This window comes from Pogoniulus pusillus, chromosome 15 (genome assembly GCF_015220805.1).
Source record: "Pogoniulus pusillus isolate bPogPus1 chromosome 15, bPogPus1.pri, whole genome shotgun sequence".
Taxonomy (NCBI): domain Eukaryota; kingdom Metazoa; phylum Chordata; class Aves; order Piciformes; family Lybiidae; genus Pogoniulus; species Pogoniulus pusillus.
Genome location: NC_087278.1, coordinates 24,845,422 through 24,906,604, shown reverse-complemented (window position 1 = coordinate 24,906,604; position 61,183 = coordinate 24,845,422). Strand labels below are relative to the sequence as shown.

At 52.6% G+C, this 61,183-nt stretch overlaps 5 protein-coding genes across 9 annotated transcripts; 2 read left to right on the top strand and 3 right to left on the bottom strand.

The window, feature by feature from the left end:
- Positions 1-1,979: 1,979 nt before the first annotated feature.
- On the bottom strand, positions 1,980-8,058 carry LOC135182079 (complement C1r subcomponent-like). Its single transcript, XM_064155845.1, has 10 exons — positions 7,147-8,058; positions 6,740-6,932; positions 6,410-6,553; positions 6,081-6,277; positions 5,477-5,624; positions 5,274-5,395; positions 4,691-4,769; positions 4,164-4,304; positions 3,834-3,908; positions 1,980-3,453 (listed from the first exon to the last, which is right to left on the bottom strand). Exons 1-10 carry the CDS (start codon positions 7,729-7,731, stop codon positions 2,651-2,653), a joined length of 2,487 nt encoding a protein of 828 aa, XP_064011915.1. The 5' UTR covers positions 7,732-8,058; the 3' UTR covers positions 1,980-2,650.
- A 5,143-nt stretch (positions 8,059-13,201) lies between these two features.
- RBP5 (retinol binding protein 5) lies at positions 13,202-15,311 on the bottom strand. The gene is made up of 4 exons (XM_064155844.1): positions 14,651-15,311; positions 14,239-14,417; positions 13,720-13,821; positions 13,202-13,342 (listed from the first exon to the last, which is right to left on the bottom strand). Exons 1-4 carry the CDS (start codon positions 14,721-14,723, stop codon positions 13,289-13,291), a joined length of 408 nt encoding a protein of 135 aa, XP_064011914.1. The 5' UTR covers positions 14,724-15,311; the 3' UTR covers positions 13,202-13,288.
- A 109-nt stretch (positions 15,312-15,420) lies between these two features.
- Positions 15,421-33,138, top strand: CLSTN3 (calsyntenin 3). Its single transcript, XM_064155836.1, has 18 exons — positions 15,421-15,691; positions 18,287-18,409; positions 20,905-21,100; positions 21,538-21,746; positions 22,021-22,170; positions 23,508-23,693; positions 24,150-24,419; positions 24,685-24,797; positions 24,877-25,039; positions 26,303-26,359; positions 27,087-27,244; positions 27,409-27,557; positions 27,987-28,213; positions 29,699-29,869; positions 30,235-30,380; positions 30,478-30,613; positions 32,134-32,351; positions 32,426-33,138. Exons 1-18 carry the CDS (start codon positions 15,436-15,438, stop codon positions 32,597-32,599), a joined length of 3,102 nt encoding a protein of 1,033 aa, XP_064011906.1. The 5' UTR covers positions 15,421-15,435; the 3' UTR covers positions 32,600-33,138.
- LOC135182077 (solute carrier family 25 member 33-like) lies at positions 32,956-49,209 on the bottom strand. The gene is made up of 7 exons (XM_064155842.1): positions 48,504-49,209; positions 39,462-39,638; positions 38,951-39,028; positions 36,952-37,052; positions 35,394-35,460; positions 34,927-35,210; positions 32,956-34,829 (listed from the first exon to the last, which is right to left on the bottom strand). The coding sequence occupies exons 1-7, from the start codon at positions 48,542-48,544 to the stop codon at positions 34,630-34,632; spliced, it is 948 nt and encodes a 315-aa protein (XP_064011912.1). The 5' UTR covers positions 48,545-49,209; the 3' UTR covers positions 32,956-34,629.
- A 54-nt stretch (positions 49,210-49,263) lies between these two features.
- On the top strand, positions 49,264-60,845 carry PEX5 (peroxisomal biogenesis factor 5). Of its 5 annotated transcripts, XM_064155838.1 has the most exons (16): positions 49,264-49,484; positions 49,879-50,078; positions 50,516-50,551; positions 50,730-50,862; positions 51,473-51,607; positions 53,788-53,893; positions 55,052-55,142; positions 55,454-55,570; positions 55,944-56,036; positions 56,215-56,334; positions 56,819-56,962; positions 58,364-58,434; positions 58,590-58,805; positions 58,948-59,113; positions 59,310-59,467; positions 59,807-60,845. In XM_064155838.1, exons 2-16 carry the CDS (start codon positions 49,929-49,931, stop codon positions 60,006-60,008), a joined length of 1,938 nt encoding a protein of 645 aa, XP_064011908.1. In that variant the 5' UTR covers positions 49,264-49,484; positions 49,879-49,928; the 3' UTR covers positions 60,009-60,845. The 5 variants fall into 5 exon arrangements, with proteins under 5 accessions (XP_064011908.1, XP_064011907.1, XP_064011909.1 ...); XM_064155837.1 differs by lacking the exon at positions 49,264-49,484 and having other exon boundaries at positions 49,659-50,078; XM_064155839.1 differs by lacking the exons at positions 49,264-49,484; positions 55,944-56,036 and having other exon boundaries at positions 49,659-50,078.
- Positions 60,846-61,183: the final 338 nt, after the last annotated feature.

Genomic DNA, 61,183 nt, shown 5'->3' with positions numbered 1-61,183 from the left:
GAGGACAGGCTGAGGGAGCTGGGGTTGTTCAGCCTGCAGAAGAGAAGGCTCCAGGCAGACGTTAGAGCAGCCTGCCAGGAGCTGAAGGGGGCTACAAGAAGGCTGCAGAGGGACTGTTTGCAAAGGCCTGCAAGGACAGGACAATGGTTTGGAATGAGAGAAGAGCAGATTTAGATTGGATGTTAGGAACAAGTTCTGCACCATGAGGGTGATACAACACTGCAACAGGTTGCCCAGGGAGGGAGTTGTGGCCCCATCCCTGGACATATTCAAGGTCAGGCTGGACGAGCTAATCTAGTGCAGGGTGTCCCTGCTGACTGCAGGGAAGTTGGACTGGATGACCTCTGGAAGTATTTTCTAACCCAAACCATTCTATGATTCTATGACCTCAGCTCATGTACCTCTTGTGCACAGAGGTGACACTATTCTGGCAAACAAACTCACTAATCACTGGTGCCACTCTAGGACCAGTTTGTCCCTTCACAGCCTGCACTACAGTATTATAAATCACACAGGCATGGCTCAAGAGCTGGGGAACCACTGGAAATCTTACAGACTGCTTTGCCTGCCTCTTAGGAAACCTCTGTTCTGCTCTGTGATGGATCCTTCAGTATTAGAAGCAGCTCCACAAAGCAGAGTTTGAGGAAAATGAATGCGTTTGAAGTTCTGAAACAGTGACCTTCAGACTAAAGACAAGACATTGCCTTAGCTTCCATGGCTGCAAAGCTGCTCAGGCAGGCAATGGCACACTAATTAACTCACTAGCTAACTGATTAACTCCAATCTGTCTGGAAGAGGCCAGGGAGATAAACTGCTGGCATTAGTTCAGGACAGCAGAAGGGAGGAGAAGCAGAGTGGTGGCTATTCCTAGGAAAGGCACAGATTCCCATAGGGATCTGGGGCAAGCAGTCCACATCCTGTCTCTTAGTCACTTGCAAAGCAGATTCTTTTAGACAGCTTTGCAGTAACTTTCCTCAGCTTTTACAAGGACTTCAGGATTGGGTATTTTGTTGTTGCCATTTGTATTCACTGAGCATCCCATGAAGTCCCTCTTATTCACCTGGAATAACCCCCCAGTCTCTCCTCATTCCAGAGTTATGCCATTGCTTCTGAAGCACTGGACACCTCATTTTTGTCATGCTTTGGTTGCCTCTCATGCTCCCTCCTTGCCCAGACAAATGACAAAAATCCATGGAATTCTGCTCCCCGGAGATCACAGCGCGACTGACACCTGCTCTGCAGTGTCACAGATCACTCTGCAGGGGCTGACAGTAGCACCTGAGAAGATCTGAAGCTGTGTCTCAGAGAGCAGTGCGAGAAGGCAACTATCTCCTTACCTCCAGAGTTCCTCTGGCAAGCTCTTGCAGACTTCAGTTCTCTCTGTGATTCAGGGCTGCTTTCCATCTCCTCATTCCCCAGCCTGGATTGGCAAGGATTGTTCCAACCCAGGTGCAGGATCCTGCACTTAGCCTTCTTGAACCTGATGAGGTTCAGCCAGACCCACCTCTCCAGCTTGCCCAGATCCCTCTGGGTGACATCCCACCCTCTGGCATATAGACAGCACCACTCAGCTTGGTGTCCTCTGCAAACCTGCTGCTGGTGCCCTTGATCCCACTGTCTATAGCACTGATAAAACGTCAGGGCTTTACCTCATAGAGCATTAAAAAAATCCATCCTCAAACTCTGGTTCTGTCCAGGACTCTTCTCACTGACACCAGCTGCTGTCTTCCCTCTCTTTTGCATGCGGCATCACAAGGACAGCTTCTTTGTGCCTGCTCTGAAGCCACCTGGAGATTCAGACTGGGTAATCTCACAACAGTTTTGTGACAGGTGAGCAATTGCCACACGTGGAAATGCTGCAGAACTCGGCAGCACTTCAGTGGTAGGTGAAGCAAGCCCTACACAAAGGCCACGACTGACCTTCGGTGATGGGAAATACTCAGCAGCTGTGAAAGACAAAGACAGAAACCAATCCCAGCTCATTTCTCCAGCCATGCCTTTAATATTCATAGGACCTCACTGATGGGCAAATCTCATGAGCACTGATGGGCTCACTCATGGGCAAATGCACATTGTCCTCAGCACAAAGTTCCACATCCTTTCACAAAGTCTGCTGCCCTGCAACCTTCCCATGCACGGAAGCAGACTGCAGGAGTCTGATGATGCCCTCAGCACTTCAAACACTCGTTTTGTTGCCATGACATTTCCTCAGATTTTTAAGGCTTCATCCAGTTATAAGATCTGAAAGAATTACAATGTCCACAAATGTGTCCCAAAAGCTGCCAACAGTTTGGTTCTGATGTGCTTTGTTCTGAAGTTCTGATGGTTACCACCAAGAATCCATCAAACCAGAGAGCTTGTGGAGTCTCCTTCTCTGGAGACATTCCAAACCCACCTGGTTGTGTTCCTGTGTGACCTGCCCTAGGTGATGCTGCTGTGGCAGAAGGATTGGACTGGATGATCTCTGGAAGTCCCTTCCAACTCCTAACATTCTGTGACTCTGTGAAACAGTGTAGTGGCCTTCAGAAGAGCTCATGCTACAGACTACATTGCCTGTGTGTTTAAGAAGCCTTTGGGATAACTCCAGAAGCTGTAGATGCAATCTGCTGTGCCTGGACATCTCTGTGCTGTCAGCAATCCTTCATCACATTTAGAGCCAGTCCTCCCTCACTATCCCCTTTATCCAGTCCAAGTAGCTGAGGATCTTGGTGTAGAAGCCATAGCCTTCGCCACAGCCGATACCCCAAGAAACAACACCAGTGGCCACCCAGCGACCCCTTGCAGCGTCTAACACCGTGAAGACACTGCCACTATCCCCCTGGCACGTGTCCTGCTTGACTGTGAGGGAGCCAGCACAGAACATGTTCTCAGAGAAGACCATGGGTACATCTCTGCTCTTGCCGTCCAGCCAGCGCTGACACTTGTCTTGGGCAACCGCGGGCAGCCTCCTGTACTTCAGCTCATTGGAGATGAAGTTTTTCTCCACGCCGAAGCCACTCACGTAGCCCACGTGTCCATCCAGGTAGGAGGTGGTGTCGGTGGGATCTGGGAGGCAGATGGGCAGCACTGCAGGGCCTAGGGTTACTGGGTGCTTCAGCTCCAGCAGGGCGATGTCCCCATTGAAGTTGTACTCGTCTTCAGGGTCGTAATCTGGATGGATAAAGATCCTACGTACAGGGTGGTTACCCAGCCTGTGGAGCTCCTCCACCTTGGTGTGGCCAAGGAAAACATTAGTCTCCTCTGCCAGCTGGTCCAGGCTCACGTTGCGGTACCCTGCCCCTTTGGGGAAGACGGTGTGGGCAGCAGTCAGGATCCAGCGCTCGCCCAGGAGCGCACCACCCCCTCGGCCGTGGATGCCAGTCAGAGCCTGCCAAGGGAAGTTGCCTCTCCTGGCTGACCTGCCTCCCAAGACCTGCTGCACTTCAGTCACAGGGTTGTCTGGCTTCCCACACACTGCAGAGAGATGCAAGAAGATCATAGAATCATAGAATCAACCAGGTTGGAAGAGACCTCCAAGATCATCCAGTCCAACCTAGCACCCAGCCCTAGCCAGTCAACCAGACCATGGCACTAAGTGCCTCATCCAGGCTTCCCTTGAACACCTCCAGGGACGGTGCCTCCACCACCTCCCTGGGCATGTTGCCCTCTGTTGCCCTGGCTTCTCTTTCTCTTTTCTACACCAAGACTGCTCAATTCCATCTTATTTTTTTGCCTGCCTCTCTTCTTTCCCAATGCCATTATCCTCACCCCCTTCCCTGCACTTTGTCCTGGCTTTGCTGTGACCGCAAGCATTGATCAGTGAACACCAGACTAAGTCAGAATTCTTTACTGACCTGGCAAGCAGGCAGGAATCTTCACCTGACCATCTCCATCCACCCAGGTTCCCTCCGATGAGCAGGTGAACCTGTCTGTAGGAGGAGAGGGGAGTTCATCAGTTAAGGAGAGCATGCAGGAGGGATATAATGACTTTTAGAATGAGGCAGGGTAGGAACAGGCTGAGACAGCAAGCTCAGGAGCTAGGCTGCAGAGCCAGCAAAAGGCTGGAGAGCTCTCACAGGTGGAAAGTCTGAGCCTTAAGCCTGGGGAGCAGAGACAACTCTTAATTGGAAATCTGAGTTGTCTTCATGCACAGATGTCAGTGTCTGTGTGGGATTAGGACTCACCACCACCTGTTCCAGTGACAAGGTGATAATATGGCTCATTGCACTGGTAGGTGATCACTGACTGGTACTCATTGTTTGCAGGTGTGTTAAGGTAGCTGAATGCTCCATTGGGCAGCTCTGCAGGGTTGCCACAGTTCACAACTACAAAAAAAAACAACAAGAGATGACTCAAGGACAGCCTCACTGCCTGCAGGTTTGGTTCCCAGCCATGATGTGAAGGACTAGTTTGGAGAGCAGGAGGAGAGCAGCAGTTCCTCATGGATCTCAAAGTAGGATCTTTCTCTTTTGGAAGTTACAACATAATAGCAACATTTTAGTGAATTTTTAATATATTGAGGAAAATCATTGCTGGTTTTGCAAGCAGAAAGATGTAATGGAAGTCAACAGTGGCTCTCCACAGGTCCTTCCAACCAGCATACCCACTGTCTATGGCCACAGACAAATGTAGTCAGATAGGTCAAACTCCCCATGCTCTTGGAAAGGAAAGACCGCAACAGGGGCACGATCCCAGTCCTCAGGTAACTCACTTTCACAGCGGGGCAGGGGTTGATGCCATGTCCCATCAGCCTGGCAGACAGCCGTGAAGGACTTCAGCTTTCGGTCGCCCTGCATGGGAAAGAAAACCATCTCTGGGGGGTGTGTGGGGCCTCACCTTCCCTGTCCCACATCACAATATTATCTGCCTGTCTTTTCATTGCTGGCCAACAGTTGTTGCTCTGCAGTCTGTTCTAGCTGCTGTCCTCTTTGGTTGCCACAGGCTACCAACTCATGACAAGTCAAGATGTCAGCAACCATAAAGCTGTGCCAAGACTGAGGCACTACCCAGTCCTGGCAACTGAATGAATGGCAAGGGAGCAGGTAACACATTCTGCACGGAGTCTGATTTTACATCACTCATCTTCTACCAGGGCTTCATGAAACTCTAAGTGCATAAGGAAGGGACTTGGGAAAGGAGAAACCACTGGAAGAGAGCCAATAGGAAGGAAGCAAGAAAGAAACAGAAACTGCAAGAGGGTGTCATGGGTGAAGTCTCCAAAGAAATTACTGAGAGGTGAAGGACACAAACTGGAGAGAAGCCAGAATGTGGCTGGAGTGGAGAAGGGACCTCACCTCCATCAGGTTATACCCAGCCTTGCAGCTGACAATGAAGTAGTCCTGAAATCGATAGACAGGCTGCAGGTCTCTGATGATGGAAAACGGATCCCGTGGGACAGGCTGTGGACATCGTACTTCTGTGAGAGAAAGGCACAAAGTGAGTTGGTGTTAGCAAATGCTGTAGACAGGCTGCAGCTGCCCCCAGGGAAGTGTCTTACTCTCTGAGGTGTAGTGGATCTTCCAGCCACGGCTGAAGCCTGACTTGTCAGTGAGGAAGAGTATGTCCACCTCATTGCTTTTGGTTTCAATGCTGCCAGGTGACTCCCTGCCACAGAACTCACCAATCTCTCTCCCTTGTGCTTGAACCTGGTGAGGAGAACACCTCTCACAGTGACACAAACACACATGCCTCCTGCCCCAGTATCCCCACTGTGATCCAGACCAAGCCTGTCACACTGCTTGTGGTGCTGACCAGGGCTGGTTGTCTGATCCACCTTTGCTGACATCAGAACAAACAGCTGACCTGCCACAAGCTCTGCTTCTCCTTCATCATGAGGATCAGAGCTGTCAACCCCTTCAAATTCTGAGATAAAACTGAAAGGGCAACTTTTTTGGCTCCACATTTAGTGCCTGTCACCCAGAGCCTCTGACTCCAGGATAGTGGTATTTAAGTGCACTGAGGGAGGGACCAAAGAGCTCAGGCCTTCATACTGGGGCATGTTCCTTCTGCTGATCCCATATTTCACATCCTAACAGTGTCCCCACAGTTCCTGGCCAGGTCTGGCAGCAGGGCTGGAAGAAGAGTTTGCCAATCTTCAGTACCTTAAGCTGGTCATAAGGACAGTGGACCTGCTGGTGGTCATCAATCTCAAAGGGCTCCAAGAACTGGAGGATGATAGACAGGCCCTTCTGCAGACGGATGCTGTAGTTACAGCGGAGATGTCCAGGATAGGGCTGGGGGTACTCAGGGCTGCTCAGGTACCCAGATGCCTCTGTGAACAACTCACTGCTGCACTGTACTGGTGGAGAGGAAGCAAGCAGAGGTCACCCTGTGAAGCTGTGTCTTCTGCAGCGCTGTCAACTGCTCCCACCCTTCCTGGCTGACAGGTTCCTTCCCTGGAGCCCTCTCGTCTTTCAGAATTTCAAGTTACCTTTGCAGGAGTGCTGATCACTCTGAAGCTGGTAGCCAGGCTTGCAAGAACAGAAGTAGCTACCCACATAGTTGTGACAGAAGTGCTGGCACTTAGGCCTTTCATCATGTGCAGCAGCATTGTTAGGGTCACATTCATCAAGGTCTGAAGACATAGCAGATAGAGAGACAAGGGGAGGAAAGTGTTAAGCCTCTCTGCTGTACACTCAAAGCACACAGAGGTTCATGTGCTTGCTTACAGCTTCTCTTTATTTGCCTGACAAGAACTAAAACTAAAACTGGTTGTGCCATGCAGGCTCCTTCCTGCATGCTGAGGGCACTGCCTACTCACCCACAGCTTGGTAAGAGGCCAGGAAGCCCCTGTAGGGAATCACTGTGCCGTTGTCTTCATTGGAGAAATCAGAGTGAAACTCCAGCTGCATCCTGTTCCCCTTAGAAACAAACTCCTTTCTTCCTGGGTGATTGCCTGTGGTTGACTCAAGCTGGCCACAGTATCGACCCAAGTTCTTCTTGTCTGCTCTGATCTGTCAAGGTCAAGGGGAAATCACTGCAGCCCCCCAAGATTCAGCCTGCTCCATGCCATGAGCTGCCAGTACCTCCTCCACTCATCTCCACCCTTAACTCCTTTCCTTTATGGAAAGCATGAGAAGAGGCCAGGTCAATGGAGAACCACTGCATGTGGCGGCCACTAGACTCCCAAATCCAGCCACCCCTTGGCCCAGGTACCTATGCACATACCTCAACATAGTCATAGAAGCAGGACTCAGATGGCTCCAGATCAAAATATCTGAAAGTCAGCTTCACTATGTAGCCTACTGGGACATGGATATTCCAACTGCTGCTGTTATTGTTGGGATATGGTTTGGGATAACCAGGAGATCTGATCTGCCCAGAAAGGTTTCTTGGGACTGGACTGGAACTGGTCACTCCAAAAAAGAGGAAGGCCCATAAGGGAAAAGGCACATTCCTGTGAACATGAAACCAGACATTGCACAAAATTAGGTCATCCAAAATCAGAGGAGGCTTCACAGATGACTTGTGCACTAAGGGGAATCTAAACAAAGAAGGCCTACTTGCAGGTCCAGCCTCTGGCTTGGATCCCTTAGGAACAAGGAAGGGAACCGAAATGAAGGCAGCAGTGCTGCCCACATTCCAGCACGCATCACACACCAGAGACTGAGCAAAGTGCTTGAAGGAGCTGCTGGAAGGAGCACAAGTGCACCCCCTGAGCCATGTCAGCACCAGCGCAGGTCTGGCTCCCCTGGGCGCTGGGGCAGTAGGACATTCTGGCTGCTGCCAGCTCAGGATCTTTGCCCGGGTCATTTGCTGAGGGGCTGAAGAGCTCAAGCTCGCTTTGCTAAGGAGCAGTCCTGCAGTGCCTCCGGGGCAGCTCTCTCCCCAGTCACGCCTCGCACTCTCTCCCCCGAGGCTGGCACTCGATTTTGTTTTCCCTCACTCTGCAGGTCTCCTCGTTTGGCCCCTGGGCAAGCAGCTCACCACCCGGGCAGGAGGATCCTTCTTCCTCGCCTCTACATGCTAGCAAAGCTCTAGGGGAGGCGTAGCGAGCAGGACCTCTTCTCCTTGCTGGGAAGGTCTCACGCTGCGCTCAGCTGCCCGCACAGCCGCGGCCGCGCTGCCCCGCTCCCCAGCCGCCCCACTCACATGCCTGTGCGCTCCGCCGCCGCGCACCCCAGCGCGTCCTGCAGCGGCTGCGCTCCGCGGCACGCCCGCGGCAACGCCGCTGCCCGCTGGTCCGGGGCAGAGGGAGGGAAACGAAAGGAACCGCCGGCTCCAGCGGGCCGGCGCCCGGCGCCTGCTGCCCTCTGCTGGCCACAGCGTCCTCCAGTCCCACTGTGGTGGGGTGGGAAGGGACCTCTCAGATCACCGAGACCAATCTCCCTGCACAAGCAGGTTCGACTACATCAAGTTGCACAGAAGAACTCCAGAGGAGCCTCCACAGCCTCTCTAGGCGGTCTGCTCCAGTGCTCCAGCACCCTCCCAGTAAAGCAGTTTTTCCTTACGCCCCTGTGCTCTAGTTTGTGTCCCACTGCCCCTTGTCCTGTCCAGGCACCACTGCCCAGAAAAGAGCCAGGCCTCATCCTCTTTCCCCCCATCCTTTAGATATTGATCAGCATTGATCAGATCCCCTCTCAGACTGCTCTTCTCCAGGCTACACAGCCCCAGGTCTCTCAGCCTCTCCTCATAGGAAAGATGCTCCTGCCCTCTCAGCATCTTTGTGGCCCTCCATTGAACTCTCTCCCCATCTCTCTTGAACTGGGGAGCCCAGGACTGGACACAATACTCCAGATGAGGCCTCCCTAGGGCACAGCAGAGTGGGATGAGAATCACTCTGAACCTGCTGGCCACACTCTTCGCAATGCACCTCTGAATGCTGTTGGTCTTCTTGGCCACAGAGGCACTGTTGCTGGCTCAGTGAACTTGTCCACCAGCACTCCCAGGCCCTCCTTTGCAGAGCTGCTCTCCAGGAGGTCAACCACTCACCTGTCCTGGTGCGTGAGGCTGTTCCTCCACAGGTGCAGGACCCTACACTTGCCCTTGCTGAACTTCACAAGGGTCCCAGCCTGTCCAGGTCTGAGTGAATGCCAGCACAGCCACTCCTCCCAGTCTGGTACCATCACAAACTGGCTGAGGCTCCACTCTGTGTCTTCAGACAGGTCATTGATAAAGATACTGAGCAAAACTGATCCCAGTCCTGCCACCTGGGGAACATCACTAGCCAAAGGCCTCCAACTAGACCCTGCACCATTGACCACAACCTTCTGAGCTCTCTCCCTCAGCCCTTTCTCAACCTACTGTCCACTCATCTGACCCACACTTCCTAAGCTTTTGTACAAGGATGTTGTGGGAGACAGCGTCAAAAGCCTTGCTGGAGCTGAGGTAGCTAACATCTACTGCTCTCCCTCACACCCTCACTTTGGACACTTTATCATGGCATTAGATTTCATTAAATCCATTTCCATTTTAACACACAGGGCTTCTTTTCCCTTCTCTGCTGGGAAGGGGTCACTGACTTACAGAACCACCACTGTAGTTTAGCTCCCAATATTGGCTGAACACCACCACACAATCACGCAGTGAGCGCCTCTGAAGAAACACCCCATGGGCCCACACCTCAGAACAGAGACTTCAGTGGGTAGCATGACCCCAGGGTGCCCTGATATCCAAACATCTCGTCTGTGATGAACGCACCTGGGCAGGCTTGCTGCTGTGTTGTGCCAGAGCACGTTCTGCTCACTTGCTGTCCCACTGGAAGAGAGCTTTACTCAGAAGCTACATCTGGAGAGCAGCTGGCAAGCACTTGAAACTACTCTGAGCCCTGCTACGAACAGGTCAGCAGTAGGAAGTGTTGCCTTACAGAGTGTGGATGGACAGAGGTGACTGAGGGTCACTTCCATGGAATCTGAGCATTCCAGTGTCTTCCAGTATCCCAGGGGCAGTGCTGGGAGTTACCCATGGAACTTTGAAGGCACATTTCCCATGTCTTAATTTCCTTCCCACACTCCAGTAACAACCTCTGGGCTACTAGGAGAGTACTTCAGGTGACCAGCTGGGAGATGTCCAACTGCAGCAGCCCACCTCTAATGTACATCACATAGATCCACATGATTTGGACAATACAGCTATGCCCTCAGCCCTGCTCCAGTGCTCCCACTGAAGGTGTTCCACTTCAAATGACCTGTGCAATTTTCTTCACATGAGGCAGGATCCAGGGAGCACCTGGCACCACTTTTCCTCAGGAAGATTTCTTCCTTCCTTTGCTTCAGGGCAGAATACAGGATGCCAAAACTAGCAACCATATGCTGCCTGCTTGACTTGGGTGGGTTGCAAGAAGACTGGACAATAAATCCAGACAATATCAAAGCAAAGAAACTGTAGGTCTTCAGCACAAAGATGCCAACATCCTTTTATGGAAAGATGAGACTCATGCTTTGAGCCCAGAATGTTGCAGGTCATTGGAAAGAGAGCTCGTTCTACAGCCTCAGAGGCTATGAGATCATGCTCTGACATGCAGACCCTCTCCTCTGAGAGGCTGGATGCTTTATCCTCAAACTTAAACAAGGAAGACAGAGAAATACCCCAGCTGGGCCTCCTACAGCTACACCACCTATACTATCCTACACAAGAGCCACACGGATAAACACTGAGCTTCTTTCCCAGGGCACTCCACCTTCAACCCCTTGATTTGACTACCTGTCATAGCCTTCTGGGGACACTACCTCTGGCAGAGTGGGCTTCACTCAGCCAGATTTGCACTATCCAATGGCTTACCACTGAGCATATCAAAACTTATTTTCTGCCTTGTGCAAGCATCCTCATCTCTCACAAACTTGTGTCTCAGGAGCAGAGTTTTGCTGTGCAAAGTCACCACCTGACTTGGGCATCACACCTACAACATCATCACAAAAGAAGAAACAGTGAATTACTGGTGCTGCAGTTACCCACTAAAGCCTTAGAACAGGTCTGAGTGCTGTCTCTTATGACTGTGACACACATGGACTACATTAAATGGGTATGATTCCTGTCTAGGATTCTGGCACAACCACCTGCTTCCTGGACAAGGGACAGTGGTTTGAAGCTGAGAGAGAGCAAGCTTAGACTGGACCTTAGGATGAAGTTCTTCAGTACAAGGGTGAGACTCTGGAACAGGCTGCCCAGGGAGGTTGTGCATTTCTCCTCCCTGGGGGTGTTCAAGGACAGGTTGGACGAGGCCTCGAGCAGCTGAGTCTAGTTGAGAGGTATCCCTGCCCCTGGTGGGGAGGTTGGAGTAGATGACCTCTGAGTCACTTCCAACCTGAAGGTTCTGTGATTCTATGAAGATCAGAGGCTGTTATGGATATATGATGCCTAACAACCAGTCAGAAGCAATTCAGTCAGCCCCTTACCTCATGGGCTTACATGACAAAAGTGTGATTGGCAAGGCAATAGAAGGGTCTGGCTGACCACCTTATTGCAATAGTTGTCTACCAACAAAGCAGAAAACTGAAGTTTGTGCCAGCTTGTGCTGTAGGTCCTAAAATTAGTTGATTAGTTCCTGATCACAGGATCTGGAAGATACTAGCCTGGACATGGTGAAGTGAGTTATGAAGCAATCACCAGAGGATCAGAAACAGCTCAGAAGGGCTTTCAGCAGATGGAGGTGGACGAAGAGGGCAATAGTTACACCAGCTTCAGCTACAACAGTGATCATGCAGAGGCTTTTTAGAATATAGTAGAACCATGGAATTGTTTGGAGTGGAAAAGATCTTTAAGATCAAGTCCAACCATTCTCTAACTCTGCCAAACCTAATGGTAAATGGTGTTCCTCAGCACCACACCTCTACCACTTTTAAACACCTCCAGTGACGGAGATTCAACCACCTCCTTGGGCAGCCTGTTCCAGTATTTGAGAGCCCTTTCAGTCAAGAAGTTTCTTCTAATACCCAACCTAAACCTCCTCTGGTGCAACTTGAGGCCATTCCTCTCATCCTATCACTTGTTACTAGGGAGATCAACCCACACCTCACTCCAACCTTTTCTCCAGTCTAAACAATCCCAGTTCCCTCAGCTACTCCTCACCAGACCCTTCACCAGCTTTGTTGCCCTTTTCTGGACGCTCTCCAGGACCTCTTTTGTAGGAAGAGGCCCAAAACTGACCCCAGTAGTCATAGAAGGAACGATGGCTTGTGGAGGTCAGCAGGTAAAGGACACGCTAGATGGCATGGCTATGACTGCTTGTTGGGTTTCATTGTGTCCCACCCAGTAGTACTCTTGCACTGTAGATACTGACAGGGTGCTGTAGCCTAGGATGCCCTCAAAGACAACCTGAAGAGCCAAGTGTCAACGGCTGAAGGAGAGCTGCAGCTCCCTAGCCCTTTGCTTACCCCCTGTTCTGAATGGATGTTTCTCATGGCACTGATCTTTGCAGCTGCCTGAAAGATGTTTCTTTAAATACTGCTCTTCAGATGAGCTGCTGGAGGAAAAAAAAAACGCATTTTCTCATCTTGAAAAGAGCCTGTGGTTTCCAAATCTGACTACTCTTGCTTCTCTGTGATGTCAGTAACTACAATTTCTGCATCTCCTACCCTTCAGCCTTATCTTGGGGCACAACCACAAGTGTCCTTCAGAAATAATTGCCTGCTGGCTGGCTCATGTATCTCTCATCTGGTGTCTTCATCAAAGGACATCTCAGTCTTGGGCACTGGCCTGGCTTTTCAGGACACCTCATCTCCTTTGGTTCTTTCCTGATCTCTACAGAAAGGAGCTGTGAACCAGGGCAGCTATAATGGCCATGGGGAGATGCTGCCAGAAGAGTGCTAGGGCTAGAAGTCGTGGCCATGGTTACACCAGTAGGAGAGCCTGAGCCTTCCTCATCCATGGGACCTTCTCTGGAGTGCTGTGAAGCATGTGCCTAGTTCCTTTGCCCCAGCTCTTGGATTTCACACTATTATCTTATAATCCTTGACTGTGAAGGTCAAGTCTTGCTTTCCACCCTCCTGTTCAAGGATCGCCAGGGGATGGGAGAGGACATCTGTTGTTCTGGTGTTGGTGGCTGCAGAAAGGGGGCAGGCCTTAGGCATCCTTGCTCACACCCGCGGTACCCCCACACCCTCCCCAGCCCTTCTTCTGAAAGGACCCCTCCGTGCCGCTTCCGACTCATCACCCGCCCCAGGCTCCCCATGGCCGTCTCGTCCTCCTCACAGCCCGGCCCCCCTGGGCCTGTAGACCGCAGATCTCATCCCGTTCCACCCCTCGGCTGTGAGGCGAGGTATTAAGAAAAGACACCGCCACAGGGTGGGCTCAGCGCCTTCGGCTCCTGCTTGCTTTTAATCCGGGGCAGCTGGCAGTGGGCTCCCTCCAGGCATTCTTGCAGGAAGGGCGCTCACTTCACTTTCTGGAAAACCTGCACACAGACCTCATCTTCCACAGTCATGCGCTGCGAAAAGGCCGAAAGAGCAGTTGAGGAGCTGAGGCTGGCTGCTGACCGCTCTGGCCAAGCCCCAGCTGCCGCCGCCGCAGCCCCGCCTGCCCTCCCGCTGTGAGCTGGAGCCTCACGGGCTGCAAGCTGCTGCAAGCCCTTCCCGGCCCTCCCACGGCTGCAGCGGGCCGGGCTGCAGCGCAGAGCCATGGCCTCTGCTAAGCCGTGTTAACTTTTAAACCCTGGGCGAGGATGTTTACGGCAGCTCCCACTGAGCTGTGACTCAAGTCTGAGACGAGCTGGAAGGAAACTGCCGTGCTTCAGAGCCCGTCGCTGTGTGTTGTGTCCCCACCCCAGTGATGGGACTCAGTGAGCTGGACTGGACCCCTCCTCACCAGATGCAGCCGGTCCCCCTCCAGCCAGTGCCTCCAGCCTCGGTTCCTCTTCTCTCCGAGCTGCTCACACACCAGCTGATCTCCCTCCCAGGAGACAGTTGTCTGAGAAAAACAGGAAAAAAAGGAGGGGAGGTCCCGAAAGCTGCACTGCCAGGTCTTAACAACAGGGTTTCTTTCAGACACACTTTGAAACGCAGTCCCTGATCTGGGGTCTCTGGTGGCTTCCTGAGATGGATGCTTTGTGGTAGGTGAATGACCCACTGGCTTCCAAGAGCAGCTGAGCACTCAAGTGGGTGAATGCTGTGTCCTTCCAGGGCTCTGCTCCAGAGGACAGTACCCTCTCGACTCCAAAGCACTGGGTTCCTGTCTGCTTGGTGCTCTTCCCCTTTGCTGTGACTGATTTACTTGTAGAACCTGGACTTGCAGAGGCACATCAGTTCTGGGCTGGGTGCTCAGCTAGTCCCTCAACTTGTAATCCATCCCGGTCTGCTGCCAACCTGCACTGCTTGGGCTACTCACCTGGCACTTCCGCCCGTCCACAGGCTCCAGGTTTTCCTCAAACTGGACTCCCAGGTCAAAATCCATCACATAGTCCCGCAGAGAGGTGATGGTGCGGATGACCATATGATCTCCTGTGTGGATGATCTCCTTGTCGGGTTGCAGGAGGCAAACCAGTTTCCGCAGGACCACGTTGATATCTGGAGGGCGAGAGGGAGGGGGGACTTGGGGTTGAACTGGGTCCCTTCTCTACCAGCGTTCCCACGGAGCTCCTGCACTCCTGCAGTCAGGGAGCCCCAGCCGTCATCCTCCTCCCCACACCCACCACGAGCGCAGAAGTGACAGTCACAGACAGACGCTCCAGAGAGTTCCAAAATCCTTTCCTAACTTCTCACCGAAAGTAGGAAAGAGAGCAGGATGAGGGTGGAATTACCTAAAGCGCGCAGGTAATTCTCCAAGTTCTCCTGAGAGACGAAGCGGTAGTAGCCAGTGAGGTTGGGAGGCATCGCGGGGCAGAGGGCCGGCGAGGAGAAACGAGAGCAAGGAGCGGGATCGGGACAGAGCCGGGACAAAGCTCGCTCGCCGGGCGTGCCGGTCCTACTCCCACGGCGCAGAATGCTCTGTGGGGCAGGCGGGCTCACGGCCTCCCCGCCGCAGTAAGAGTCCCTGCGCCGGGGGGCGCGGAAAAGGCCGGGCCTGACCCTGCATCCAGCATCCCCGCCCCGGCCGCGGAAGGACGTGAGAGCGACGTGAGAGCTCACCTCCTCACTCTCAACCCTTCTCGGGGGCTACTCTCGGTAAATTCTCGGATGCCAACCAGCAGCATGGCCCTTTTCCCCCGGCACCGACCCCTTCTCACACTGTCGAGCGCCGGTGGCTGCCAGCTTGCGCAGAGCAGTACCCCAGCCTCCCTGCCGAGGAGACGCGACGGCAGGCTACCAGCTCCACCCTGCCGGCCCCCGGCGGGCTCCGAACGTAGTCCGCAGCAGCGGCAGCCACCCACAGGCTTTCCTCAGTGCGCCCCAGCCTCTTCCTCCCGCGACACCCTGCAGCCCCAGACGCCAATTTTGAAGTCTCCCCCTCAGCCCTCGCCCCTCTCCGAGCCCTGTCCGGATCGCAGTGAGAAGGCAAAACAGCGGCTCCAGCGAGCCCCTCCGCAGCACCTGGCGCGGCGGCCCCTCGCATTGGCTGCCCGGTGCTCGCCGCGCCCGTGACGTCATGCTGCAGTGGCGGGGCGGGACCGGGCGTGTCTGGGAGCCGGGCGGAGACAGCCAAGGTACCGGGCTGCTGGAGGTGCTGTCGCCGCGGCAGCGAGGGCGTGCGCCGGGGAGGGCCGAGCCTGCCCGCCGCTGTCCGCTGGCCCCGGGCGGGCTGGGACGCGCCGCCGCGATGGGCGACCCTCGGTCCTCCGCTGCCGTCCTCCTGCCTCTCCTCTGCTTCTGTGTCGCGCTTCCCGCCAGCGCCTCCAACAAAGGTGAGCAGTGGCGCGCCGCGGGCACGGTCCCGGGAGATGGCGGTGCCGAGGGGCAGGTTGAGCGCGGCTCATCCATCCGCTCCCGCCGCGGCGGTCCCGCCGGCTGCGCGCTGCTCAATGACTTTGGCTAGTACAGCTGTGTCAGGGCATCTCCGTGGCTGCCCGGCGGCTCCGGCTCCCTTTGCCCTTTCAGACGCCTTCCGCCCACCCCTTCTCCTCTTCTCCATCTGTCCCCTGCCACCGCTTTTTTTTCTATTTTTCCCCACCCTTCAAACATTTCTCTCGCGTTTCCCTCTTCCCACCCATTTGCCTTGCTTTTGTTGCAGTTAAAATCTGGCTTTCCTTCCCATCCTTAGAGAGAATGTGTTGCTTCTTCACAGACCTCTGGTGTCCAAAACACCATCCCCTATCTCCATCTTCCCATTCTAGTCCATCCATCTACACTCTGTCAATAGGAATTACTGTGCAGTTCTGTGTTAATGATGCAGATTGCTTACAGAAAATGGTATTTATGTGCTAAATGTATGAAAAAACAACCACTGGTGCTGCAGCGGCACTGTGCTGAATGTAGATGTCCTTTGAACGTGTTGAGCAATGGAGAAAGATGTAGGTTTCTAGAGCTGTGGCTGCAGAGATAGGCATGAGAAATCCATTGGAGGGGAGCCAGTGCATCAAGAAATGGATGGGGTGGGAGAATCTTGAAACCTGCAAGGGTCTTGGGCTTATCAGAGAATATGGCAGCTCAGGGTGCTCTCTGATCTTCAGCAGAGATAGGACGACAGGTTGGGTGCAGCACAGAGCTCTGCGTCTGCTAACTTGGGCAGGGGCATTTATTTGTCCTGCTCTGCTGCCAAGGGGCCTGGTGGCAAGGCAAGGCCACTCACACTCTGCATCTCCTCTCTCCTTCCTGAATTTAAAGCTCTGCCCACCTTTGGCAAATTCTTTCAGATTCACACGAGCTTTCTTGAAGGTGGTAGGAGTCTATATCCTAAAAATATTCCCAAAATATTTCTCTGAATCTCCAGGAACTCATCTCCTGAGGAATCAGACTGGTGGTTCCGAAGTTGCAGGTGGATGCAGTGAAGGATTTCTCTCTCCCACCAGCTTGTTACCCCAGCAACGGGGCACATTTGGTGTTTGTAGCTATGGATTCCCATCTCAGTGGTGTGGTGCATGGATGGGAGCCATCATAGAGTGGAATCTGGTGGGGGCAGTGGAGGGGTGGGGTGAACCGTGGGCACTTGCACAGAGGGAGGATTCCACCTGCATACTGAGCAGGGTGGATGTTTCTATGGCTTTCCTACGCAGTGCTTTGTAATCTTCACCAGAACACTGAGGGAGGAATGCCAGCCCGGGCTCTTTGCTGCTGTGCCAGGCTGGGTCTGCCTGCACTGCCCTGTCCTGCATTCCCACCTCGACCTATTGCCCTTTCTTCTGGCTCACTCCCGGGATCCTGCAGCATCCCCTGGCCTCGACTTGCAGAAGTGCTTAGCTGGAAAGGATTTCATCCCTTTTGAGTCAACGTCTCAGGCCATGCTGGGATGGTTTCTGAGGGTCCTGTGCTGCAGAGGATGAATTCACACAGCGTTAGTAGCTGCCCTGAGGGCAAGAGCTCTGCATCCAGCTCCCCACCAGATCCCAGCCAAGCTGTGCTCCAAGTACTGCTTGGTTCTAATAAACCTTGGTCTCCAAGGGGTGGGAGCATGGGGGGATTATCTGAGAATGGGGGTTGTAACTAGGCCACGTAATATAATCTCTGAGGTCCATTTGGAAGAGAGCAGGCATGGGGGAGGGGTTTTTAATTCGTAATGATTTTTCTTCTTCCCCTCCCCCGCCCTTCCCCTCCCCCCCTTTATTTCTCCCTTTCCCTGCCCCAGAGCCTCTGTGATAAAGATTAATTTGCTATTTCTGGGCCTGTGACATTTTTCAGAGCCTCCTGCTGGCTGCTGCCTCCACGCCAAGCCTGGCTGGGCTCCAGCCAACAGGATTATCAAGAAGGGGCCAAAGGAATATGGTGCTCACCATGGAGTGGGGAAGGAAGGAGCAAGGGCCTCTGAGTAGGTTGCTAGACATGTAGGATGGCTGACTGAAAGTGTGCCTGGGTATGTGCAGATCCTGGGCCTTAGTCCAGGGGATGCAAGGCTTAAGTGATAATGGCTGCATGTGAGACTTGTCCTCCGGGGACATGCCAAGGGAAGGTGCATCCTGAATTCTTTAATTATGGCTTCAGTGAGCTAAATAATTCAGCATTTGCAACCTGCCTCCAGAATCAGGCTACTTCTGCCTCTTGACTTCATGTTTTAAAACAACTCCAGCTTTCTTGGGCACCCAGGTGCCTCTCCATAGATTTCTAATAATAGAGTAATGAAGCCAGAAGGAACACGTTTCTGACGTGGTCTCCCAAGAACCATGTAGAAGTAAAGAAAAAGAACTTCTTCCTCCCAGCCTGCTACAGACCTCTTGATTTCCAGAGATTAAAGCAGGGAGGGGTGGTTGGCTACTGCCACTGGCAGATATTCTGCTGTTTCCTAACAAATCTGTCACTGCCACATAATGCATTCTTGTGCTCCGTCCCTTACCCCAAATCCACTGCAGCGAACAAGCACAAACCCTGGATTGAAGCTGAGTACCAAGGCATCATCATGGAGAATGACAACACAGTGCTGCTCAACCCACCGCTCTTTGCACTGGACAAAGACGCCCCGCTGCGCTATGCAGGTAGGTGGGCAGGGATGCTCTGCTGCGCTATGCAGGTAGGTGGGCAGGGATGCCCCACTGCGCTATGCAGGTAGGTGGGTAGGGATGCTCTGCTGCGCTATGCAGGTAGGTGGGCAGGGATGCCCCGCTGCGCTATGCAGGTAGGTGGGCAGGGATGCGCTGCTGCGCTATGCAGGTAGGTGGGCAGGGATGCCCCCTGCGCTATGCAGGCAGGTGGGCAGGGATGCCCCGCTGCGCTATGCAGGTAGGTGGGCAGGGATGCCCCGCTGCGCTATGCAGGTAGGTGGGCAGGGATGCCCCACTGCGCTATGCAGGTAGGTGGGCAGGGATGCCCCACTGCGCTATGCAGGTAGGTGGGCAGGGATGCTCTGCTGCGCTATGCAGGTAGGTGGGCAGGGATGCTCTGCTGCGCTATGCAGGTAGGTGGGCAGGGATGCCCCCTGCGCTATGCAGGTAGGTGGGCAGGGATGCCCCGCTGCGCTATGCAGGTAGGTGGGCAGGGATGCGCTGCTGCGCTATGCAGGTAGGTGGGCAGGGATGCCCCGCTGCGCTATGCAGGTAGGTGGGCAGGGATGCTCTGCTGCGCTATGCAGGTAGGTGGGCAGGGATGCGCTGCTGCGCTATGCAGGTAGGTGGGCAGGGATGCCCCGCTGCGCTATGCAGGTAGGTGGGCAGGGATGCTCTGCTGCGCTATGCAGGTAGGTGGGCAGGGATGCCCCCTGCGCTATGCAGGTAGGTGGGCAGGGATGCCCCCTGCGCTATGCAGGTAGGTGGGCAGGGATGCCCCGCTGCGCTATGCAGGTAGGTGGGCAGGGATGCGCTGCTGCGCTATGCAGGTAGGTGGGCAGGGATGCCCCGCTGCGCTATGCAGGTAGGTGGGCAGGGATGCGCTGCTGCGCTATGCAGGTAGGTGGGCAGGGATGCCCCGCTGCGCTATGCAGGTAGGTGGGCAGGGATGCCCCGCTGCGCTATGCAGGTAGGTGGGCAGGGATGCCCCGCTGCGCTATGCAGGTAGGTGGGCAGGGATGCTCCGCTGCGCTATGCAGGTAGGTGGGCAGGGATGCCCCGCTGCGCTATGCAGGTAGGTGGGCAGGGATGCTCTGCTGCGCTATGCAGGTAGGTGGGCAGGGATGCGCTGCTGCGCTATGCAGGTAGGTGGGCAGGGATGCGCTGCTGCGCTATGCAGGTAGGTGGGCAGGGATGCGCTGCTGCGCTATGCAGGTAGGTGGGCAGGGATGCGCTGCTGCGCTATGCAGGTAGGTGGGCAGGGATGCGCTGCTGCGCTATGCAGGTAGGTGAGCAGGGATGCCCTGCTGCGCTATGCAGGTAGGTGGGCAGGGATGCCCTGCTGCACGATGCAGGTGGGTGGGCAGCGACACCCCCCTGCACTATGCAGGTAGGTGGGCAGGGATGCGCTGCTGCGCTATGCAGGTAGGTGAGCAGCGGCGCCCTGCTGCGCTGCGCAGGTAGGTGGGCAGCAGCACGGAGCAGGGTATGCGTGGTAGGAAGAGCCTTGCGGAGAGGCAGGGACGGGAGGGCACTCCTGCTGTGCTGGATTCCAGCTGTCTCCAGGAAATGATCACCTCCAGACCTTGTTCCAGAGGAGGTCCCCAGTGAAGGCCAGAGACAGCTTGGGTACAGCTTGATTTAGGATGCTGGAAGCTGTTTCCCTTAGAGAGAGAAAGCAAGGGTGGAGCCAGCCACTTCTTGACGCAGCTTTGCTATTTCCAACACTCACATGCACAGCTCTGTGCCTGTAAGCTCTGGAGAAGGCTGGTAGGGCACACTTCACTGGCAGTGCTGCCTTCTCTCACAGGAAGCACAGATCCCTGACACTATAGGTGATGTTTTACGAGGGTTGAATGCTTGGTGCTCTCTTAGGCCATGCCTAGAGCTTCCTCATGCATCCTCTCTCAGCTTTGGAAGAGGAAAAGTGGTCCCTGTGAGCTGAAATTTAGGATTTAGGTGACCCTATCTGCAGTTTCATGTACCTCCTGCATGTGTGGGTGGATGAGACATTATGGATCTTGGTGCTCAGGTTGTCTATCTGCAATATATGGCCTGCTTTGCCTTTCTGAGGCAGTAAGGTGTGCTTTCAGTACTGTGTCAGTAGATCTAGCTTGAGCCTTGTAACCTTGAATCTTTCTTGATGCTGGTCAAGACTCCTTGTTGTGGGAACAGTTTCCAGCAGAGGGCAACCTACAGCAGAGATGTCAGGAGGAGCTCCTAAGGAACCAAAAATTGCTGGAAATGAGAGGGAATAATGAGGGAGAAAGGAGAGTGTAAGTTAGAAAAGAAGAAAATATGGGAGAGGGAAGCAGGCAGGCACAATGCACTCTCCTCAGTCCTTTTCTGCCAGGTTGGATGGGGCCTTGCACGACATGGTCTAGTAGGAGGTGTTCCTGCCGTTGGCAGAGGGTTGGAACGTAATATTTAAGGTCCCTTCCAAGCCAAAGCATTCTATGATTCGTTCCCTCCACCTTTGTGTGCACCAGGTGAAATCTGTGGCTTCAGGATCCATGGGGCAGGGGTACCTTTTGAAGCTGTGATCCTGGACAAAGCTACAGGTGAAGGGCTGATCCGAGCCAAGGAACCAGTGGATTGTGAAGCACATAAGGAGCACACATTCACCATCCAGGCCTATGACTGCGGAGAGGGGCCTGATGGAGCAAATACCAAGAAGTCACACAAGTAAGTCCATTTCTCTGTGTTAGAGAATGTAACCTGTCACAGAAACACAGCTGAAACTCGCTGGGGGAGTGCTTCCTTCAGCCAGAAGTGTGTTTCTCAAGCCTCAACTGTAGAACTCAGCATGTTAGTATGAGCCACTGGCCGAGTGGCACACGTGAACACATGAGAAGTGTGGGCTGCTTGACAGCTGTGTCTAAGGGTTGTATTTTATGGTGCTGCATACAGGCAGGAGGTCTAGATTACATCATCGCTCCTTTTGCTCTTTCTCTGGGGTGGGAAACCACTGTCCAAGCTCCTGTGTGCCACCACTGAAACCGAGGTCTCTTTCCTGGTCCTTGCCTGTATAAGAGCTGGCAGTCAGCCTGGCGCACTTGGAGCGCGGCTGAGGGGGTGGCTCCTCGTCAGCCGGTGGTCACAGCGCTGTTCTCCTGCCCCAGGGCCACAGTGCACGTCCGCGTGAACGACGTCAATGAGTTTGCTCCTGTCTTTGTGGAGAAGCTGTACCGCGTGGCAGTGACCGAGGGCAAGCTCTATGACCGCATCTTGCGCGTGGAGGCCATCGATGGAGACTGCTCGCCGCAGTACAGCCAGATCTGCTACTATGAGATCTTGACCCCCAACATTCCCTTTCTGATTGACAACGACGGTAAGAAACCGCACCTCCCAGGCCACTCTCCCTCTCCTGCTTCGCTCTCCCTCTGCCAGGCCTGTTTGCCAGCAGAGCTGTGTGAATCTTTGAGCACTGCTGACCTCTGTCTTCTGGTGCAGACGTAAAGCAGACATTTTGTGCCACTGCAGAGTGGCACTGGATGGGGGAGACTCCACTTTTTTTTTGGCTGATCCCAAGTGAAAGTGATTTCTAGAAGAAGTATCTTTGAGGAGACTTTCTTCCCTCTTCATCTCTTTGCTTTGCCAACCAGGGAACATCGAGAACACGGAGAAGCTGCAGTACAGTGGGGATCGGCTCTACAAATTCACAGTGACAGCCTATGACTGTGGAAAGAAGCGGTCTTCTAATGATGCTGAAGTGGAAATCCAGGTGAAACCCACCTGCAAGCCCAGCTGGCAGGGTATGAAACCTCCAGATTCAGTTAGGTTTTCCCTTTGCTTTTGCTAAAGCAGTTCTGCTCGTTCCAGATGTTTGTGTGTACATCTGTAAATCTGTATGCCCATAGGTATGGTTCAACCTCGGCCCTCACCCATCAGCCCCATCTAGGGGGATGCAGCAGACATCTAAGTGTGTTGCAAAGGCACAGAAAGGCAATGCCAGCGTTGGAAAATTGTTCCTTGGATTAATGTGAACTACTAAAGCTCATAGACTGTACTTAATGTAGATTGGTTTTTGGGCTGCTCGTAGAATCATAGAATGGTTTGGGTTGGAAGGGACCTCTAAAGGTCATCCAGTCCAATCCCCCTGCAGTCAGCAGGGACATCCCTCACTTGAGCAGCTTGCTCACAGCCTTATCAAGACTGACCTTGGGTATCTCCCTGGATGGGACCTCAATCATCTCCCTGGGCAACCTGGGAAGGCACAAGCAGCAGTATTGCATGAGATCACAGAATCCTAGAATGGTTTGGGTTGGAAGGGACCTCCAAAGGTCATCCAGTCCAACTCCCCTGCAGTCAGCAGGGACATCCTCTACTAGAGCAGCTTGTTCACAGCCTTGTCCAGCCTCACCTTGAGTATCTCTAGGGAAGGGGCCTCAACTCCCCCCCTGAGCAACCTGTTGCAGTGCTGCAGCACCCTCATGGTGCAGAACTTGTTCCTAACATCCAATCTAAATCTGCTCTCATTTCAAACCATTGTCCCTCGTCCTGTTCCTGCAGGCCTTTGCAAACAGTCCCCCTGCAGTCTTTTTGCAGCCCCCTTCAGGTACTGGAAAACTGCTGTTAGGTCTGCCTGGAGCCTTCTCTTCTGCAGGCTGAACAACCCCAGCTCCCTCAGCCTGTCCTCATAGCAGAAGTACTCCAACCCTCTGATCATCCTCATGGTCCTCCTCTGGACCCTCTTCATCAGGTCCATGTCCTTCCTATGTTGAGAGCTTCAGAGCTGGACACATCCTCATCCTGAGAGTGTTTGGCTTTTCCAGAGGTGGTGTCTGCCTAAAGCTTCACCTTAGTTGATGGAATGAAGGGGAAATCCACACAGCTCAATATCTACTCTGCCTGATAAGAGAGGCTGACAATCCAAAGTGTAATGCTACACTGGTACTAGCTGTAGAAGATGAAACTTTAAACTCTCTGCTTCCTGGAAGTCTTCCCTTGCACTGATAGCAGCTGCACAAAGTTGTCTTTTCAACATGGAAAGGACCAAAGATCTCTGTTTCTGGGCTAGCTCATGGATGCCACTTGTATGTGTGAGCAATATTCTGGCAGGCCTTAACCCTTCACTTTGACTTCTCTTCAGGCTGGAACAAGAGGATTGAGTACACTCCAGGTGCAGGCAGCCTGGCACTCTTCCCCAGCATTCACCTGGAGACCTGTGACGAGCCCCTGTGGAACATCCAGGCCACGGTGGAGCTGCAGACAAACCACGTGGCCAAGGGCTGTGACCGCGACAACTACTCGGAGAAGTCGCTGCGCAAGCTCTGCGGTGAATTGGTGGTGTCCTGGGCCCGGGGCAGCTGTGGCACACAACCCTGCTCCTTCCCTTGCCAGCTTTCCCAGGGCTAGCTCTGTGCCCCATCGCACAGCAGAGGTGCTGGGACACACACTGTGTACAGCTGCTGTGGTCAGTAGGGCTGTGTGAACCCCTAGCTTGTGGCTGCCTTGAGGGTCAGTGGGCACCCTGCCTGTATCTGTAAGGGGCTGCCTATGCTTTCCTTGCTGGGCAAGAGGTCTCTGTGCTGCCCCAGAAGAGAGTCTGTGGGAGTTCCCTCCTGAGACACAGATGGAAAAGTCACATTCTTTCTCCAGAGGAAGGTGGCTTATAGGCAGCTCCTCCTCTTCCTGTGCTCTAGAATGTTACAGTGAGCCCTCTTCTTCTGTTCCCCGATTCTCAGGCTCCTTATCCTCCCCTGCTGACATTCTTGACTCTTCTCTTGGGCAGGTGCTGCCTCAGGAGAGATTGACCTGCTGCCAGTTCCTAGCCCCACGGCCAACTGGACCGCTCGTCTCTCGGTGCACTACAGCCAGGACAGCAGCCTCATCTACTGGTTCAACGGCAGCCAGGCTGCCCAGGTGCCCGTGGTGAACGGGCTGAGTGCCCAGGTGGGGCTGAGTGACCACTTCACCTTGTCGGTGTGGATGAAGCACGCTGTGGTGCCTGGCAAGGGCAGGCGGGAAGAGGAGACGGTGATCTGCAGCACCCTGCAGAGTGGTGAGGCCCTTTTCCTGGACTGAGGACATTTCTGCCTTAAACTCGTCAGCAGGGGCAAACCTCCTGTGTTCCAGAGCCACACCTGGCTAGAGGTCCCTGCTCAGCAGCTCAGCTTCTTCAGGTGTTGCTCGTTTTGAGAGCAGTCAAGCCTGCTGTGAGCACGCCTTGCTGAGTGCCAGCTGCGCAGGCAGCAGTGTGCCTCTGGCCCTGGCTAGTGACGCGGCTCGGGGGCGAGAGCCCTAACTCCTGCGCTTGTCCTTGGCAGAGGATGGCTATTCCCACTACTCCCTGGCTGTGCATGGCTGCCGGATTGCTTTCCTCTACTGGCCGTTGCTGGAAAGTGCAAGGCCTGTGAAATTCCTCTGGAAGCTTGAGCAGGTGAGGAAGCTTTTGCTGCTTCTCCATGTCCCTTCTCCTTCACTCCTTCGCTGACTCCTTCCTCTGCTGTCTGCCACAGGTCTGTGACGATGAGTGGCACCATTATGCCCTGAACCTGGAGTTCCCCACTGTCACGCTCTACGTGGATGGTGTCTCTTATGACCCTGCCCTCATCCATGACAATGGCCTCATTCACCCTCCGCGGCAGGAACCCCTGCTCATGATTGGAGCCTGCTGGACTGGTGAGTGCCCACTCCCTGAATCTTGACAGTGGGAAACAACAAGTGGAAGGAGAGCCAGAAGAGGTGAAGGAAACCTCATGCAATATGAAGTGATGTAAACCATGCTGGAGCCATCTTTCCTCCTCCAGAGTGGCCTCTTCCTTCCTCACAGACTAAGCCAGCAGCCCACAGCAGTAACAGCTCAGGGCCAAGTGTCATTGGCAGCTTTATAGAACCTGCAGTGCATAACCAGCTTGCAGACAGAGCAGAGCAGACACTGTATCCCATTCAGGTGTGGAGATGTGAGGCTGCATACCCCAGGTCCTTCAGTTCTCCTGAAGCAGGGCAGAAGTGAAGGAATTTGCCTGCTGCTTGCCTTCACTTCCACACAATTTCCTAGCAAGCTCAGTTCTTTACTGTCAGGGATCTTCAATCAGTTCTGTCCAGAGAAGGGCCACAAAGATAATCCAAGGGCTGGAACACCTCTGCTATGAGGACAGGCTGAGGTAGCTGGGGTTGTTCAGCCTGGAGAAGAAAAGGCTCCAGGGTGACCTTAGAGCTGCTTTCCACTGCCTGAAAAGATCCTACAGGAAGGCTGCAGAGGGGCTTTTCATAGGAGTGTCTAGAGACAGACAAGGGGGAATAGTTTGAAGCTGAGGGAGAGCAAGGTTAGACTGGATCTTAGGAAGAAGTTCTCCAGTACATGGGTGGAGACTCTGGAAAAGGCTGCCCAGGTAGGCTGTGGCTGCCTCCTCCTTGGTGGTGTTCAAGGCCAAATTGGATGAGGCTTTGAGCAGCTGAGTCTAGGTGAGAGGAGTCCCTGCCTATGGTGGGGTGGTTGGAGTAGATGATCTGTGAGGTCACTTCTGACTTCAGCCATTCTGTGATAGGCCTTTTGCAACCAACAAATACTACTCAGCTTGGGACACCCTTCTGGAGCCATCTGAGTTTCCAAGGAATGATTAGAACATGGCTTGTTGCAAACATGGCTAGGACCATGTTCCATAAATGGGAGTCAGCTAATTCCCACAATAGATCTCATTGGAAAATGAAGGAAAACCTCTATGCTTTGTGGCTTGGATCCAACAGTCTCACCCTCCCCTTCAGGATGTCACCCCTACCCCCATCCACCTGCAGTGTGCTGTCTCTGGGGATGAGGGGTGCACTGCCTGGCACATGGCTCCAGAGCTGTTCTGCTGACCTGGCCACACAGGCACTCCAAAAAGATTCATGCCTGGCCTCTTCCAGTGCCTCACTGCTGCTCTGCATGTTCTCATTTTGCAGATGAGAAAAACAAAGAGAAGATGAAGGGAAATGAGAACTCCACTGATGCTGTACAAGGTAGGGAGAAGAAAGAAGATGGTTCTCCTCTTCACTGGGCATGACTGTCACCTCTTGCATGGTGCCTTCCACATACACCTGCCCCAATCCTGTCCTGCTACTTCCCATCGTACTGGGATGAAAACTCTTGTTACCTTGGTGTCTGTGGAGCATGAAAAGGCTGACAGGAGGCCTAGGGCCTGCTTTGAGAGCTGGAGTATGCTTTTCATGTGGAGAAAGAGTCCTTGTGCCTGTTTAAAGTTGATCTCTGAAGAACACAATAACCACTAGAGACATCAGGAGATGTCACCTCATCCCTAACTATGGAATGTGGAGTTTCTTCTAAAAGCCCCCACAGGAAGCAGAGTGAGAAGGGGACAAGAAATTGTTTCCATCTGGCATTCAGCAGTTTGGCAGACCCTTCTCTGTGCCACCCACCATTCACTGCCCCAGTCCTTGTTGGTCTGGTTTTCTTTATCCCACATAGAATTTTAGAAGTTGTCACTTCCTTACTTCATCACTCCCTGTCCTCTTGTCTTGGCTCTTCCCTGTCCTCTGCATCACTGTGTCTCTCTGCCTCCCTCAACATTTGTCTGTCTCTCACACCATTGCTTCTGTTGTCTTGGCCTTTCCATGAGCCCCTCCACTTCCCTTAACACCTGTGATGTCTCTCCCACTGCTGCTGTTGTTGGCTTTACTGTCTCCTCGCCGTGTCTCTCACACCCTCCACCTCCCATGTTTCCCTCAGGAGATCCTCTGTCGATCCACCACTACTTCCATGGTTACTTGGCTGGCTTCACTGTGCGCCCTGGTAGCTTGGAGAGCCGGGAGGTTATTGAATGCCTGTATGCCTGCCGTGAGGGGCTTGATTACAGTGACTTCGACAGTCTGGGCAAAGGGATGAAGGTATGCCCACCTGCCCAGCTTGCATGGGTCTCCTCCACTCTCCTCCTCAGCCTTGTTTCCCAAAACTTTGCCTGCTCCCCCACCTTTCTCCTTTGTGTCTTTCTTAGCCTGGACTCTTGGATTTGCCAAAGGACCCTAAGCATTGTCTTCTCTTCCTCCTGTAGGTTCATGTGAACCCCTCTCAGTCCCAGCTCACCCTGGAAGGTGATGATGTGGAAACCTTCAACCATGCCATCCAGCATGTGGCCTACATGAACTCTCTGCGCTTCGCTACCCCTGGCGTCCGGCCGCTCAGGCTCACCACTGCTGTCAAGTGAGTGCACAACGCGGCACCTCGGGCTAGCTTCAGCAGGGCACTTCCCTTTCTCTGACTCAAGGTACACTGCTTCGCCTCTAACTGATGGCCTCAGAAAGGATAAAAGTCATCCTGAGAGTAAATACTGAAGTGTCCAAGCAGGTACTGTAACCCTGGGCTCTGTGCAGGTGGCAGAACTTCCACCTTCACTCAGGGTGTTTCAGACACATGGGCTGGTTTTCATCTTCTCTGTGCTGTGTCAGCATGACCCAGTGATGTCATTCCTGCCACCCTGCTCTGCCTTGCAGGGCAGGCTGTAGGGAAGCTGTAGGAAGACCACCAGAAACAAGCTGTTCCCTTCAGTGGCAGTGATGGGCAGGAAGTGTTTCTGTTAGAGTTGCTGGTGGAAGCTTAGGACAGCTGATGCTTTCTTCTGCTCTCCTTCAGGTGTTTCAGTGAAGAGTCCTGTGTCTCCATTCCTGATGTGGAAGGTTATGTTGTGGTGCTGCAGCCTGACGCTCCCCAGATCCTGTTGAGTGGCAATACCCACTTTGCTCATCCTGCTTCAGACTTGGAGGCTCCTGATGGAGTCCCCCTCTTCCCCAACCTCCAGATTACTTGCTCTATTTCTCACCAGGTGGAGGCCAAGAAGGATGAGAATTGGCATGGCACCGGTGAGTAGATTACTGGGTGAGGTGTAAGAAACCGGGAAGACCTTCATGAGCTGTTGTCCTGCAGAAGGCTCATTACCTGAAGGAGGAGACTTGCCAAGAGCAGAAGCAGGGCACATTGTCTGGCAGCATGTAGGCTAATCGCCTCTTATCCCTTCCTGCTCCTCCCTGCTCGCTCTCTACTCCTTTTTTTTTTTCTTCCCTTCTTCCCAGGCTTCATTCCTAATCCCTTCTACATTCCCCTTACACTTCCCTGTACTGAACCCAGCACTGAATGGACGTCCTGCCTGGTAGCCTCTTTACTCTTGTACTTAATCTCTTCCTGCTTCCTTCTCTTGCTTTCGTTATTTCCCCCCGCCTCTCCCCTCCCCCCAGTCTCTTCCTCCCTCAGCCATTCATGTGAATTCCCCGGTCAGTTTCCTCACACTCTGCAGTGTGTACCTCAGTTTCTCTCCATTGTCCTCAGATGATTTCTCTGCACTCCATGCTCTCAGTGGCCTTTCAGTTCTTTCCCATCTCCTGCTAATTGCTTGCAGTTTTCCATTCGGCATCTTCACCTCTCCTCACACAGTGCTGAGTTTCCTGACACAAAGAGCAGGTTTGGCTCAGCCATACTGCAAGCAGTTAGTCACTGAAGGTGGTTGTCATTTTAGAGATCAGATCCCAACCATGGTAACCAGCAGTGGTGAGACAGAGGAGCTTTCAAAGGCACTCAAGGTGTGGGAATGCATGGTAGAGAGGTTATTAGCACTGCACGGCCTGCTAACAGCTGTTCCAAAAGGAAATTACTTTGTTATGTGCATAATGAGAACCAGGGAGACTTCTTCCCCTGTGCTCTGCCCTGCTAGAACTACACCTGCAATACTGTGTTCAGTTTTAGGCTCCCCAGTGTAAGAGAAACAGGGATCTGCTGAGCGTCCAATGGAGGCTATGAGGATGATGGGGGACTGGAAGAATGAGAGCCCTGGGGATGTTTAGTCTGGAGAAGAGAAGACTGAGAGGGGACCTTATCAATGTCTATAAATATCTGAGGCGTGGGTGTCAAGATGAAGGGGCCAGGCTCTATTTGGTGGTGTCCAGTGACAGGAAAAGGAACAATGGGTACAAGCACAGGAGGTACCACCGCAGCATGAGGAGACACTTCTGTGTGGTGAGGGTGATGGAGCCTTGGAGCAGGCTGCCCAGAGAGGTTGTGGAGTCTCCTTCTCTGGAGACGTTCCAAACCCACCTGGATGTGTTCCTGTGTGACCTGCCCTAAGTGATCCTGCTCTGTCAGGAGGGGTTGGACTGGATGATCTCTGGAGGTCCCTTCCACCACCTAATACTCTGTGGTTCTCCAACACATTAGACTGGCAGTGATTTTACTCAAGGGCAGTGCTAGCCAGAGAAATCCCAGCCATGAGTACTTTCAGTGGGTACCACTCAGAGTGTGTTGTGCCTTTGCTGACCATTGCCTGCCTTTCTGGACTTGTCTTCTTTGCCTCTCAGTGACAGACACACGAATGTCAGATGAGATTGTGCACAATCTGGATGGCTGTGAGATCTCGTTGGTAGGAGATGACTTAGACCCAGAGAGGGAGTACCTGCTCCTGGATGGGGCACTGCTGCAGCAGCGGGGCCTGGAGCTTGTCAACACCTCTGCCTACCTGACCATCTCAGGTGAGTCCTCTCCTTGGCCACGGCTTCTGATTATACCTCTCACTGCTCAGGCATGGCTGGGAGAAGCACTCAGAGTTAAAGAGATGCTGGTGCAGTTTGTGAGGCGCTGAGAGGGGACCACTTGTCATTTTCTTCTTGCTTTCTCCTTGGGGCTTTGTGTTTTCAGGTGGCAGCAGCATTTTGTGTGATGTGCCTGGGCATGCCACATCCCACAGGCTGTAGACTGGTCCAACACTGTTCCCTTCCCAAAATTAACGAACCCAGCATTGCCTTGGAGACCTCTCTAGCTCCTAGTTGCTGCAGGGTTATGCCAGATGAGTTTGAAGCAGGAGCCTTCTGACCACACACCATTTCTCTCACCTCAGGTGTGGAGAGCATTGCAGTCTATGAGGAGATCCTGCACCAGGTCTCCTACCACATCAACCATGGGGCTGCACTCTATGAAAGGAAGTTTCACCTGTCCTGCACGGAGATGAACGGGCGCTACTCCAGCAACGAGTTCACTGTTGAGGTACCAGATCAATGCATGCACATAGGCGCTTGTGCATGCCTGGGGAGCAGGAATGCAGCCACCAGCACAGGGCTGAGTTGTTCTCTCCTCTCTGCAGGTGAACGTCCTCCACAACACCAACCAAGCTGCTCATCCCAACCACATGCTGAGTTCTCAGCAGTTCGTGCACCGAGGCCATCACTTACCCCCAGAGCTGTCTGGGCACAGTCTGGCAAGCACCCACAACAACCCAAGTATGTCACACTGTCTTTTGAAGCTGTTGCTTTAGGTCAGGAGGCTGATTTCTGGTACCTTGGTGGAATCTGTAGCATTTTCCCTGTTAACAAATTCTCATCAGACTGTCCTGTCCTGTCCTATTTGTCACTGGCAAATGGGCTGCAGTCTGTGTCAAACTGTGACTTAGAAGTTGGTGCAACAATCCTCCTCCTCTGCTGTGGTGTTCTCTTGGTGTAGAAGCAGTCTAAGATCTACATGTGAGGTCTAAAAAGAACAGCCCTAAGCTGGGACAATTTCAGTCAGAATCACAGAATCATTTCAGTTGGGAAAGCCCTTTAAGACCATCGAGTCCAACCACTCTCTGACGCTACCAGGGCTGGTGCTGCACCACACAATGCTGCTGTGTGGGTTTGGGAAATGTAATTTCAGAAAGAAGCTTCAACAGCAGGAGAGAAACAAAAGAGTCAAGATGGCCACTAGTCTAAAAAAGAAATGTGACTCAGAAGTAGTTAGCAAGGTAGAAAAATACAGAAGCTAGCACCACACAGCCATGAGGAGGATTCTTGGCCCCAAACCAGAGGAGAGAAAAGCCCAAAAGCCAGAGATTAGATTTGTTGGGTTGTCTTGGCAGCCACAAGCATGACTGCAGTCCAGCTGGCTCCTCTTAGGCTGTGAAAGCTCCAGAACTGTTACAGAGACCCTACATTGCTTTTAGTGCCCTGTTGGAAGGAACATGGCAAGCACCTCTGGCATGAGCTTTTGTTGCAGCTTCCTGCAGCTGCTGCTCCCAGGCTGGTCCAGTGCTGCAGCTGGTGCTGAGCCTCTCCAGAGACAGTCCACGTGTGTGCTAGGAGAGCACTGAAACTCAGCCTTTGCCAGATCCTTCCCCAGCTCTGAGCACAGCAGAAAAGTTGTCCCTGCTGTACAACAAATCCACAGAGGGCCTGGATAGATTTTTTTCCAGGCAAGGGGGTTAACTGGGCAGTCAGGGACTCAGCTTCCAGGCCTACAACAGAGGTGAGAGGTTGGCCTGAAGGCTTGAGTTTCAAGTTTTCTCATGTAGAGAAACCAGGGTTTGACTGTGGCAGTAGTTAGGAGGCCATCATTGCCCTCACTTCTGCTTTGTGCAAAGCAGACTTCTTTTGGCCTCCTTTCTGTATCGACTGCACTTTAAAAGTCATCCTAGTGCACTCAGGGGCTCACCCAGCACACGCTTCCCCCTCCCAGGAGAGGGAGACACATGGCTGCTGTGCAGTGAATTCTGCTGACTTCTGTAGCTAAAGGTGTGCAGAGTTACAGGCTGGGCTGATGAGAGAGGACACTTGACCTGTGAAAACACAGCAGCCAAAGGCAGGAACTGCCTGTGTGCAGGGGCACAGAAAAGTCAGGCTATGTGCCTGCCTAGACTAAAAACCTGAGCTCTGCTCAGGAGCACACATCGCTGCAGGCCAGCTTGGAAATGCATGCTTCTGTGACAGCTTGGAAATGCATGCTTCTGTGACAGCCTCTGACCATGCCCTCTCCTTTTCTTCCACAGTGGTCCCCAACGCTGCCACTGTCATCATTGTGGTGTGTGTGGCCTTCCTTGCACTCATGGTGATCTTGGGCATCCTGCGCATCCACTCCCTGCACCGGCGCGGGGCCGGCCAAGAAGGCTCTGAAACGGCCGAGGGGGGGCACACCAGCGCTGGAGGCAAAGAGAGTGACATGTTCTGGGACGACTCAGCCCTCACCATCATCGTCAACCCCATGGAGGTGAGGGGCAGCCGCAGTGGCTGGGGGCAGCGGGGTTGCTAGAGCCTTCCCTTACCCCTGTCTCACCTCCCCAGTCCTACGAGAGCTGCCAGCAGAGGGCAGCAGAGAGCGGCAAGGGCAGAGCTGCGACGCGCCCGGAGGAGGAGGAGGAGGACAGCACGGACTCGGAGACGCCCGACTCCCTGGACAGCTGCGACGTGGGTGACCGACACATGATGGGCAGAGGCGACGGCTCGCACCGCTACTAGCAGCTTCAGACCCGTCCCACGGCTCTCCCCCTGGACGTGGCTGGAAGGAGGAGGCTTCTCACTTGTAACTTCTTCCTCCGTGGTGTACCCATGCACTCCTCTCTTGTCGGTCATTTCTGCCTCCCATGGTCCTTCTCTTCTGCCATTCTCATTGTGGACATTCCTCACTCTCACTAACCCCCTCATCTGGCTCTCTAGGAACACGCGTCGGGGCCCTCGCACTCCACAGTGGCACAGTTCACACTGTGAGGATAAGGCAAGAACAGAAATGTGGACGGAGGAGACAGCCACGAGGCTCAGAGTGGGGTCTCCCCCACCCCTCCCCAGATACTCTCTCTCTATATATATATTGTATATTTTTTCAATGTTGTCATTCAAGGTTTATTCTTGTTTCATGCAAAAAGAAAAACCCAACAAAAAAAAATCACTGCAAGCTTGTGTGGCTTTGTAAAACTGTCACAACTGCCAGCTGGGCAGAGGGACGGGGGGGAAGGAGCAGGAGACAAAGCTGATTTTAAAATAAATGGATTTCAAATAAAGCCTGCAGGGGTCCTCCACTTTTTCACTACACCTAGGGAAAGAAAGTCAGTGTAGCCTCTCATGTGAGACTGGAGATTGTCCAGAACGTGGAGTTAGTGCAGTCACAGCCTTGTCTTGGCCGAGGGTTACAGTTTTTTATCATGGGACAAGAAAGAAACATCAGCCCTGACCCTACCCCTGCCTTCTTTGTAAACAGAATGTAGCCTTCCCCTGGATCACAGAATGGTAGGGGTTGGAAGTGACCTCAAAAGATCATCCACTCCAACTTCTCTGCCAGAGCAAGATCACCTAGGGTAGGTCACACAGCAACACATCTAGGTGGGTTTGGAATGGCTCCAGAGAGGGAGACTCCACAACCTCTCTGGGCAGCCTGCTCCAGGGCTCTGGCCCTCTCAGAGTGAAAGTTTCTCCTTATGTTCCCATTGAATCTCTTCTGCTCCAGCTTGCACCTGTTGCCCCTTGTCCTATCATTGGACATCCTTGAGCAGAGCCCAAGACCTGGGCCCAGGACCCCACAGAGGATGGGAAGGCAGCCCAGCCTGTCACCTGCAGCAAACTGGATTCTTGATGACAGAACACACAAGGCTTTGTCATACACGTGGTGTATCAGCAGTGGGGGGATAAACTCCCACCTTCATCCATCCTTTCACCTCACCCACTTTCTTTACCAGCACAAAAGTATTCTGCACACCAGGGGCTCCAGCTTGTAGCAGAACAGACCCAGCACTTCAGAGGGAAGGAGGGGATGGAAACAACAGACAATGGCAACGCGTGGCTGTGAACCCAGCAGCATGAGTTGTCAGGGCACTGTTTCATAGCAGGTTATGCTTCCTTCCCTGATGTACTTGCTCTGATTAGTCAGATCCTGCAAGATGGAACAGCAGCTGCCTGACACTGGGCACTGGCTGCAACACATTAAGGACTCTGCAGAAGATTCTCCATCAGGACATGTGCTGGCAGCCAAGACTGAGAAATCCTCCTCAGGGACAGGAAGGCAGCACAGCAGATGAGAGCGGAAGAGCCCCTCTGAAGGCACAAAGGTCTCAGCACAAGATCTCTGATTGCTGCAGCACTCTCAGGTGTCTCAGCTCTGGCCTGTCCTTGTGTCCAGCTGCACCCACACATGGTTGTTTCTGGGTCTGACAGAAGTCGATACACTGTGCCTGGTCTCTTACACTCGAACCTTTGTCTCCTTCCCAGCAAGTCCCATGTCCTGGTTTAGCACAGGGAGCTTACAGCAGGTGCTGTCAGACTAGTGCCCTGACATCTTGAAGCACCAGAGCCATCTGAAGTCTCCAGAAAGAAGAAAGGCTACGTTGTGCATAGTGGAGCCAAAAGCTTGGCACAAAGTAGTCTCCTGTCCTGAGAATGCTACGCCAGCTACCACTGTAAGCTGAAAATCACCACCTTGGAGCATGGAAACCGCCAAGTCCCAGCAGCATGAGGTCCCTGCACCTCCACAGCAGCCCTAGCCAGGTGCTACAGCAGGCTTACAAGGTGGAAGAGGCCAGCTGGATGATAAGTTCATAGGTAGCCATCATGATAGCTGCGTTTGGGATCTGTCGGATCAAGTGTGCCAGGAGCCCTCGGTACAGAGCCGAGGGCCCCTCCTCACGGGCCACAAGCTGCAGGGTCTGCACGAAGGAGCGGTACCGGGAGCCCTCTTCTCGAAGCCGCGTCCGGATCACCTCTGGAGAGACAAGGAGGGAATCTGCATCAACGGGCTGATCCTGCAGGCACGAGGAGGCCCACTGAGGGGAGCAGGAGCCAGGAGTGGACTCACTCACCGTGTGGATACGCAATGCATGAGGCACAGGTTTTGGAGAGGGCAGCAGCTCCCATTAGCCCAAAGAAATCCTGGCTGTTTGGTGCAAGGGTGAGCGGTGCAGACAGGGAATGGTGGCTGCTTCTCAGGTGCTTTTTCAGTGCTTCGTAGATGACAAAGTGTATGATGGTCTCTGACACCCCAGCGTAGGAGGCGGTGACGCCACGGTAAAAGCCGCGCAGCCCTTCCGTGCGGTACACGTGCACAGCACACTGCAGAGCACTGCTGGCCACCTCCCCTTTCACCCTGCAAGAGGAGGAGGGTTACAAGGGCACACTGAACTGAATTACTGCAGTGAACTGGTATGACTGCTCTCCAGCAGGCCGTGAAGACCTGTGTCCCAGAGACAGATCACAGGCTCCAAGCCATCCCCACCCTCAAACCAGGCCTGGTTTTACAGAGTGGCTCTGCACTGCCAGCCTGCCTTACCTGCCTTCCAGCTGCATCCTGGTCTTCACTAACCAGATGGGGTTGGTAAGCGTGGCAGAGGTAATGCCTGGAGAAGAGAAGATAACCATGAGTGCCAGGACCATGCTGACAGTTTGTGAGGAGGTGCCAATCTGTCAGCTCTGAATTTCGCCTGACAGGCTGCAGGCATTTGCAATGTAAGAATGACCTTGAGCTTCCCTGAGAGAAGAGATATTTAGGGCAGATGGATTCTCCACCCCAGTGCAGCCTTTGTCTGGTGGTAAATAACTCCTCTGCCTCCAGCATAACACTACCACAGACCATGAGGTTACAAAGAGGCAGGAACTAACAGAATAACCTTGCAAGAGTGGAAGATTCTATTAGAGAATGGGGATACACAAAGAGAAAGGATTCTGTGACTGCTCTCAATTCCCTATTGCCTTCTGAATGTAGCTCCTTTTCTGACCGAAGATGAAGTGGCAAAGATCAGATCCACGACTTGAAGAGATTATCCTCAGAGGAACAAAAGAGTGAGAAAATGTTTTGGTTACCCAAGGAACTCAGCGCTCCAGGTGTGGAGGAAGAAAATGCCAGAAGACAGAACAGGACTGACAGGAGCAGCAACAGGGAAGGAGTTAACCTTGCTTACACCTCAGACAGAAGGATCCCAGAAGCAGCTATCATGATGGCTACCTATGAATTTATTGTCCATCTGGCCTCTTCCACCTTGTAAGCCTGCTGTAGCACCTGGCTAGGGCTGCTGTAGAGGTGCAGGAACAAGCCAACCTCATGAGGTTAAACATGACTAAGTGCAGTGTCCTGCATCTGGGTCAGGGTAATCCCAAGCACAAGTTCAGGCTGGGCAGTGACTGGCTGGAGAGAAGCCCTGAGGAGAGGGACGTGGGGGTGTTGGTGGATGAGAAGCTCAACATGAGCCAGCAGTGTGCACTTGCAGCCTGCAGGGCCAACCAGAGCCTGGGCTGCATCGGGGGAAGTGTGGCCAGCAGGTTGAGGGAGGTGATTCTCCCCCTCTACTCTGCTCTGCTGAGACCCCACCTGGAGTACTGCATCCAGTTCTGGAGCCTCTATTACAAGAGGGATGTGGACATGCTGGAGCATGTCCAGAGAAAGGCCACTGGGTTGATCAGAGGGCTGGAGCAGCTCTCCTATGAGGATAGACTGAAAGAGTTTGGGCTGTCCGGTCTGGAGAAGAGGAGGCCTCGAGGTGACCTTCTTGTGGCCTTTCAGTATCTGAAGGGGGCCTACAAAAAGGCTGAGGAAGGACTTTTCAAGATATCAAGGAGTGACAGGCCTAGGGGGAATGGAGCAAAGCTGGAGGTGGGAAGGTTCAGGCTGGAAGTGAGGAGGAAGTTGTTCAGCATGAGAGTGGTGAGAGCCTGGAATGGGCTGCCCAGGGAGGTGGTTGAGGCCCCGTCCCTGGGGCTCTGGCCAGCTTGATCTAGGGTAGGGTGTCCCTGCCCACGGCAGGGGGGCTGGAATTGGCTGATCCTTGTGGTCCCTTCCAACCCTGACTGATTCTACGATCCCCTGGCTCCAATTTGGGACAGAAAAGGCTCACCTGCACAGGCTGCTGACAGCATGTGTACCTTCTTGGACTCAGGTGCAAGGACAGCATTCAGTCTCTCCTTAACACCAGAGTAGGCAGCAAAGTATATAGCCCTGGTTGGAAAGAAAAAAGAGGTTACAGCTCACCAAGAGAGGCAGAGACAGCATTGCTTGTGGGGTGTCACTCCAGCTTTTCTTGGGCCTAGCACAGCTTTGTCTGATGTGACATAAGGATTCATTTATGCTAGGCCCACAGCAATTATCTTCATCTTACAACTATGATCAGAGGGTACAGAAGATGTCTGTGTAAATGGCTGGCACAAGGAGCACAAGGGCCAGCCTGTGTTCAGTGTGGTCTCTTAGGCACCCACCCTCGTGAGGCAGGAGTCAGGGAGGGGAACTGGAACGAGGACATCACAATAAACGAGGAAGTGGTCCCTGAACTGCTGTGCCACTTAGGTGTACACAAGTCTGTGGGGCCGGATGGGCTGCACCCAAGGGTGCTGAGGGAGCTGGCAGACTGCTTGCCAAGCCACATTCCATTATTTACCAGAAGCCCTGGCTACCTAGGGAGGTGCAAAGGGACTGGAGGGTAGCAAATGTAACACCTATCTACGAGAAGGGCAGAAAGGAAGATCCAGGAAACTATAGGTCTGCCAGTCTGGCCTCGGTACCAGGGAGGGTTGTGGAGCAGGGCATCTCAAATGCCATCATATAGACAACAACCAGGGGATCAGGTGAAGTCAGCATGGGTTTATGAGGGGCAGGTCCTGCCTGACCAACCTGATCTCCTTCTATGACAAGATCACTCAGCTAGTGGATAAGGGAAAGGCTGTCAATGTTGTTTTCCTAGCCTTTGGTACTGCTCCCCACAAAATTCTTGTAGACAAATTGGCTACTCATGACTTGGCTGAGCACACTGCCTCCTGGATCAAGCACTGGCTGGACAGGAGAGCTCAATGGAGTTAAATCCAGCTGGCAGATGGTCACTAGTGGTGTTCCTCAGGGATCTGTGTTGGGACCACTTATTTTTAACATCTTTATTTACGACCTTTATTCAGGCACAGTGTCAACAGTACGTCTGCAGATGACACTAAGTTAGGTGGCAGTGTCGATTTGAAGGAGGGCAGAAAGGCTCTTAAGAGTGATTTGATTAGGCTAAGACCAGTGGGCCAATGTTAATGGGATGAGTTTCAACAAGGCCAAATGCCAGGTCCTGCACTCCAGTCACAACAACCTGAAGCAATGCCACAGGCTTGGGGCAGTGCGTCTGGAGAGCTGCCTGGCAGAAAGGGATCTGGGGGCTGTAATAGACAGGCAGCTGAGTACGAGCCAGCAGTGTGCCCAGGTGGCCAAGAAGGCCAATGGCATCCTGGCTTGTATTAAAAATGCTGTGGCCAGCAGGAGCAGGGAAGGGATTGTCCCCTTGTACTTGGCTCTAGTGAGGCCACACCTTGAGTACTGTGTTTGGTTTGTGGCACTGCAATACAAGAGAGATGTGGAGGTGCCGGAGCAGGTCCAGAGGAGGGCAATGAAGCTGTGGAAGGGCCTGGGGAATAAATCTTATGAGGAGTGACTGAGGGAGCTGGGGATGGTTAGTGTGAAAAAGAGGAGGCTGAGGGGAGACCTCATTGCTGTCTACAGCTACCTGAAGGAATATTGTGGAGAGGCTGCTGCTGATCTCTCTCACAGGTAATTGGAGACAGACCAACGGGGAATGGCCTCAAGCTGAGACAGGGTAGGTTTAGACTGGACATTAGGAAAAAGTTTTTAATGGAGAGAGTGGTCAGGCACTGGAATGAGCTGCCCGGGGAGGTGGTTGAGTCACCAGCCCTGGATGTGTTTAAGGGCCATTTGGATGTGGTGCTTGGGGATGTAGTTTAAGGTGAATCTTGTAGAGTAGGGTTATAGGTAGGACTTGGCGATCCTGAGGGGCTTTTCCAACCTGGATGTTTCTGTGACTCTGTGACAGACAGCACAGGACATGAGCTGTCTTCAGGGGCAGCACTTACCGGGAAGGAGCAACCCCAACAAGGTTTGGGCCCAGCCCTCGGAACAGGGAGCGCACACCTTCCTTCTCCAGGATGGCCCTGCAGGAGGGAGTGAGCACACAGTCAGCAGCACAACCAAGCTGGGGCTCTCATGTTCCTCCTCCTCTGTTCTAACAACTACTTCTTGTAACTTCCTCTCCCCACTTGCTATCTTTTTTTCTGCCCTACTCTCACCTTCTCTCCAACCACTTCTCCTCTCTTTCAGTCATTTCTTCCTGTTTGTGCTGATACCTTCACTCTGGGTCTCATCAAACCACTAGCTGAGAAATTTCTCACAGTCCCAACAGCAGCCTGGCAGACTCGGAGCTGGAAGCACAGATCAGCTGTCAGCAGACGCAGCTGGGCTCTGACAGCATTGCCTACTGCGCTTGTGTGACGCAGCCTCGGCTCCAGCGCTGCGACCATGTCTCTCCCCCCACCTGATGGCCAAAACGTCCCCACCTTTCTGCTAGCATTGCCCCATGCCTCTCACCTGAGCAGCTTGAGCACTCCGGGAGCTGGAGGGGTACTGCTCATCAGCCGCACGCTCATCCCTGGCAGCTGCACCTCCGAGAGGCACAGGGGCCGCAGCGCCAGCTGGGAGGACTGCAGACGTGTCTTCACCACCTCCAGGGGACAGGTCAGGATGGCTCCAGCTGTGCCACCACATCTAAGGCACAACAGCACATGTAAGAACGACCCCTGTGCAGGGCAGTAACTCTGACCCTGCTCATCCACAACCTCTCCTCTCTAGGACAGGAGGTTAGGTGCTCCTGCCTGCATCACACAATGACCTCCTGCTCTGACACTGATTAACACAATAAAGGCTTCAGCTTGGGTCATCTCCTGGCAGCCTTGCTCTGAAATGGCACTCGCTGTTTGAGACAAACAGACCCAAGTCCACAGGGACTGAGCAGACCCTCAGCTCAAAGCTGCTGATCTATGCAGTCAGAATTTCTCAGAGCAAGCATTTTTGCTGCCCAACCTTGCTGCAATGCCTTCTGATGACATCATCAGGCACTGCACCTCATGCTCCCCACAGCAGCACTGCCTCAGGAGGCAGCAGGAAGCTCTCACCCAACAGCCTGCCTGCGTCTTCAACCTGTAAGCCATTCAGCCCTGCATCTGCAAGGCCTCATAAGCAAGATCTGTATTTTCTGCTCACACTCAGGTTCACCTCCAGCCCCACCTGCCCTGACCTTTGGCAGACAGAAGCTATCTTTGGAACTCAGGAATCATAGAATCAGCCCCATCCACCAGAGTCCAGCCACACCTCAGCAACACTGAGAGGACATGAAGCCCTTTTGCACTTTCCACCACCCAGGGACAAGTCAAAACTGCTATGTTCAGTTCTCAGCTTCTGCCTCCTCAAATCCTTCGACTGACAACTCCATTCTAGAGGATGCTCAGTATCAGAAGGACTGTTTTGAGATGATTTTGCATGGAACAACCATGCATGAGGCTTTGATGACAGATTCACATCTGCTACAGCCAAATGATTTTGAGGCTTAAAAAGCCCCTCAATCTGCTCCAGAGAAAGAAAAGCCAAGCAAAGAACCCTAAGATACCAGGGAAGAATAAAGTACATCAACAGAATTACATATGATGGAACAGGGCAGCACATGGCTGGAATTGTGAAGAACTCTTCTGGAAAGGTCTGCAGAGCTCAGCATGCACAAGGCTGTTCCCACAGCCTTTGCTCCTGGGGCTTCTTCAGTTATTACTGCCTGCAGCTTAAGGGAACAAAAAACCAACAGAGGCCTGGATACTGCAATGAAGTCCAAAAGCTGAGGATCTGGCAGCTAGAAGGTTCTTCAGCTAACGATGCTAGCAACTAGTTACACCCCCCACACTGCCTGGCCAAGCCCTCTGCAGATTCCTGCAGTGCTGATGACTTGCACAGCAGCCAGTCAGCAGCAGTTTCCCTCAGGAGCTATGCTGAGCGGTGGGAGCCTGGGATTAGGTGGAAAATGATGAAAGACCTTTGCCCAAAAAGCAAGCCAAAGCAAAGCAGTAAATGTCCTGGCTCAGATTCTCTGGATGACCAAGCTGATCACACACACCAAGACAGCCCATGGAATGATCCAGGGGTCAAATGAGGCAGGAGCTTTTTTTATAGATGCCATGCTGATACTTCCCATGTGGACCACAATGTGGATTCAGGCATCCAAAGGTCCTGCTCTTTATCTCAGTTTCTACTAACTTGCCTGATACAAGCTCCAGGCTTACAGGCCTAGTATTTTCTTGGCCAGAAGGGTAGTTTCCACTTCAAAAGAGAATTCAGAGATTCACAGAATGGTTTGAGTTGGAAGGGATCTTGAAGATCATCCAGTTCTAACCCCCTGCCATGGCCAGGGACACCTCCCACTAGACCAGGTTGCTGAAGGCCCCATCCAATGGGGCCTTGAACACCTCCAGAGAGGGGGCATCCACCACCTCCCTGGGCAACCTGTGCCAGTGTCTCATCACTCTCACTGGAAAGAATTTCTTCCTAACCTCCAGTCTAAAACTGCCCTCCTCAAGCTTCAATTCATTCCCTCTCATCCTGCCACTACAAAGCCCTTGTATAAAGTCCCTCCCCATCTTTATTGTAGGCACCCTTGAATACAGTGAGAATACTGAGAACAGAAAACAATTTTAAAGGAAGTAGTAAGAGTTGAAGGAATGGTTACTCCTCAGTGTGGTGGTCATTGAATCAGCTGTCAGAGAGTGGGGGTGATGGGGGACCTCTGAGCCACTCCAACTCGACGGCCAGACCAGAGAGGATATTTGAATCACACTCCACATGATGAGATAGCTGCTTACATCATATGAAAGGCACAGGCCTCCAAAGTCCTTCTGTTTCAGAACAAATGGAGAATTACCTACTCCTGTCACAAAGAATTGGTTTTCAGCACAGAGCTAAGGAAGGCAAAACTGAGCAAACCCTCCTCAGAACAAACATGTCAGAATCAGCAGGCACAAGAGCTCCATGGCTACAGGTATCAGAAACAGCCGATGGAGGAGACTGCATGCATATAGGTTTAAATGCTTAACAAATGTTGGGTGTAGTGGTTTGGGTGTTCCCTGTCCCGTCCCCCCCCCCTTTAGAAATCACCCAGAGTAGACTCAGCCAGCTCTGGAAATTGAATGAAGCTTATATTTACAGCTTAGCACAAGATACAAGCAGATAGTTACAGTATATACAGTTATAGACAGAAATAGACAAGGTAAAAGGGAATACAGAAACACAACAGCCCTCCCAGAAACCTGAGTCCCCAGCAGGGGCTCTCAACCACCCTTCCACCTTCTCCCACCCCTCTCAACCTCACCCCAGTGCCAAGGAAGAATGGAGGTTCAGCCAGGGGGTTAAGAAGTAAAGTGGATTAGAGAAGTGCAGCTCAGCAATGCCCCAAGAAGAAGTGTGACTCCCTTATCTATGTTTGGATTCTTGTTCTTACACCTCTCAGCAAGCCTATGAGTGAAGCAGACGTCACCCTTGTTTGTCTTTCACAGCCTGTAATCTAGTTCTTCTCACCAAAACATTCTAGCTAGCTTCAAACTACTACATTGGGAAAGTGGGGAAATCTACTAGCCTAGAGGAGTTCTGATTTCTACTAGGACTTAGAAAGTGCATATTTGTAACGAGTTACTGGTGCTAAGTAAGATGATAGAGTTATTGTGACTTGAGATTTCTGCCAGAAGGGACCTTACAGACTTACAAGACACTCTGTACTGCACAGTCTTGGAGGGGCTCTGCACTACACTGTTGCTTTTCTTTTTATGGAACTTACCAAACAAAAGCTGGATTCACAAAGGCAACTTCACTTCAACTCTGCAAAAGTGAGCCTGATCTCACTGACCCACACTTAAAGCCTTAGAAGTGACTATGGCATAGGTAAGTGGATTTAAAGCAGACCACAAAGTCTCAAAAAGGGGAGAAAAAGGTACCAGCCCCACTCTTCTCCTGCCCTGAAACCAGCTGTCAGTAAAGGATCCAACTGCAGTGGTCCAGCAGAAGGCTAGAAATAAAATTTTAGAAGAGACCTAACAATTTCAGGTTTTTCCACCAACAGACAAGAGGAAACATTTTACCCTCGATAAAACCCATGGGTGACAAAGATTGTCACAATACCAAGCACAGCTGACTGGCAAACACTGAAAACCCACCAAGGCTGGGTTAACAAAACCAGACCCCTGAAGCCACTACTCTAGGAGCAATTCCTGAATATGATGAAGAGAGCAGCTGCCAACCAGTCCAAGATGAACTCCCAGAGCAAAGCAGTGGCAAAAAGAGCTAATCAAAGGAGGGAGGTAATTTTACCTCACAAAGTAGCACCTGCTCTCAGGTTTGCAAAGGAAAACTGGAGAAGTTGAGGTGGCAGAAAAAGAGGATGAATTGAGAGAAATATAAACCCCACCACTAAGATTCTTTCCATGGTCTTAACAAAACAGGAGAACACACACAGAGGTGAGAGAGTTTACAGTCACATTTTAGCCCTCCAAGTGTCAAGTGCTGCACTTTGGCCACAACAACCCCATGCAGAGATACAGGCTGGGGTCAGAGTGGCTGAGAGCAGCCAGACAGAGAGGGATCTGGGGGTGCTGATTGATACCTGCCTGAACATGAGCCAGCAGTGTGCCCAGGTGGCCAAGAGAGCCAGTGGCATCCTGGCCTGCATCAGGAATGGTGTGGCCAGCAGGAGCAGGGAGGTCATTCTGCCCCTGTACTCTGCACTGGTTAGACCACACCTTGAGTCCTGTGTTCAGTTCTGGGCCCCCCAGTTTAGGAGGGACATTGAGATGCTTGAGTGTGTCCAGAGAAGGGCGACGAGGCTGGGGAGAGGCCTTGAGCACAGCCCTACGAGGAGAGGCTGAGGGAGCTGGGATTGGTTAGCCTGGAGAAGAGGAGGCTCAGGGGAGACCTTATTGCTGTCTACAACTACCTGAGGGGTGGTTGTGGCCAGGAGGAGGTTGCTCTCTTCTCTCAGGTGGCCAGCACCAGAACAAGAGGACACAGCCTCAGGCTGTGCCAGGGGAGATTTAGGCTGAAGGTGAGGAGAAAGTTCTTCCCTGAGAGAGTCATTGGACACTGGAATGGGCTGCCCGGGGAGGTGGTGGAGTCGCCGTCCCTGGAGCTGTTCAAGGCAGGACTGGATGTGGCACTTGGTGCCATGGTCTGGCCTTGAGCTCTGTGGTAAAGGGTTGGACTTGATGATCTGTGAGGTCTCTTCCAACCTTGGTGATACTGTGATACTGTGATTTAGGCTAACCAAAAACTGAGATGGCTTGGAAGTTGGACTGGATGGTCTCTAGAGGTCTCTCCCAACCCCTACAATCACATGAAGATCTTCACTTAAGAAGAGCAATGCTAGGTCAGGCAAATCCGCAGCTCACAACTATTCTGCCCAGGACACCGGCACATAAAGATCACCTACAGAAGAGTAGGAGAAAAACTCAACTCCCAATATTCTGGAAGCATGCCACAGTTTTCAGCTCAGGGATCTCCTCAACCTGCTCCAACATACTCAGTGCAAAGCTGCACAACAGCCTTCAATGCAGTCTTTTTCATTCATATTTTTAAATGCTTTCTGGACACGTAAAATGCTTTCACCTCCCAAGATCCTGTGGCCAGAGCCCCAGAGATTAACGGCTCCCTGTTGTGGCCGTTTGAGCTGATCCTCTAGCTCAGACATAGGGGAGAGATGAACATTCCAGGGATAGGCCACATAAATGGCAACAATAGATAAATTAATGTAATTTCATTGGAGCATCAAGAACTTAATGTCTAGAAGCACAGTTTGTTCTCCCCCTTCTCCCGCTGGCTTCGGCTGCTTCAGCTTCGCCTATCTTCCCCGGCTGCTGTTTTGGCTGCTGCTGCTTCGCCACCGCTTGACCCCTCCCCCATCTCCCTTAAGGTTATTGTATTGTTTTTTGTTTCCCTTCCTTCCTTCTCTAGTTATTATATCTCTTTACATTGTTATAGAATCATAGAAGCATAGAATCAACCAGGTTGGAAGAGACCTCCAAGATCATCCAGTCCAACCTAGCACCCAGCCCTAGCCAGTCAACCAGACCATGGCACTAAGTGCCTCATCCAGGCTTTTCTTGAAGACCCCCAGGGACGGTGCCTCCACCACCTCCCTGGGCAGCCCATTCCAATGCCAATCACTCTCTCTGTGAAGAACTTCTTCCTAACATCCAGCCTATACCTACCCTGGCACAACTTGAGACTGTGTCCCCTTGTTCTATTGCTGGTTGCCTGGGAGAAGAGGCCACCCCCCACCTGGCTACAATGCCCCTTCAGGTAGTTGTAGACAGTAATAAGATCAGCCCTGAGCCTCCTCTTCTCCAGGCTAAACAGGCACAGCTCCCTCAGCCTCTCCTCAAAGGATTTGTGCTCCAGGCCCCTCACCAGCTTCGTTGCCCTTCTCTGGACATGTTCCAGCACCTCAACATCTTTCTTGAAAATACAATTTCATCTTTCCCTGACTTTCAAAAAAGAAGGGGGGTTTGTGTTGTGAATTTTCTTCCTGGGGGAGGGATCAGCCTAAACCCGGGACACCTATGCTCTTGTTGAACAGGTTTAGTTTGATGGTTCTCAGTTTTTCTAGTAGAAGATAAAGTGAACAAGTGTTCCTTCATCAATGAGATCCATTTCATTGGGTAAAATGATATAAACTACACACTGCAGTAATAACCACAAAATGGTTTAGGTTGGAAGGGACCTCAAGGATCATCCAGTTCCAACCCCCTGCCATAGGCAGGGACACCTCCCACTAGAACATGTTTCTCAAGGCCTCATCCAACCTGGCCTTGAACACCTTCAGGGAGGAAGCATCCACAACCTCCCTGGGCAACCTGTGCCAGTGTCTCACCACCCTCACTGTCAAGAACTTCTTCCTAACATCTAGTTAAATCTCCCCTCTGTGTGTTTAAACCCATTACCTCTCATCCTGTTGTTACAAGACCTTGTCAATAATCCCTCCCCAGCCTTCCTGTAGGCCCCTTCAGATACTGGAAGGCTCTTGGAAGCTTCCTCTTCTTCAGGCTGAAGAGCCCCAGCTCTTGTAGCCTGTCCTCATAGCAGAGGTTCTCCAGCCCTCTGAGCATCTTCATGGCTCTCCTCTGGACTCGCTCTAACAGTTTGATGTCCTTCTTGTGTTGAGGGATCCAGAACTGCACAGAGTACTCCAGGTGAGTTCTGGCGAGAGCAAAGGGAGAGAATCCCCTCCCTCACCCTGCTGGCCACACTTCTCTTGCTGCAGCCCAGCACACGGTTGCTATCTGGGCTGCGTGTGCACACTGCCAGCTCATGTTGAGCTTTTCATCAACCTAGACCCCCCAGGTCCTTCTCCTCAGGGCTGCTCTCAGTCATTCACCACCCAGCCTGTATCTGTGCTTGGGATTGAACTTCTTATCCACCTGTTATTAATTTTATTAATCTCTTGGGTTTTAAGTAAGGACAATGACTTAACTGGACACAGACTGACAAGGCTCCCACTATCCAAGCTCTTACATAGACTTTTTTTCAGGAGCTCAAGTGGAAACTGAGGATTAGCTAAAAAATATGAAAAATATTTTAGGATAGGCTAAGCTGTAGTGGCTGTACAGCTCAAAAGACAAATAAAAGAGAGCAACAGATGCAAAATCACTCTAGGAACAGAACAAGTGCATCTAAGCACATACCAGCAGTGCAACAACTGCATTAGCTGCAGAAGATGGGAAAGTCACTAATTAAGAGCAATTAAACGCTGTGGATTATTGCACATGCTACACTGAGGTCCTCACTGCCACAGGCACTCCAACAGGATGGTGGAATTTGGAAAGAAGTTAGGTGGCTCTCGGGAAAGTGGCATTCAATAGCTCCAAGTGCCAAGTGCTGCACTTTGGCCACAACAACCCCATGCAGAGATACAGGCTGGGGTCGGAGTGGCTGGAGAGCAGCCAGACAGAGAGGGACCTGGGGGTGCTGATTGATACCCACCTGAACATGAGCCAGCAGTGTGCCCAGGTGGCCAAGAGAGCCAGTGGCATCCTGGCCTGCATCAGGAATGGTGTGGCCAGCAGGAGCAGGGAGATCATTCTGCCCCTGTACTCTGCACTGGTTAGACCACACCTTGAGTACTGTGTTCAGTTCTGGGCCCCCCAGTTTAGGAGGGACATTGAGATGCTTGAGCGTGTCCAGAGAAGGGCGACGAGGCTGGGGAGAGGCCTTGAGCACAGCCCTACGAGGAGAGGCTGAGGGAGCTGGGATTGGTTAGCCTGGAGAAGAGGAGGCTCAGGGGTGACCTTATTGCTGTCTACAACTACCTGAGGGGTGGTTGTGGCCAGGAGGAGGTTGCTCTCTTCTCTCAGGTGGCCAGCACCAGAACGAGAGGACACAGCCTCAGGCTGCACCAGGGGAGATTTAGGCTGGAGGTGAGGAGAAAGTTCTTCACTGAGAGAGTCATTGGACACTGGAATGGGCTGCCCGGGGAGGTGGTGGAGTCGCCGTCCCTGGAGCTGTTCAAGGCAGGACTGGACGTGGCACTTGGTGCCATGGTCTGGCCTTGAGCTCTGTGGTAAAGGGTTGGACTTGATGATCTGTGAGGTCTCTTCCAACCCTGACGATACTGTGATACTAATTAAGAGCAATTAAACGCTGTGGATTATTGCACATGCTATACTGAGGTCCTCACTGTCGCAGGCACTCCATCAGGGTGGTGGAATTTGGAAAGAAGTTAGGTGGCTCTCTAGTCAAGAGAGCTCTGCAGCTGCTCAGCAAAGTGCAGAGGAGCAAATCTGCTGCGTTAGGACATAAGCTGGAAGCTCACTGCTTTGAGACTTAAATGACAAATGCTTTCTAAAGAGAGGAATGGAGAAAGGACTTGTTCAAGGGCACTCTGCAAGTTCAGAGGCCCTGCCGAACGCCTGACTCACCAGAATCGGCTGCACTATTTAAAGCCAGAGAAGACATGCAGGAATGTCAGCCACGCGAGGGTGAAGGGCTGCCTGCCCTCCGAAAGGCAACGATGCTCCACCATTTGCTCCGCTGGGAAGGCCTCACGACGCCGTTCATTCCCCATTCAGCACCCCACCTCCCCCACCCCCCAGGCCCCGAACTCCAGCTGAAGGCCCCACGACAGCCAGGGGAGCTCCCTTTCGTAACATTCACGCCGCCGCGGCGTGCCACCAGCGCCTACATCTGACTGCGGCCCAGCCAAGGAAAGGCGGGTGAGGGTGGCGTGGGGCACAGCAGAGCGTCCTCCCTCTCCCCGCCGCCCCGGCTCTTTGCAGCCACCGCTCGAGTGCCGCCACACCGCTCCCGGCGCAAAGTGCAGCTGCGACTCGGGCGGGCACACCGCGGCGAGGCCACGTCGGGACGGCGGCCCGAGAGGGAGAGGAGCAGAGGATGGCAGCCGAGGCTCGATCCGGAGCTGCCCCGGGGAGCTCCCTCCACCGTAGCCGCGAATCCCGGGGAAGGAGGGCGGGTGGCTAGCCCGGTAAGGCCCCGCACCCAGGGCAGCCTCGGGCCTCCCCGGCGGCATGTCCTGGGGCAGGGACCTCTACTCACCCTCCGGCGAGCAGGTGAAGAAGGATACTGTGCTGCGGCATGGCCGACTCTCAGCCGCGCTATCACCCACGCTCCGCGCCGCCGACTGCCGCCCGGCGCGGCCGCGCCCCGCGCATTGGCTCCCCGGCGGCCGGAGGAGGCGTCCCGGCGGCGGCAGCGGGAGGGGCCGGGCGGCAGGGTTCGTGAGGTCAGAGCAACGAAGGGACGGGGCTGTCAAGGCCAGGAATGAATGGATGAAAATTAGCAGCACATGGGCGTTAAAAAAATAGTGAATAAGTGGTGCCAGACCGTAGGTCTAGAGAACAAGGAGGTAAGAAAACGCTTCAAAGAGAGCATGTCGCTAAACGGACATTTGCCAGAAGAAGTGGGTTTGGTGGTTATAGGCTAACTGTAGTTATTTAACTCAGTGAAGCAGTCTCCGTTTTTGTCACTGGACCCCGTCAGGCCCAGGACCTTCAGCAGAGTGCTGGCTATCACCAAACTCAAGTGATTTTTCAGGTGGAAAATCAGTGTCCCTTTGCCGTCACACGTGTAGAAGGGTGGAAGCTGCGAAGGAGCTGGCATTTCTGCGGTTTATCTGCAGCCATCACACACTTCAGCAGCTAAACGCCGGCACTTCTAACCTGTTGCTGCCAGCAGCACCATTTTAGTGACCCCAAAGCAAGTAGCAGCAGCTACCCATCAGCCAGCCGAGCGAGTGCCACTCACAAGCCGCTGCGACATCGCTTTAGTGATAGAGCACTGCATGGCAGGGACGTGCCCTGCACACACCGCTGCGCTCTGGCGGCGGGCAGCGCGGACCGGCCAGGCCTGGCCCACCAGCGCTGGGCCACTGCAGGAGCCCCGGGCTCGGAAACCGGCCGCAGGGCCGCCGGCCTCTGGCCCTTTAAGACACTGTCTCGGCGCTCGCCGGTTGCCTGGCCCTTTAAGAGCTGGCCCTGCCCACTGCCCCGTCAGGCTAGCGAGCCTCGGCAGCTCCAGGTACGGTGTCAGGCTGGGCAGCTGTGCCGTCCCCTCCGCCTGTGTGGGCCGGGACCGGGGAGCAGCCCCCCGGGCGGCTGGAGGGGGCGCGGGGCTCTGTTGCGGGGCTGCGGCCTTTGCTGTCGTCGGCCGGGCGGGGGCTGAGGCAGGGCGGGGGAGCTGGCGCGGCTGCGGCATGCCCGTGAGCCCGGTGCCGGCCTGTCCCGGCTCTGGGCCGAGCTCGGGCCCTCCCTCCCCGGGTAGGCGGGCGCCAGAGGCCGGCCGTGCCCCGCGGGCTCTCGGGCTTGTAGGGCCGGAGGGCCTGGCGGGTAGCGGCTGGGCTTGGGCACGGCGCCCCCGGCAGACGATTGCATCGCCTGGCGTTCACTTGGTGTCTCTGCGGCCCCGGGGCCAGGTGCAGGCCTGCTGGGGTTCGGCGCCCAGCCTCCCTCCCTGCCTGGCGCCATGGCCATGAGAGAGCTGGTGGAACCGGAGTGCGGGGGCTCCAACCCCCTGATGAAGCTGGCTGGCCACTTCACCCAGGACAAAGCCTTGCGACAGGAGGGACTGCAGAGCCCGCTGGCGTGGACCCCTGGAGCTGCCGGAGCTGCAGTTGTGAGTGTTGAGGGTCGCTGGGGTTTGGCTGTGGGGCCTGTCTGCGACTGAGTAAGGGATGTGTGGGTTAGCAGCGTGGGGCACCTGTTACTGCGGATAGGTGCAGTGCTGCTCTTTTTCTCCTGGGGAAGGAGGCCATGGGATCACCCGGCTTGTCCTGCAGGACTGTGGGGTAAGGACCTGTTTGTGGAAGCTGTGTTTATGGGCACCCGGAGGATGCTGGTGGCTGCCTAACCCCGAAAGTGGTGGGAGGGGTTGGACAGTAGCACTCAAAAGTGTTCCTGCTCGTTTCATTTCTGTGCAAGCAGGTAGCTAATGCAAGAAAACGCTGTCAGCTTAAGCTCAAGGAAGGTGTAAACTAATTGTGTAATGGGGTGTGTGTTGGGGAGGGGTATAGGGTCAAAGCTGTTGGGATAATTTTCCATCCATTCCTGTAGGTATCCAAACCACTGGATGTGGCCACTGAAGATGAGGTAAGAGCAAACTGATGCATCCCTTTACTGCTTTTCTCATCAACTCTGTTAGCTGTTTTTCTCCTTATTCAATATAAATTCTTCTCTTTGAAAGCCCATTTTTTTTTTTCTCTCATTCTCCGTAGCTCTGCCTGTTCACTTCTATGCTATGTTTATAATCTGTATCTGTCTTTGGCAGCTGGTTGGAGAGTTCCTGCAAGAGCAGAATGCCCCTTTACTGTCCCGTGCACCTCAGACCTTTAAGATGGATGACCTGCTGGCTGAGATGCAAGAGATTGAACAGTCAAGCTTTCGCCAGGCTCCCCAGCGCGGTAAGGGGAACCAGGATAAGTGTAGAACTGGAGAAGGTCTTGATCTTGTGGTTAAGCTCTTAGCAGAGTGGTTTTCATCTATTTAGCACTTGCAAGATTGTATGTGGACTACTGTTTCCAGATTTGGGCTTCCTAGTATCTGGGCATACTGAATCAAGTCCAGTGGAGATCATAGTGTTCAGGGACTGGAATATGCGGAGCGTTGGAGGCTGAGGGGCTGAAGTGGCAGGAAGGCATAGAGTGGTTGCTCTGTGCAGCAGCCACAGCCAGGGCCTTGGCAATAGGGGAACTGACTAGGAGTAGATAAACCTTTTTTCCCCTAGAGAACTGGTGTTTAGGGAGGCTGGAGAGTTACTAGCATTGGACAAGTTAAGGAGTTACTTAGTGAATGCCCTGAGCAACCTGACTTCTAGCTTTAGTGTTAACCTGCTGAAGGAACACTAGCAGCTTCCAGAGATCACTCCAAGTGGAATCTTTCTGTGATTTTACTCTAATGAAAGGAAAGATCAGAGATGATGAGGGCTAGCCTGGATCACTTAAATCATGCCTTTGAGTCATCCACCAGTCCTTACTTTTGTGGTGTGGTGTTTTTTTGTTTTTCTCCTTTTAGCTCCAGGTGTGGCAGACCTGGCACTGTCTGAAAACTGGACTCAGGAATTCTTGGCTACAGCAGTTGATGCTGGTGACATCTCTTCAGATTACAATGAGGCTGACTGGTCACAGGAGTTCATTGCTGAAGTGACAGGTGAGGGGTCTCTTCTGGAATGACTGTCAGGATGTTGCCCAGTCACATGTCTGCATGTAGTGGAGATTTGCTGAGTGAGAAATGGGAGGAATGTTTGGGCCCAGCAGACAGTGACTGTAGCAGCTTTAACAAGGGGAAAAGGAGGAAAAAAAAGTTATGTTGAGTAAAAATGTGGTGCTGAAGCTTTTTGCTCAGGTGCAAAGATCTTGGTTTAGCTTAGGTTACTTGGAGAACTTAAGAGAAGCAGATTGTTGCAAATGCTTTTATAAATGGGTTATTATTCAACTGATACAGACCCTGGAGCGTGTGTGGCTCTGCTCTCTCTAAAGGTTACATTTGTCCTTGTTACAAAAGTCAATATTGTGTAGTTGTATTGGCCAAATACTTCGTTGGTTTCATGAAGGCAGAGAGATGTTGCACCTTGGAAGTGTGCAAAGTAAACGTTTCTGGCCCAAAGGTTAAACTTTCTGTTCTAAGTGACCAGCTTTATTTAAGAAGCCATCCTACTGCACAGAGCTGAGACTGGAATAAGGTCCTCTTAGCATCCATGACTTCAGCTGGAAGTCCTAAGTAAGATTTAGACAGATGCTGTTCTCTTCTCCAGGAGTGGTCACTGTAGAGTCAGGTAGTCCCATTCTTTGGCTTTTGCTCTTTATACTTTTTAAACACTCTGCTTTTGACAGAGCCTTGTTATGCATTGCTAATTTTCTTGACCTACATAATATCCCTTGTGGAAGAGATGATGAAGTTGTGAAATTAAAGTAGGAAATTGTAAGATAATTAGCATCACTGTGACATCTGTGCAATGCAAAGTCTGAACCCATGAGGTCACACAAAGCAGGATGCAGAAATAACCATAATCCCATGGCTGAAATGAACAGATAGGTTTGCTTGTATGTTGTGAACCAGGGATCTCTGAAGCAGCACCTGTGCAGAGTCATGCAAGTGTGAGCATGGACACTGTGCTAATGATCAACCCTACTGCTTTCACCTGACAGTGAGGATTTTGCAGGCAAGTTTGTGTATGGTGCTCCTGAGTCTTTCACAAATCTGTTTTCTAAACAGATCTTTTACCTGTCAGGCACAACAAAACTGTCATCAGTACCATACCTGTGTTTTGACACCACAGCTGCAAGCACTTGAGCATATTTGCAGTTATAAAACCTTAGAGGTCTTTTCCAACCTTAATGATTCTAAGATCACCAAGGCTGACTGTCAGCCCAACACCACCATGGCCACTAAACCATGTCCTAGAGTGACATGGCTACATGGTTGGGTGTTTTTTACCACCTCTAGGGATGGTGGCTCCACTTCCTCAGGCAGCTTGTTCCAATGCCTGGCCACTCTTGTGGTGAAGAGGCTTTTCCTTACATCCAACTTAAGCCTGCCCTGGTGCAACTTGAGGCCACTTCCTCTCATCCTGTCACTTCTTACTAGGGAGAAGAGACCAACTCCAACCTCCTTCCAGGGAGTTGTAGAGAGTGAGAAGGTCCCCCCTTGGCCTCATTTTCACCAGACTAAGTAAGCCCAGTTTCCTCAGCCACTCTTTTCCAGACCCTTCACCAGCTTCATCACCCTTCTGGACCTACTCCAGCACCAAAATGAGCTTTACATAGTGAGGACCCCAAAACTGAATCCAGTAGTCAGAAATGTGGCTCCACCAGTGTGAATACAAGGCCAGAATGACTTCCCCTCATCCTGCTGGTCACACCATTGCTGATCCATGCTAGGATATTGGTGGCCTTCCTGGCCAACTGGGCACATGCTAGCTGGGCAGCTTTCCAGCCGCTCCTCCATCATCTGGAGTGTTCATGGGGTGGTCATGACCCAAGTGCAGGTTCCAGGCACTTGGCCTTGTTAAACCTCATCCAGTTAGCCTCAGCCCTTTGAGGCCTGTCTGTGTTCCTCTGCAGAGCCTTCCTACCTTTGAGCAGATCAGCACTCTTTTCCAGCTTAGTATCATCTGCAAGCTTACAGAGGGTGCACTCAGTCCCCTCAGCTGTTGTTTTCCTACAGAACATTTTAGATCAGAATAAAGAAAGAAGCAACAATCACAAGCAAGCTTTCTTTGAAGGGGTCTTCTCTGGGTATTAGATGGTGGTGTGTAAGGTGGAGAGAGCAAACCACAGTCCTTGTAAGTGGTAGGCAGCCTGCCTTACTCTTCTTCCTGTTGCATGCAGATCCACTGTCTGTGTCCCCTGCCAAGTGGGCAGAAGAATACCTAGAACAGTCAGAGGAGAAACTGTGGCTGGGGGAATCAGAAGACCAGTCTTTGGCAGATAAATGGTGAGTTTGTTTTCTCAGGACTGCTCTTGTGAGCAGGGGAAGCTTGGGGAGGTGACAAGAATGTACTGTGGCTGGAGTCAACACAGGTTGATGTTCTCAGGCCTTTGGTTTCAGAGAAAGGAGGAAACAATGCCTGGGGACTGGTGCTGTTAAAAAGATTCTATCTTTGCTGTTTCCCAGTTCCAGAAAGACACTGTGGTCATGTAGGCTAACCTAAGTCATGCCTAACGCAAAGCTCCCTGCTTTCAGGGAGCTGTGGTTTCAGCAGTTGGTTCAGGAACTCCTCATCAAGCATTTGGTTTTTTCCATACCAGAGGCTTTTTCAGATTTAGAGATTCCAAGTGCTTAACTCTTACTTGTAGGCTTCCACCACTTTGTTGCTCCTATCTGAAAAACCACATCCAGCCTTTCCTCTGGATGCTTCTAGATTCAGCCTTCCAGACATTACTTCCACATCTTTTTGTGTGCTGAATAAGAGTTGTCTGCTATGGACCTTCTCTGTATAGCTGCCTGCTGGCTGCAGTCAAGTTTTTCAGCTAAAGCAGCAAAACACAAGCAAGCAGTTTGGGCTTCTTGGATCTTTCCCTAAAAGAGACTTTGCCTATTTGGGTTCTTCTTCCTCCTAGCTCTTGCCTTTTCTGATGCCCTGCAAATGTGGACATTCCTGACTTACTGCTGCCAGTTCCAAAGGCTTCGCCAAGATTGGCTGTAGTAGTAACACCTGGAGCTCATCCTGTCCTGCTGTAAGCCAGACAACACATTAAGTTGTGTGCTTGCTATCAACCTTTAACTCTTTGCAGAGCTGATGCCATTCCAATACCCTATTCTCTTCCATGAGCATGACCTACTTTCTTTGTTCCTAGATAGGTGACCTTGGTTTGTTCAAACTTGCGATGTTTGGTAGCATGGGAGCTTGCCAAGGAACCCAGACCCTTCAGCAGAACTGGGCTGCCACTCTGATTAGTCACTTGCATAGCTAGGAGTAATCTTTAATTTTAGCAGGAGGATAAAGGTATTGAATTGCTTCAGAGAGCCTCAGAGTCTCTGAGGAGGAGTTGTAGCCCTCAGTACTGTTACCTGGCCCATTGTGGAGGTGGTTGTTAGTGGAAGAGTTCACTGCTGCCCAGTACCTGACTCTCTTCCTGCCTCTGAACACAGGTATGAGGAATATCAGCCTGAGGATGATCTGAAGAAAACTGTTAGTGATTTTGTCTCTAAAGTGGATGATCCAAAACTCAAGAATTCTGAGGTGAGAGATTCCCTGGCTGGGGCTGACAGATGTGTAAAAGGGGTGTGGGGAATGAGGAGGTGGCATAAAGCCTCCTGCTGCACTGCGTTTCCTTGTTTTTCACTGATCCATAGAAACTCACACCTGCAATCCACCCTAGATACTGGCCACCCCTACCACATGGCTCTGGAGTTCTGTCCTCCCCATCTTTTGGGTCTTTTGTGCTGACTTTGCAGAGACAAGTCCTCTTAGGGCAGGAGGGGGGCACGGCCAGGGGGCTTGTTAGCAAAGTGGCTGCCCAGCTCCACCTCTATCTCATTTCTTTGCCACAGTTCCTAAAGTTTGTGCGCCAGATCGGAGATGGGAGGGTATCGATTGAAGCTAATCAGGTGACCCACAGAGACCAGGATCAGGCAGAGCAATGGGCAGCTGAGTTTATACAGCAGCAGGTAGGAGCCCCAGTCCTTATGTGCCAGAGCCCAGGAAGAAAGTTTTTTGCCACCGTGTGCAGTCTGGGAGCGAGGGAGAATGGCAAGTCCAGCTCTGAGCCGTGGCCTAGCCTGGGGGAGGTGAGGGAGGGGCTGTTGGGCTCTCCTTAGAGTCTAGCCAGGGGCTGGGGATGTGTTTCTGTAGTGAGTGGTGTCCTCTCCTGTAGCACCTGGGAGGAAGAACATGCCCCGATGAGCTCTGTTCCACTGTGTGCCATCAGTTCTTGTGGATGGGGAGGAGGGGTTGTCGCAGCCCCCAGCTGCTGTTGTGGGATATGGCCTGAGGCTGCCAGACTCTGAAAAGAAAGGTGTATTTCTGTTTTCAAACTCCCAGGGGGCATCCGATGCCTGGGTGGATCAGTTTGCGCCATCTGGGAACATGTCAACTCTTGATATGGAATTTGAGCAGGCAAAGACTGCTGTGGAGGTAAAACTGGCAGAGGAGGAGGGCTAGGGTGCCAACTGAGAGCCTGTGCTAGGGTTCCCTCTCTCCTTTGCATGCTGTGAGGAGGGCTACAAGTGTTTCAGAAGGTGTTCTCTGGCATGACTGTAAGAGCTCAGTTTGTGACTTGAGCAACCTTAGTCACGTTCTGTTCTCCATTCAGTCAGATGTGGACTTCTGGGACAAACTTCAGGCAGAATGGGAGGAGATGGCCAAGAGAGATGCAGAGGCTCACCCTTGGCTCTCTGATTATGAAGACCTCAGCTCTTCATCATATGACAAGGTAAATAACAAGGTCTCAGCCCTGGCACTGTGCCTTCAGGAGACTGGCAGAAGTAGGTCTTCCTCCTAGATGAGTTCCACAGACCCCAAACACTGCTAGGATTCTGATCTCATGCCGTCACTTGCACCCTCAGCCCGGGGCAATGAAGCAGATTACGCTGTTCACCCATGCTTGTCTGCAAATGCCATCTAGTTCTTGTCCAGCATAAAGCACCAGTTAATTCTGGGCTTCTCTGCAATAAGCACAGCTGGTGTTGGTCCTCATAAGCTTATAGGACCTGCAGCAGATGTTGACTCTGCACCCTGTTGCAGCTGTGGTTTGGGAGAATTCTGCAGCACAGAAGGGCTAAGTGTTGTTCTTTGGCCTGCTGCAGAGTAGCAGAGCGGCAGAGGTGCTCACTGTCCTGCAGCTGGAGTGTTTCTGCTGCAGCAAGACTAGGCTTTGCTGTTCTCCCTAAGCCTGTCTCATGTCTCTTCCCTGCCAGGGTTACCAGTTTGAGGAAGATAATCCCATGAGAGACCACCCAGATGCGTTTGAGGAGGGGCGGAAGCGCCTGCGAGAAGGTGACCTCCCCAATGCTGTCCTGCTCTTTGAGGCTGCAGTGCAACAGAAGCCAGATCATATGGAGGTGAGAGCAGAGGACTTCCTTTAGCTGCAGGAATTATGCAGAGTGTATGGAAAGATTTCATTTTGCTGTGACCCTGGGGTATGTAGCTGATGTTTCTGACTCCTCAGGAGGGTTGTGGCTGAGGAGGACCTTTATGACTAGGGTCAGCTAAAAAAAACCCACAAAGGCTTGAGCCTGCAGCTCTATGAAGTCTTGGGAACACATGAGACTGCTCTTGGACTGCAGGTACACCTGCGTGGTCCATTTCTGGAGTGTCTGCCTCAAGGACCCAGGGATGATGTATCTTCAATGTCTGATGAAAGCCATACTAATTATATATGATTAGAAATGCCTCATTTGCTGAGCCTGAGGCTTAGGTGGAAGTGACCTCTCACAACAGAGTTTCTTGGCTCTGGAGAATACAAGCATCTAACTTTCTAGGGCACTGAGAGGAAGTGAAACAGACATTTTTGAGATCTGCTTTTTAAGTGGTCAAATAATACTGCTTATAGGCATTCTGGCAACTTTTTCACTGTGAGGTTGTTGGAGCCCTGGAGCAGGCTGCCCAGAGAAGTTGTGGATCTCCTTCTCTGGAAACATTCCAAACCCACCTGGATGTGTTCCTGTGTGACCTACTCTAGGTGATGCTGCTCTGGCAGGGGAGGGTGGAGTGGATGATCTTTAGATGTCCCATCCAACCCCTGACATTCTGTGGTTGTCAGAGGCATTGTGGACTGCTGGCTGAGCATATTGGAGAGGTAGATGAAGTAGGAAGAAGACTTGGGCCAATTCTAGCTAGCTGTGTGGAAGACATTGTTGGCTTGTGGGCATACTTCTGCCTAGCAGGACCCTCAGATCCTTTTCCCCTGAGCTGCTCTCTACACGGAGTGATATGTAGTTGTCATGAATTGGTGTTACAGTGATTGAAGATGCAGTCAAACAGCAGTGCTGCTGCTTTCAGGTCTGTTGTGCAGCTCCCCAAGATTATCACTTGCTAGTGGACCACTGCACAAGTGTGTACAGCTGCCTGTCTTGGAGGTGGTCCTGTTCTCAGCACTGCTGCTGGGCTATTAGTTTTTAGGAAATGAGAGATCTGCTTTTACCTCCTCAATCTGCAGTTTGACCACAAGTTAAAGGTGGAGATTCTGTGGCTTAGAAGTGTGAGACTGCCAAGCACTGCTTCGTGACAGATCTCCAGATGGATAATTGGCTGCTGCCTTCCACTGTAGCAGTGCCAGCTGTACTGGCCGTGAGCACCAATGTGCCATGCAGATGCCTTTGGGAAGAGTGTGTCTGTGACTGCCATGTGCACCTGCATGTGTGTGACTGCTCTGGGAATGTGTGGGGTCATGTCATGGGTTTAACCTCTGTCTTTCCTGGCTGATCCTTTCCTCTGATTTCATGTATCTTTATCTCCTCCAGGCCTGGCAGTATCTGGGAACCACTCAAGCAGAGAATGAGCAGGAGCTTTTGGCAATCAGTGCCCTCAGACGGTGAGTGCTGCAAACCCCCTTCTGAGCCCTTGCTCCCTGTCTGGTGTGCAGTGCCAGAAAGGCCACGTGGCTGGCAGGGTGTGCTCTGGCTCCTCTTTGGAGCTCTCCCAGACTGATTTAATCCTGGATTTGCCTTTTTTTTTTTTGACTTGCAGGTGCTTGGAGCTGCAGCCTGGCAACCTGACTGCACTTATGGCTTTAGCAGTCAGCTTCACCAACGAGTCCTTGCAGAAGCAGGCATGTGAGACCCTGCGGGACTGGCTGCGTCATAAACCAGACTATGCCCACCTGCTGGAGAAGGAACCACAGGAGAGTGTCTCGGGGACAAACCTGGGGCCTTCCAAGCATGTCCTAGGTTCAGTGCTATCAGAGTGAGTTCGAGTTACAGATTTCAGCCTAATGCTGAAAGACTTCTTGGAGGGTTGGGACTGCTCCAGTTAGGAGCAGAGGGAGCAACCCAAGGCCAGCTCTTTCTTCACAGTCCACCAATACCCTTGTGCTGTGCTTTTCCAGCTCGCTGTTTGTGGAGGTTAAAGAGCTGTTCTTGGCAGCTGTGTGCAGCAATCCCTCAACTGTGGATCCTGATGTTCAGTGTGGTCTGGGTGTCCTGTTCAACCTCAGTGGCGAGTATGAGAAGGCTGTGGATTGCTTCAATGCTGCCCTCAGCGTGCGCCCCAACGTAAGAACGGGCAGACTGTGGGTGCTGGAGGCCCCTGGAGGCTTAGTGGGTGAGGGGCTGGATAAAAGTGCTGCTTGTATGAGAGGCACACTTCTGGAGTGGAGGAATAGGACAGGCACCTGGGGAATGGAGAGTTGACTTAAAGTGTAAAAATATGCAGTCTATCCCAACCCTTTCTCTCTGCCCCCTCTTACAGGACCATCTCCTGTGGAACAAGCTCGGTGCCACTCTGGCCAACGGCAACCGGAGCGAGGAGGCTGTGGCTGCATACCGCCGGGCGCTGGAGCTGCAGCCGGGGTACATCCGCTCCCGCTACAACCTGGGCATCAGCTGCATCAACCTGGGTGCACATCGGTGAGCACAGCCCGGGCAGGCCAGCTCTCACCCGTGGGTGTGGTGTGTGGCTGGGGAGGGAGAACCTGCTGAGTTACTTGGGTAGCACCGTGCCGGCTGCAGCCTGCCCTTGGCATAGGGAGTGGTCTCAGTGCGGAGGAGCAGTTGGAGTAGAGGCCATCTGGCTTCAGTACCTATCGAGAGACAAAAGGGAGAGTGTCTGACGGTTCTGGAGCAGGGCAGCACCTGGTGAAGAGAAGAAATCTTTGTTGGAGGGGGGGCACCCGAGAAGGAAATGAGGCAAGGCCTCTTAGATGTCCCATCTTCTCCAGTAAGAGCACATATGTTCTCCATTGACAGGGAGGCTGTGGAGCACTTCTTGGAGGCGTTGCACATGCAGCAGAAGAGCCGAGGCCCACGGGGGCAGCAAGGTGCCATGTCTGACAACATCTGGAGCACACTGCGAATGGCCCTCTCCATGCTGGGGCAGAGTGACCTCTATGGGGCAGCTGACTCCCACGACCTTCCTACACTGCTTCAGGCATTTGGGCTCCAGCAGTGACCTTCCTTAGAAAACCTTCACTAGGACTCACATCTCTGCTCTGGTAGGGCAGCTCACTGGCAACTGTTTCTCAAAGACCTCCCACTGAAGTGTGCAGCTTCCTCCACCTGTCTGTTGTGGCCTGAGTGCTGCTGTGCAGTTCCTGTCACCACCTTTGACTGACACTCTGCTGCCAAGCAGATGATCCAAGTGGGGAAGAATGCAGCACCAGTTCTCCTGCCAGACTGCATCTGCAGTTGTGGCCAGCTTGGCTGTGAGACCTTGTCACAGCTGTTCTGCAGCGTCTGCCTGTTGGCTATGTCCAGTGTGGGTTGCTTTGGTGGCCCAGGGTTGCCAGGTGGTGCAAGCATGATAAATTGTGAGGTTTGAGCATGCTTCTCCCATGTGTGTGCTTGGTAATGTGGAGGTGGGGTGCTGGGGGAAAGTAGGGGCAGCAGTTCCCTGTTCTGGGTGCTGCTAACTTCATGGTACAGCCAAGTGCTTGTTTCTCAGTGTCTCTTTATGACCCTTTTAAGAGCAGAGTCTTGTACCTGGTGGAGGCCCTTGCCCTGTCATCATAAGAGGAGATGTCAGAGTTCAGACTTGAGTGTGGTAGGAATAAAAATCAAAAATGTCACCTCTCAGCCCAGAATATTGTGGGGAAAGGGCCAGGTCTTACTTTTCACACGATCATCTGTCACAGTTTATCCTTTGTGCAGAAGTTGCTGATCTTGTCTGTAACTGAACCTTGTTAATTATAAATATCTGTATATGATTCTGATGGGGGGAAAAGGGATTTTTAATTGTAAAGTATTTTATATAGTACAAGGGGGGAGAATTAAAACTGCCAAAATGCCATCTCGCTGTGCCTGTGTTGGAGCTGCATGCAGAGGGTAGTACAAGATGTAAGGCAGCTGGTTTTGGAAAGATAGGTCAGAATCTCAGTTTCTGTTACCCCTCGGTTGTGTTTTATTGGTAGATGGCATGTGAAGCTTAAAGGACCTCATTTTGCTGTAGCCTCAACTAGCCTGTAGAAAAGGAGGCTGAGGGGAGACCTTGCTCTCCACAACACCCTGAAAGGAGACTGGAGTGAGGTTGGTGTGGTGGTCTCTCCCTAGTAACAAGTGATAGGATGAGAGGAAATGGCCTCAGATTGCCTCAGGGAAGGTTCAGGTTGGACATCGGGACAAACTTCT

Coding starts and splice junctions, on each gene's coding strand:
- LOC135182079 (XM_064155845.1), bottom strand. CDS start 7,731: ATGACCCGGGCAAAGATCCTGAGCTGGCAGCAGCCAGAATGTCCTACT. Junction 6,933..7,146: donor GCTTCTATGACTATGTTGAG/GTATGTGCATAG, acceptor TGACCTTGACAG/ATCAGAGCAGACAAGAAGAA. Junction 4,770..5,273: donor CTGGGTATAACCTGATGGAG/GTGAGGTCCCTT, acceptor TTTCCCATGCAG/GGCGACCGAAAGCTGAAGTC.
- RBP5 (XM_064155844.1), bottom strand. CDS start 14,723: ATGCCTCCCAACCTCACTGGCTACTACCGCTTCGTCTCTCAGGAGAAC. Junction 14,418..14,650: donor GAATTACCTGCGCGCTTTAG/GTAATTCCACCC, acceptor CTCGCCCTCCAG/ATATCAACGTGGTCCTGCGG. Junction 13,822..14,238: donor TGGACGGGCGGAAGTGCCAG/GTGAGTAGCCCA, acceptor TGTTTTTCTCAG/ACAACTGTCTCCTGGGAGGG.
- CLSTN3 (XM_064155836.1), top strand. CDS start 15,436: ATGCTGCAGTGGCGGGGCGGGACCGGGCGTGTCTGGGAGCCGGGCGGA. Junction 21,747..22,020: donor CTTTCTGATTGACAACGACG/GTAAGAAACCGC, acceptor TTTGCCAACCAG/GGAACATCGAGAACACGGAG. Junction 30,614..32,133: donor AAGCACCCACAACAACCCAA/GTATGTCACACT, acceptor TTTCTTCCACAG/TGGTCCCCAACGCTGCCACT.
- LOC135182077 (XM_064155842.1), bottom strand. CDS start 48,544: ATGCCGCAGCACAGTATCCTTCTTCACCTGCTCGCCGGAGG. Junction 39,639..48,503: donor CTTCACCTGCTCGCCGGAGG/GTGAGTAGAGGT, acceptor GTTGTGCCTTAG/ATGTGGTGGCACAGCTGGAG. Junction 35,461..36,951: donor GCTGTCAGCAGCCTGTGCAG/GTGAGCCTTTTC, acceptor TCTCTTCTCCAG/GCATTACCTCTGCCACGCTT.
- PEX5 (XM_064155838.1), top strand. CDS start 49,929: ATGGCCATGAGAGAGCTGGTGGAACCGGAGTGCGGGGGCTCCAACCCC. Junction 55,571..55,943: donor CTGAGTTTATACAGCAGCAG/GTAGGAGCCCCA, acceptor TCAAACTCCCAG/GGGGCATCCGATGCCTGGGT. Junction 59,468..59,806: donor ATCAACCTGGGTGCACATCG/GTGAGCACAGCC, acceptor CTCCATTGACAG/GGAGGCTGTGGAGCACTTCT.